The sequence below is a fragment of the Solanum stenotomum genome, chromosome 5 (genome assembly GCF_019186545.1).
Source record: "Solanum stenotomum isolate F172 chromosome 5, ASM1918654v1, whole genome shotgun sequence".
Classification (NCBI taxonomy): domain Eukaryota; kingdom Viridiplantae; phylum Streptophyta; class Magnoliopsida; order Solanales; family Solanaceae; genus Solanum; species Solanum stenotomum.
The window spans coordinates 49,465,003-49,527,283 of record NC_064286.1 but is presented as its reverse complement, the minus strand read 5'-3'; the positions used below and the strand labels follow the sequence as shown (position 1 = coordinate 49,527,283).

Here is a 62,281-nt window from a genome sequence, read left to right as displayed (position 1 = left end):
TATATATATATATATATATATATATATATATATATATATATTAGGTTCATGCCCTTAGATGTTATTTTATTACTTTAGCTGGCATCGACATTTTTGTAAATCTGATATCTACTTTGAAACATTTTATAATGTGGCATAGGCAGACAATTGAGATCATAAATTTTAAAATAATAAAATTTAATTTATTATAATACTAATATCAATATCATAAAGATATATATATATATATATATATATATATATATATAATTAACCGCTTTATTTTTTTAAAATCATATAACTAATTTGATTTACACTCCAAAATTCATAGGTGTCACATAATTTAGACATTAATTCTTTATTACTTAATATATGTAATTATATCAATGACACATAAATTGAAATAAAAAAATTACATATTTTATTCGAAAATGAAGTAATAGTACTATAAGGTATAATAATTAACAACTTAACATATTTTAAAATTTTAGTTGACTCTCCAAATTCCATGTGTCATGTAATTGAGAAAGAGAGAAACATATATTGGTTTAAAATAAATAAAAATATTATAAATTATAATAATTAACAACTTAAAATTTATAAAAAAAATCCTTTAAAAATATTTAGTTGGCTCTCCAAATTCAATCGGTATTACAATAATTAAAACATAGAAATTAACATAGATTGGACTCGTGCTGACATTTATGTTTTCATTTTTAAAATTTTTTCTTTTATACTTTATATAAATAAAATTTTTATGTAAAAGTATTATAAATCATAATAATTAATAGCTTAAAATATTTGAAAACATATAAAAAGTTTTTGTTAACTTTCAAAATTTCATCTATACCACATAAATTGGAGAAATATAGATATATAAATATTTTAAGTTGCTAATTATTGTGAGTTATAGTACGTTTTATGTAATTTTCATATATATTACTCGCTTTGTCCTGATTTATGTGATACAAATGAAATTTCAAATGTCAATGAGTTTTTTATAAGTTTCTTTTTATATTAACTTGTTAATTATTGTGATTTATAAGATATTTACGTAAAATATACTCTAAATAAAAATAATTAACAACTTAAAATATATAAAAACATACTAAAAAATTGATTAACTTCAAATTTCATATGTACCACATAAATTGAAACAGAAACAATAACATATATTGGGCCCCGTGCTAGCACGGGGTCCCATATCTAGTATATATAATATAATTCAGTTTTTTCGGTTTTCATTTTTCTAAATCCGAAACCAAACCAAAAATCCAAACAAAGTAAATTATAAATCCAAAACCAAACGAAAAATCCAAAAAATCAATCCAAATTAGATTTCAGTTTGATTTGGTTTGGTTTTTCGGTTTAACCCAAATAGTGCACACCCCTATTTTCAGATAAAAGAATATCAGATAGTATCATTCAAATAAATACAAGATTTTTAATAAGGAGATTCAGTATTTTAAAGTAATTAAAATTGTGATTTTCTTAATAGACGATGTTCATAAAAATTTACAAATAAAGTTAACGTTTATTTAATCAAATAACAATTATCAAAACTCAAACCGTCTAAAGCTTACTTAAGTTAAAATTGATTGTATTAGTGTCAACAAAATAATTGATGCCAAAGTCTCCATTTCTAATTTTTTTTATTTCATTTCCCCCCTCCCAAGTTGATGCATCATTGGACTAGAAATGACATTTCTAACAAATTGTAAAACTGTGTTTAAATTACATTAGTAGTTCTTATCCTACTAGTACTATATAATCCTACAATTTTAATTTAATCGGATACAAAATTTAAGAGATTAAAACAGATTTTTAAATTTTATATTGTTAAACAAATATTAAAATTTAAAAGTTATCAAATTAGAACAAATTAATCATAAAGATCAAGGAGTATCATCCGATGGTATTAACAAAAGTCTTTCACTCGAATTGTATATTTAAAGTTTGTAATTTTGAATTCAAATTTTCAACTTTAATTCGACAAATATGATCTTGATTATAAAGCGTGGAATCATCACTATGAGTCTGACCCATTGAATCGGTTCAACATAACCCATTATTTATTAAGATTGAGATTAAGTTGGTGTTTGGTCATGTGATATGAAATCGCAATATGAAATTATGAGATGAAATCACCTTTAGTTATGCGATTTAACAGTGATCTCATCTCATGAGATGAAATTTCATATTCTTCAAAAGTACTCATGATTTGAAAATTTTAAATCATGATTTGGGATTTTTCAAATACAAATATTGACCTACAAGTTTATATTTAATAACTACACATTTATATGTATTAACCATTTATTTCATACGTAAACAAAATTTATAATTCATATCACTACTTTTTAAACCATTTACATATCATATAATGATTATTCTCACTAACATGGAATTTATTATTACTTCAAATCAATTTCTACTTTACTATTTATATATACTAAATTCATTATTTTTATTAAACTTATTTACCAACCAAATTGATCAACAAATGGTTCAAAGTAACAATGTTAGTTTGTCTTCTTAATCATATGAATGAGAAATGCAAGTTCAACGTGAGAAAATTGTATGTACTATGTGGGAGGACTATATTAAAGACTAGTACACCACAATTTATATATGTTTAATTTTTTTTATTGAATTAAAGTTTGATCATTAAATATTGTATTTTTTAAGAATATCTTTGTGATAGTGTATTATGGGATTTTATAAACTTTTGTTTATTTGATAAGATTGTATAAAGAATTGAGATAATTTTAATAGTTTTACAATATATGAGGTTTTTATGTTTATGAAAAAATATATAACAAAAAAAATCCAAATCCCATGTTCAAACAAAACTTCAACTTCATCTCACGATTTTATATCATAATTTCAAATCATAACTTCATATCGCATGACCAAACGGGCCCTAAGATATTAGAACTCATCGACTTGTGATGCTTGATCGACGGTGGACTGGGCGGGCCCTTAGGTCAATTGAAAATATAAAAAGAAATTAGAAAATTACAATTAATAAACTTAAACTCAAAAATCTACTTAGCCTGACATATTACAAACCACAAACACTAATCCCATCATAAGTTATCCTGGGGTTAGCTATCCTGTGATAACTTATCCCATCACTATAATATAAATGATGGGATAAGTTATCCCAAACATAACAACCAAACAATATAAATTTTTTTGATCCCATCACTATTATTTTTAATCACTCAAACCAAACGAGCCCTAAGGTATTAAAATTTAAACACAATGTGGTATAAAACTATAAATTAAATAAATAACCAAATCTTAAATTCCCTTAAAAAGATAAAAAGGAAAAAAGAGCCGTTCTTTCCTCTTTTTCACTCTATTCTCTAATTATTTTTTGTTGAAATAATTTAATTGTGAATATGAGATTTGATTAACAACCTTATGCAACATTTTCTTGTAATATATATGTTTTTGCATTTTTAGGTTAAACTTATACTTTAAAACTTTTTTATATAAACTAAAAGTAAGAAACGGTGGGTCCAATCATCCTAGCCGTTGACCCACGGCTAGGGGTGGGTGTTCGATTTAATCAAATTTCGGTTCGATTCTTCGGTATTCGATTTTAGAAAAGTGTGCACCATATTTCAAACCAAACTAGATCGGTTCGGTTCGGTTTTTTCTACTTCGGTTCGGTTTAGTTCGGTGCTTTTAAATCGGTTTTTCGGTGTCAACAAAAATAAAGAGAGAATATGATAAAGTAACAATTGTTATTTAATTCAAACTTCAAAATAACAACTAACCATCTAACAATAGAAGGTAAAAGCATCAATTTGTTGTTCCCACTTCAAAGTAACAACATAAAATGATAAAATCATAAAGTAAAAAGTAGAAACACCAAGTTGCTGCTCAAACTTGAATTAAATTGAGTTTTGTTTAATTTAGACTTTAGGTCTTTAGGGTTTACTATTTTGTTATTAAGATTTTTGCTATTTAATTTTAGGATCTAAATATAAAAATTGAAATGGGCCAAGTAAAGTTAAAAATTAAGTAATATAATAAATACTTTTGAATTTATTTAATAAAACTTCGATTCTTCGATGCACCGTAGTTTCGGAAACCTTACACCGAACTCCGAACCGAAGAACCGAAATTCCGAAAAAAAAAAACCGACACTGAACTGAAACACCGAAGAACCGACACCAAAGAACCGATTTTTTTCGGTTCGATTCGGTTTTTCGGTATTTATGCCCACCCCTACCCACGGCTGGCAAAGTTGGCCATTTCAAAGCTCTTTGAAATGGTGGGTAGACTGACCCGACTTAATTCATCAAATTTTGAATTCTGAACGAATTGGATGAAACTTGAACGCCCATATAAACAATGCTACTATTAATGTATAAGATTCAGATGGAAAATTATGCAACACAACTGCGATAACCCTTATATTTACTTGAAACAAATGACATTTCAAAAAAAAATTATAATATATATTACGAAAGTTTGGATTTAGTAACAAATACACTCAATATGAGTATCTACTTGTTTTAATCCTGAAATGTGAGTGCATGTTATGAATCAGCCCGAGCCCAATAGGGATACCAACAAGGATAATTACACAAATAGATATTGAGCCGAGTAAAAGCAATCGGGCCAGGCTTTCACAAAGGATTATTTGGGATCCAAGCCCATTTACACTTTGTTAAAAAGGACCAGAAGTTAGAAGAAGGGGATGGCAAATTGTTGAGAAAATATCTAAGTCCTCTCATCCCCTTTCTATGGGTTCTTCTTCTCACCCCTTTCTTGTACTTGTGTTCTTCCATTTCTAGTTAGTTCTTAAATTCCTTTGTAATTTCAATTACGATTTAATGAAATAGACTTGTTGGTTGTTTGAATTTGAATTGAGTGATCTTGTTATTGGGTTTGTTACATTGGTGCTTTCATTAATGTACTCTAATGGAAGTTGTCGTTTTAGATCGATTTAATGGCAACACTGATCCAGAGGACTGGATTTCTAGGGCAGAACGATACTTCAATTTTCTGGGCTTCTCCGAAGAACACTGGCTGTCTCTTCCTTCCTTATATCTCGATGGTGAGGCCCTTGAGTGGTTCCGTTGGATGTTTCACAACAAACAATTTTTTGATTGGACCCATTTCAAGGAGAAGTTAGCCCTGCGTTTTCCGAAACGAACGTATGCAAAGTCTCCTGTGGTGGATGCTCAAATTTCCAATATTCTAGCTTTGCTTCAGAAGATCGAGAACAAATATTCAGTTACGTCTAAGCAGGTTCTAGTAGAAGATGTCGGGATTAGTGCTGCTACAATCCTTAGCAGAGAGATTTCTTTGGCCGAAGAAAACTCAAGCTGTGTTGATAATGTTGAAAGTCATGTGGACAATATGTTCGATGAAATGTCAACCGAAGTTTTCACCAAAGAAATACAAGAAACTTCTTTCGCCTCTAGTTTCGTAGCTGATTTGGACGATATTCAGTCACCTAGGGTGTTCGACGAATGTTTTCCTAGTTGTTGTCCCATAATAGTCGCAGAGGTGCAACCCGATACTCCAAACGATATGCTTGATGAAGAATCACCAGGCCCTAAACACAATGAAGCACAACTATTCGATGATTGTTCTCCAAAAGATATATCAAAGAGGTATGTCACTACTACTTTTCTAGATCGTGGCTCCAAAAAATCAAAAATTGAATTTGAGACCTTTGACAACATATATCTTGCTGAGTTGGAGAATAGCATTGCACAAAGTAACATGCCTTTGGATGAATTGATGCTTGTTGTGGAACATGGAAAATTTACTTGTGAATTTAGTACTCACAATATTTTGAGCCAATTTTCATTGGTTCCTGCTGCTGATATCTTTCTTATAACCGTTCCGGTAATTGCAATAGATATTTGTGTATGGGATCCCGGAATATGTTTAGAGTTCTTAGCTCTAACAAATTTTATAGAGAACATAGAGGAATTATTATTGTTGGGCTGTACTAGCAAGTTTTTCTTTAATGCAGATTCAAAATCAATGAGTAGAGTGTGGGATCCTGGACAAACATGGTATATGCATTGCTACTTGTCTAATGGGTTTTGTGTTATGTATAACTACATTGCATTTACATGTCCTTCAATCGCATATGAACTAGTCATCGATGAATTTTTTGATGTAAACCATGACATTTTGGTGGCCAACTTCGACCAACCATCAGTTTGACGACATAACATCAGAATTGATTTTGACATGGAACAAGTTGAGTCAAACCTTAAATTTGTTCCTTTGAAGGATAACCGGGAGTTTCTTCATTATAATTCTTTTCGCTCATTAGTTTACTTTGTGGGAAGTTCAACTAGAATTGTCCACTTAGACAAATGGTTTTCAGGGCAGATGCTTACGGATAATGTGCCTAGGCAGAACAATATGTTATGGCTGGGAAATTATGGGCTAAAAGAGGGGAAGTATGTTGCTTTAACTATGTTCCAAAATTTGGTGGAGGTCTGCCATAATGTTGGAGAGGGACTACAATTTAGTTTGCCTCTGTCTTGTATTCTTCCCATGTTAAGTTGGAGTGTGAGTGAGTATCATGCAAATTATGAAGTTGTTGTGGAACTTAATCATGCCAACGATGTTATCATTGCAGTCTTATTTATGATGTTCATTCCAAGTATATTGTGTTCTATGGGACATTTAGAGACACCACAAGTTTTTTTTTTCTCATCACAGTCATGACCAACTGAAAGTGAACTATGCTGCCACAACAAACAAAAATTGGTATGTAGCTCTTGACTTTTTTTAACAAGGAACTTGCTGATGATTTTGCTCACAAGAAACTTGTTGGTGCTTGTCATCAAATGCACTTCATGCATCTTGAAGTCACTGTAACTACACCTCGATTACCAACGCTTTTGTTGGTACGATTTCTTGACTTGAACCTTGAGGACAAGGTTCTTATTGAGGATGGGAGTATTGTTATGAATCAGCCCGAGCCCAATAGGGATACCAACAAGGATAATTACACAAGTAGATATTGAGCCGAGTAAAAGCAATCGGGCCAGGCTTTCACAAAGGATTATTTGGGATCCAAGCCCATTTACACTTTGTTAAAAAGGACCAGAAGTTAGAAGAAGGGGATGGCAAATTGTTGAGAAAATATCTAAGTCCTCTCATCCCCTTTCTATGGGTTCTTCTTCTCACCCCTTTCTTGTACTTGTGTTCTTCCATTTCTAGTTAGTTCTTAAATTCCTTTGTAATTTCAATTACGATTTAATGAAATAGACTGGTTGGTTGTTTGAATTTGAATTGAGTGATCTTGTTATTGGGTTTATTACAGTGCATCTCATAAATATAGTAGCATACAAATACTTTCTGATGGAATAATTTATAGTGACGATACGAATGAATTTCATAAAATAAAGTGTCATATAATAATATAGATATAATGTATTTCGCCTAGGGGTGTGTATCGGTCGGTTCGGTTCGGTTATAAGTATTATCGGTTCGGTTTATCGATTTTTAAATATGCTAAACCGATAACCAAACCAATAAGATATTTGTTATCGGTTTTCGGTTTATCGGTTTTAGGTCTTTAACGGTTCGGTTTTTGGTTTAACCAATAAGAAAATGCTTTCAAAAACAAATATATGACTTATCCAATAATTTTACGCGATACGCATACATCGAAATAATCATTCCAAACGGGACAACAAGGACCAACTTGTTGTATTTTGGTCATCACAACAAGGACTTGGTCAATTTTCGATCACCGTAATATATAAAACAAGGTCCCCTTTATGCAATAAAGAGAATCAAATAAAACCAAATCATAGACAAAAGTCAAAACAGTAGCAAATGAGGCCATGCTTATGGTAACTAAATGAAGTTCTTACGTTATTTTTCTAAAAGAAAAAACACAATCTGAATTCTTGACGTTAATCAAATTGCAGATATTTACAATCGTGCAAAAGCTAATATTAGTCAATTATAAACTAACTAAAGTAAATAAGTAATACCAAAAAGTAAAACCTAAAGGTTAAATAACTAAAAGTAGAGAGGAGAGTTAATTGTTAAGTAGTGCTAATTATTGCGTAGGGTTTTTATATTTTAAGTCTAATATACTACTAATTATATTAATATTTTTTGTTTAATATATTATATATATGTATAACTAAAAATTAAAATAGTAAATTATTATATTCTTAATGGGTTATCGGTTAACCCAATAACCCAATATTAAAAACCAATAACTAACCGATAACCCAATAATTTTTTTTTGTAAAACCATTAAATAACCGTTAACCCAATAACCCAATAACAATAAACCAATAACACTTTTTTCGGTTCGGTTTATCGGTCATTTCGGTTTTTGCACACCCCTAATTTCGCCTAAGCAAGAGTACAATATATTCTACTATCTTTATAAAATAAATTGCTACTACATTTTATAAAGGGAAAAAGGACGAATATACCCCTGAACTTTGATAAATGGTACGTCTATACCCTCTGTTATACTTTTCGTCCGTCTCAACCCTTGCCGTCGAATAATCGGTGCACATTTGCCCCTCCCACTAACGGCACCCTCTTTGTGTACACGTGGCGAAATCCTAAGCCACTACCCGATTGACCAACTTTTTTAACCCAAATTCTAAGAACCTGCCCCATAACCCAATAAATCCACCCAATTTGTGGGTAAAATATACCTTCTAAAATCTGAAGAACCCACCCCATAACCCAATAAATCACCCGATTTGTGGGTAAAATATACTCTCTAAAATCTAAAGAAAAGACTCAAATCCTAAATCATTTTCGTTCATCTCACAAACCCTAACCTAATTCATCAGATTTTAGAGAGTTCATCGGTGCAATTGTTGCCTCAAATGCCGGTGATTTCTTAGAAACACACATCAGTGTATCATTTTGTCCAGCCTCGTCCTTAAATGCAGTCAAAGGGTTAGAGGATTCATAAGCTAAAGTTGGATGTCTGCTGCTGCTGCTTGTGGTGCCCAGATGCGAAAGTTGATGCATGTTTTTGTTGCTTTTGTTAGTGAAGATGTTAATGAATTGGAGTCTTTTTCGACAAATTTTACTAATTATTGAGTTTAATTTTCCACACTGCTAGCGTTGTAACCGTAAGGAGCACTATCCGAAGGCTTAGGGAGCAGACAGAGAGCTAGTCATTTAGCTGCTAGCTAATTTAAAGTTGAAATTGATATAGTTTCACTGTTTGATATCTTGGTTTTGCATTGAAAGAGTTGTATTGTCTACTGTTTTTGAAAATTTTGATTTAGCCTAAGCATTGGAACAATATTCCCAGTGTGACTTATCCCAGATCTTATTTTCTCTATCTTATCAAGTTGAAGTTTAATGGAAAAAAAAATTGAGTTTAATTTTCTTAATTATTGAGTGTAAATTTTACTAATTATTGAGTTTAAAATCTAAAGAAAAGACCCAAATTTTAAATTTTAGAAGGTATATTTTACCCACAAATTGGGTGGGTTTATTGGGTTATGGGGCGGGTTCTTAGAATTTGGGTTAAAAAAGTTGGTCAACCGGGTAGTGGCTTAGGATTTCTCCACGTGTACACAAAGAGGGTGCCGTTAGTGGGAGGGGCAAATGTGCACCGGTTATTGGACGGCAAGGATTGAGACGGACGAAAAGTATAACGGAGGGTATAGACGTACCATTTATCAAAGTTCGGGGGTATATTTGTCCTTTTTCCCTTTTATAAATACACAAATTATCGCTATATTGGATAATTAGGGGGGGAAATTATTGCAATTTACCGTTTTTATATAAGCCTAGGGGGTTGTTTGGTAAGATGCATTAGAATTTAGAATAAATAATATGTGTGTTAGTTTTGTGTTGGGATTGTTTGATAGAGTGTATAAAAGTAGTATCAAATATGTAGTATTAGTAACATTAACATTAGTAATGTTGATATTAGTTATATTTACATTTGTTTTGGTGAGATTAATTTTTATGCATTGTTTGATTTGATGCATTAAGAATAATATACATTGCATAATTTTTAAAGAAAAAATTTGTTACAAAATTGCCTTCCACAAATACAATGGAAAGAACTTGGGAAAGATTTTGAGGGGGAAATGCATTATTAACCATGTTAATAAATGCATTAAAATTCTTTGCATGGCAAATACTTTGATTTTTCATGTAATAGTTATACATAACGTATCACCAAATAGAGTGTACTGCTAATACAGTACATGTTATTTTCAATACACCAAATAAATATTGCATAAAAAAAGGACAAATTATGCAAAATGTCAACCCATAAGTTTCACTTAATATATTTTTAGCCCAGTTTAAATTTTTTTACCTAAAATGACCATTCGACCATAACATTTTCCAAGAAAGGGGCCAACAACTCTTTATTTTGCGTCTTTTTTATTCTTCTTCATTCGTCTTGTTGTTCTTCTTTTTCGTCTTCTTCTTCTTTTTCGTTGTTTCTCCTTCTTCTTTAATTTAAAATTTGACGCACCTCAAACGTAAATCGTCTGTAGCGAATTATATATGAAATATTGAGAGGATTTAATATCTATGATTTGTGACTGTTTAAAAGTGATTTTGAGTTGGTTAAAATCGAAGAGTCAATAAATATTTTTTTATAGTTAAACCATAAATTCAACTTTTTGAGTATATCATAATATATAATCAGTGTATAACTCATAAATATGTAGCTATATTGTATAATTTATGTATACTTTTTATGAATTTTGACTATATGTTATAAACGAATTACTGTCTATCTCCATAAAATAATCTCAACATAACTAATACACGTGTAACTAATACCAAGTTTTACCAAACAACCCCTTTAACGGTCCACCACTGTGCTTGACGCGTGGCTTGGTGTGGGCTTTCTCTTTCTTGCGGGCCCCAAATAACTTATAGTAGTTTTTTTGGGCCGCCCACTGCATTGTGGGCCTATTTTCACGTGGGCTTTGTTGACGTGGCAATCCAAAACAAATGCCTTAAAATAATCATTCGTAATCTCCATTCAACCAATCATCTCTCTCTTCCCACGTGGGACTTATAAAATAACGTAAAATATTACTATATCTTTTTTATATATATATAAAATAATAAATAATAATAAAAAAACAAATTTCCATCGTTGTTTTTCTCTATAAAGTCTTCGATCCAAATGCAAATTAATTAGTTGTAATTTTTTTTTTAATTGAAATCTATAGTCTTTTCTTCTTCTTCTTCTTTCTTCTAGTGTTTAGTTTCTTCTACTATTCATAAAATTTAGCAAAAATAAGTGGTTATTTTGATTGGAATTCTTTGAAGTATATACAATGGGTGATTCTTCAGCTCAATACATCCACTTGGTAAGTATAGTATATTGGTTATATCTTCTTCTTATTTTAGTATTTCTTTTTATTTCTTTAGTTTCTTTTAGACGTTTTTTATTGAAAACAACATTTCTGCCTCAATATAGAAGGGTAAAGTTTGTATATATATCAGCTTTTTCAGAGTTTATTGGTAAAACTATGTTGTTGTTGTTATTATTGTTCCTTCTTGGGTTTGGTACGATTAGATATTGATTGTCAAGATGAAGTTAGAATTTTAAATTTATGATTTGTCTCAATGATCTACAACAATAACACATTCTCTCAATGATTTTGGAAAAGTTAATTTAGTGAGTTTTAAATAAGTTATTTATATATTATACAATACTTTTAATGTAAATAGAAAAGTTAACTTATTGAGTATTAAATAAATTATTTACCTATTTTCCATAATGTTTTTTAAATGTAAATATAGAGTTGGAACCTTTGTAATTGAGTTTTTCCTAATTCTAACTTTCGCCTCTATTGATGACATCAAGTTATTATGAGGAAATTAATATTGGATAAATGAAATGATCACGGTACTAGAGTTTAACTTACACATTTGACAGAATCTAATAAATTTATTTAAAATTTTGTATTTATCTTTAAAAGTTTACTTAGTAATTAATATATATATATATATATATATATATATTCAAATTATTTCATTTTAAAATTTTTTATAAGTAAATTAAAATTCTCGCTCGATCTCGTGCAGGTGCATCACTTAATTGAAGAGTGTTTATTGTTCAACATGAGCAGAGAGGAATGCATGGAAGCACTTTCCAAACATGCAAATATTCAGCCAGTTATCACATCCACAGGTTTTTTTTTTTAAAATAATAATAATTAATTTTAGATATTAAATTTACATTGATAATGTGAATTTATATATAGCCGATTCTAACTTATTATTTCTTTTGTCCAATATGTAGTAGCCAGACTCACATCTTGAGTAATTATTTTGTTTACTTTTGTTGTTGTTTTCTCGATGATTTTACTAAGAATCTTTAATGACTAAAACTGACAAAAAAAAATTTAACTTGGAAAGGGTAATTTTAGTTGCTTCTATTTTTTCGTTTGTAATTTTATTATTTAATTATAAATGGATTGGTTTGTTATGCAGTTGCCTGTTTGACCAAATTTTGAAAGGCGAAGGTATATATTTTTCAAAAAGAATTTTATTTTTATGTAATTTAATATTTAACGTATATTTTGCAAATACTGACAAATACAAATTAGTAATATAAGAATTTTTTCAAATGATTTAACAGAACACAAATTTACATTTCTACTACAGTAATGAATTCGTTAAATCTTTTAAGTCCAATAAATCTTTCAAATACTGATTTTACATCATTTTCAAAAATAACATCAAGTTGAAAAGGATACAGCTAATTGAAATATTTCATTGTCTTATTTAACATTTAAAAAAAACGTGAAAATATTGACTTTGGAGGAGCAAATAGTTGAGTGAACAAAACGAGATCTAGAGTGAAATAAATAAGATATTTTTTTCCTTATTAACTAAAAAAGCCTCGAATTCAAGATTTGAGTATGATATTTTTTTTTTAGATATTAAGGAGCGTTTTTCTTTTAAACGAGTATATCACATGAATTTGAATTACTCAGACTACAATATGAATCGATATGAAAACAACAAAGCATGCATGCGCATGTATCATGCCTAAAATATGGATAGTGTCATAGAGATATAATTGTTAATTCAAGTTTTTATTTATATTTGTAAGTTATTTTTATTTGTATGGATTGAAACATTCTCTGCTCACTTTTTCCTATTATATATCGATATTAATAAGTGTTTTTTTACTTGTATACACTATCATTTTTAATTATATAATTCTATCAAGAAAAAGTGAATTCTATTTAACCTGTGACTTTAATATTGGATCTATGTGCCACCACATTATAAAGGCCGTCCCACCAAACCCATGATATTTTTTTAATTATAAAGAAACTATATATAGGAGGAGGGAGAGGGATAACGGGGAGAGAATTATAAGACGGAGAATAAAAACATGTTATTTTTCTTCCTGTATTTTTGTGAAGCTGGCAATCATACATTGGGAAAAACATTAGTGTTAATTAGAAAAGGATTGTGTATATATTATTCTTAGAGTCGAACCTCCTTAATTTGTTGTGGAATTAATTATCAAATGATCATTATATTAGTGAAAATTGTGAAATAACACTCAACAACACGTAGAAGAATGTAATTTACATGCATAAAAGGAATTTACTCCATAATTTTTCTTAATTGACTGACCATTTGAACAATCAACTCGTCTCTGTATGATTTTCTTAATTCTTTATTGTTTGATTATTGTATTAGTTTATTTTCAATAAATTAATTAGAACATGTTTATTTAATTAATTAAATGTTATTTATATATAACAGTGTGGAAGGAGTTGGAGAAGGAGAACAAAGAGTTTTTTGAGTCATACAAGAAAAAAAACAAGGATGAAGAATCAACAACAACCAACAATAATAATAATATAGAATCCAAAGTGGAGATAACAAGACAAAGAATCCACAAGATGCTCTTGGATTCCTCCCTCTCTAAAGACAAACCATAGCACTAATTAATTATTAATTAGCTCATGTTTTTTTTAATCTTATTGTGTTCAAAATAATAAATTAGAAAATAGATGTAGTAAAAATAATTGACATGTTATTTGTGTGTTCTTAAGAAATTCAATCGATCTACTCATTATTAATTGACACATTATTTGCGCGATCTTATGAAATTCAATCGATCTTGTTTGCAATAAATTTTAAAGTAATAGAAAATAAATTGTAATCACAAATAAAATTTGAAGAAATATAATTTTATTGATCAAGATTGTGAGCACAATATTTTAATTTTATAGCTTTTTACACTTCAGATAGTAAAATAACGAATCACGAGTGAAAATTTAAAATAATGACAATTCAATAAAATTTATGATTTATCATATTGATTAATTATTATTTGTATGCAATTATTTTGACTCTCCCTCTCCCTAATTAATAGCATCAAATCGTTTTCCAAAACGGTACCGTGTCACTTCAATAGAAATTATGAATTGTTATAACAGTTTATCATAACCTGCTTAATTTAAAGATAATTTTAACCTTTTTTTTCATTAAACTTAAGAGGTAATCTTTAGCAAAATATCAAATGCAAGGATAGAATTTAAAATATCAGTAAAATTAGGGGGTTGTTTAATTGTTGATGAGGAAGAGACTTTTCATATTCTTCTCCTCCTTTTTCTTCTTCTAAGTGTGTATTTATGCACAAATATACTGGATATATCTATGCACATTTGATAGTGATTTATTTGATGAATGTATCAATGCATATTTAATACTAAATACATATATCTATACACAAATACACTGAATATATCACATTTTTGATACCAAATATATGTATCTATGCAAAATACGATGTATACATCATATATTTATTATCAGTTACATGTATCTATGCATAAAGCCATACACACACTGAACACATTAGTGTCCTCTCAAAACCAATTTATATTAAATACACTTAATACTTCAATACATATTTGATATTGTATACATGAAATTGGTACTGAATACTCTAGATATTTGATACTAGATATATTGCATGAAACTGAATTAAAATAAACTAAAAAGAATTTTAAATCAAATATACTGAATGAAATTGATTCTAATACATCGAACTAACATTTAAATACACTACATAAAGCGTGTAAGATACCTTATATCTTGATTACAACAAGAAAGAAGCAAGGTGTATCTTAGATACAATCGAGTTGCATGTCGAATACATTGTATATGACACCAAACTCAAATACGATTTTTAATTAAACAAACTATCGCAACTTTACGTAATTGTTCAAAAAAAGCCCAAACCATTAAAACCCTCACGAAGCCCAAATCATTTTCTCGGAATTGCCAACTTTTCTCGAGAATTGTGCCTGACCTCCATTGTCGCCGGAGCTCAACAGCTCTCACTCTCTTCTTAAGACCCCCACCCCCACCCCCACCCCCAAGGAGACCCATAACACCATGAACACGATAAACCCTTTTTCTGCTAAAACAATCCAAATTGACAAGAAAATCAACCATTCCCTTCATCACCATCGTCCAATTTTGTCTAAACCATTTTCTTCTCTCGGTTTTAGAACCCCATTGTTCCCCTCTTTCTTGCCCATCAAAGCCTCTTCTTCATTATCCTTTCAAAACCCAGAAACCCCAAAATCCATAAACCCTCAAAACCCGTTTTCTGTTCTGTTCTCAGTTCTCAAACCTGCAATTATTGCCACCATTACAGCTACTTCCCTTTTCTTAACGCGATTCTATTTTAACCCGAAGCCCGCATTTGCTGTGTCGCTTTCTTCTCCGCACACTACAGAGGCAAACGTAAAGGATTCAGCTTCTGACGAGGAAAATGAGAAGGCCCTCGAGAGTTTCTTGCTGTCGAACCCGAATGATGCCGATGCTCTGAGGAATTTGATGGAAATTCAGATAAAGAATCGGAAATTAGTCGATGCTATTAGCACTATTGACAAGTTGATTGAGCTAGAGCCAAATGAGACTGAATGGCCTTTGTTGAAATCCCATTTATATGTTTACAATGGTGAGCTTGAATTGGCCAAAATTGGATTCAGTGAGATATTAAAGAAAGAGCCTTTTCGTGTAGAGGCTTATCATGGGCTGGTGATGGTGGCGTCGCAAGAAGATTCAGTTGAAGAGTTGAAAGAAATAAAGAAAAAAGTTGAGGAGGGGATCAAAATGTGTGATAAGGAGAGTAAAAAGAGTGAAATGAGGGATTTTATGCTGTTGCTTGCACAAATTTGGGTAATTGAAAGTAAATATGAGGATGCGTTGAAGGTTTATCAGGAGTTAGTGAAGGAGGAGCCAAAGGATTTTAGGCCTTATTTGTGTCAAGGGATAATACATACTTTGTTGAGAAAGAAAGACGAGGCGGAGAAGAGTTTTGAGGAATATCGAAGATTAGTACCACAAGGCCACCCTTATGCTAGGTACTTTGATGATAATTTGATTGCAACAAAGCTCTTCTCTCAGAAAGTGGAGAGTTAAAGATATGGAGATTGAAGGCGGTGTACTTCAGTTTGATGATTGAGGTACGGTAAAATTTTGGCTACACTGTATGTTTTAGTTTATCTATGGTGTTTGCTTGTTAGATACTTACATTTACTTATCTCTTTGGTTTCAAGATGTAGGTAGTTTTATTGAGGTGTGGCAGTAAGTTTCAAATTGAGTCACTGGAAAAAAGGTTTCTAGTCGGGGGAGTGATGTTCCGGCTTTTCATTGTGTGTATTCTCAGTGACATGGTGTAGTAATCTTGTTAAGCAAAATTGAAAAGAGAATGAGACTTGTGACTTCTTTTTTTCTGTTTCCTAGTGAAATATCAATACTTGTGTTATGTGCTTATGTGTTGTGTAATAATGAAGTTAATCATGGCACCAGAGTTCAATATTAGTTGTATCTACTACATGAATTATGGATAGCCAACTGGAATAGTTGTTGCTCTTTTCATCCTGTTTAGGAGTGTTTATCTGTGTATATAAGAGTATTTTTTTCGTTTAAAGGATGTGCGAACAAAGTCTCACATCAATAGCTGAAAGGAAAAAGAAGCTACATATGAAGTGTAGGATATTCTTAATGATGTGAAGCCTTTTGGGAAAACCCGTACGGGCTTGATCCAAAGCAGACAATTCATTCTATGCGAATATCTTTGGGATGACTTAGCCTAATATAACACATTCAGACCAAAGAACAGTTCTTGTTATTTTGTGAATGCTTGAGCTTGTAGCATGCAAACTTGGCCCTGCATTTCCTGAAACTAGAGTACTAGACATGAACTGATATATATACACACACAAGCTTGAAACAAGCTGATTGCTCCAAGACATTATGCCCTTTTGCCTTTTTTTTTTCTTTTTTGGCACCTCACACAAGGACAGAAACACATGAAGAACCAAAAAAGAAAAAGAAGAAAGAAAAGAAGAGAAAAAGACCCTCACTCCTCACTGTTGTATCAACTTGTATCAAATATCATTATTGAGAAGGATAATAAGGAGTGGCAATCAAGTAAAGCTCACTCTTTCTTGCTGCAGTTATTGCAGAGAGCTCAGTCATGTCCACATCCTCTGGCTTTTGACCATCAGGTAATTTCCAATCAAAATGATAGAGCAGTTTGGCTAGTGGAAGATGAACATTGATCAAACCAAATGTAATTCCAGGACACACATTCTCCTTCCGGCACCAAAAGGAAGATACTCAAAGTTATCCCCATGAAATCCACAGAGCTCTGCTCGAATCTCTCAGGTATAAAGCTTTCCGCATCTTCCCAATACTTTGGGTCCCTTCCCATCGACCAAACATTAATCATGACTCTTGTTTTTAATGGGATGGTGTATCCGTTGATGTTTGTTTCTTCCCTGCATTCTCTGGGGGCTAAGAGAGGGAGTGGAGGATGAAGTCTGAAGGTTTCTTTAACAACTTGTTTTAGGTATTTCAATTCCTCAATAACATCCTCATCGAAAGTTTCTTTCCCTTTGAATGCTTCTCTTACTTCTGCTTGTGCCTTTTTTAACACCCTTGGGTTCCTCATCATTTCTGTCATAGCCCATGTTGCTGTTGTTGATGAAGTTTCTGTTCCCGCAGAGAACAAGTCCTACATTTCATTATTAATCAAAGAATAATTAACCTAAATTGGGCTGCAGTAAGTAGATCAAGAGGTCGTTCTGCTCCTTCCCAGTATGTATAATATACTTGTCAAAGTTGAAGGCATTTTTATAATGCCTAATTAATTATGTGTACGTCTGCTTACAAAAGAATGTTAAATACTTTTTTATATACAGTAGCTCAAAAATAAATTTAGAGATTTTCCCTATTATAAGTTTAAGAATACTTACAACCATAATTGCTTTGATGTTGTCATTGGTGATTGGGATTTTAAGTCCCCCACTCTCCATTAATCTTAGTAGAACATCAACTAAATCTTCACCTCCAAATGCACCATTTCCCTTTTTACCACTTGCAATATTCTTCTTGTGCTCATTGATAACATCCTCAACAATAGCATCAACATTTTTGTGAACTTTCAAGATTCTACTCCTCACTCCACTTAGTACATGGAGGATCTTGATTGAAGGGAAAATGTCAGCCAAACTAAATCCACCTGCCAATTCCAATAATTCCTTCACCATTCGAATGAATTTCTCGTGGTCTTTCAACAATTGATTCCCAAATGCTGCCTTACATGTAATTGAACTCGCGTACCATAAAATCCGTTCCGTAATGTTTATTGGCTCACCATGTGTCGATGACTGGATGAATTGCACGAGACGAGATGCCTCGTCGTGCCAGATGGAACTAAAGGACCGGACATTCTTGGCGGTGAGGAGTTCCATGACACATACTTTACGCATTTGTCTCCAGTATTCTCCGTAAGGACTAAACACAATGTCTGTGCTCTTGTAACATATTATGTCGATGGACATTAATTTAGGCCTCGATGCAAAAGCAAGGTCATGGGTTTTCAGTACCTCTCGCGCCATGTTCATAGAAGAAACTACGACCGTAGAAATTTCCCCTAGTTGTAGGTGCATGAGATGCCCATATTTTTTGCCCAAGTTTGTTAGTGCATGATGAGGAAGTCCACCTTCTAGTACCAAGTGATGGATACTTCCTAAGAAAGGCAATTTCCATGGTCCTGGAGGAAGTTTTTTGTTTAAGTTTCTTGATTTTTTCCATTCAACAAGTAGTAGATAGAGGAATGATAGGAAAAGAATTAAGAAAATGAAATTGAATGGAAATTGGAACTCCATTAGATAGCTAAAGCTAAGAGAGAGGTGTCTCTCAAATCTCAAGTTCAAAGCTTTGTTGTATAGGGCTATCTTTTGGCCTATCCTAATGCCAGAGGGAAATGATCCAAGTGTTAGGCTATCTTTTGGCCTATCCTTGAAGATATTTTCCTTAAAAATAAGTAGTTTTCTTATATAGTTTTTTTTTTTTAATATTTGAAAAGCAGAAAAAATGTAAAATCTAAACAAACACTATGAAATAAGATTGGGGCTGGCGGTGGGAAGGATTGAAATGTCGAAACTTGTTTTTTATGCTTTTATTAGAAAAACTTTTGTTTTTCAATTTTAGAGCGATAGGATTTTAATTACTTAATACTTAGCTTCTAACAAGATTCTGACATATATTACACATATCATATTTTCCAGCCACACGTAGAGCATCCAAGACGATCCGTATTGATTAATAGATCTTCGCGTCCTGCCATATATTGCATGACAAAATCTATTTGCCGATGCAGTGTCGGCTGCTAAAATATCTTTGGTTTTATTTGGAACAAACTACGAGCTATACATTACTCATGTTATTTCGTCAGCAGCATCGTAAGTTTGTGTCAGTAATATAATTCTAATAACATTTGATTACACTTTTTATGATATGTGATTCATATTTGGAGGTGCTACTATTTTTACGATAAAATGTTGATTTTCAAGCAATTTTTTTTCGTCTTTTATCAGTAAAACAAAAACAATATGCAAATATTGCAACCGTATTTCCTTTGTTCTTTAGATAAACAATATGTCAAGCTTTACATATTAATTACCCATTTCCAAATTAAAATTATATATCAATTAATATGAATATTATGATAAAATACTCTTATTAATTACTCTATTAATTTAAAATGCATACAAAATTTAAAGACGACAAATAAAATGAGTACAACTATAAATGACGGAAGAAAATATCTTTGATTTCATTTAGAATTTACTAAGAAAACATAATTAGTTTTATTTAAAATCTGTTAAAATATTATCTATTAACAATATATAAGTGAAAACAAGTTATCTATTAATATATATTATATTAATATATAAGTAAGAACAAGCCAACAACTAATGATCAAACAGACATATTGTCCATCAACGGTGTGTTTATCCACACTTATATATTAGTAGTGGAAGTGGATAGTGGATATTTGACTTTTAATGCATCAATAATGTCATCTTTTATGAGAAAATGATATAAATATTACTTTAACTATATGAGTAGGTCTAAAATGATCTCTTAACTATATACATTTAACGGATTTAGTCCTTTAATTATTTCAAAACTTATCAGCTTTGGTCCCTTCACTATACACTTACCGGTTTTAGTTCCTTAACTATAAACTTACCGATTTTAGTCCTTTAAATATTCAAAAACTTATCAGGTTTGATCTTTGTCCATTTTTTTAAATATAGCTTAGGTTTATATTAACGGAAATATTCGTGAAATTAAATATTTAGCCCATTTTTTAAGTTGTTTTCTATCTCCACCATTTTTTCTTCAAACTACTCTTGTGAAAAGAATAATAACGTCAATGATTCAAAATAAAATTAATGAGGAAGGAAGATATAAGTCCTAATTTTATTCAATAGAGGATAAAATTAAGCATATAATTGTTGTTAATGACTTGAATCCACACTTGAATATTCTAATAAGTGCAAATTTTATTTAATTTACTCAAATTTATTTACGTAAAATAAAATGAATAGAATAAAAAATGATCTATTTAAAAATTTTGCAAATCTACCGTTTTTATAAATTTCAATTTCTGAAAAATTAAACAAATTTCGTTCAATGAAGTCGTTGGAGTACAAACTTTGAATTTTACGGGTAATAATTTTTTTCTTTTTATAATAAAGTTAAGCATATTCAAGTCATTAGTAGCAATAATATGCTTCATTTTATCCTCTGTTGAATAAAATTATGACTTACATTTTCTTTCCTCGTGAATTTTATTTTAAATCATTGAGGTTAAGGTTCTTCGCATAAGGTTAATTTGAAGAAAAAGTAACGGAGAGAGACAAATAATAGAAAAAAATGCTAAAGGATTTAATTTCTCGAGGCATGAATTCCGTTAATATAAGCCTAAGCTATTTGTATTAAGAAAATGGACAAAGACCAAACCTGATAAGTTTTTGAGTACTTAAATGACTAAAATCGGTAAGTTTATAGTTAAGAGACTAAAATCGGTAAGTGTATAGTTAAGGGACCAAAGCTGATAAGTTTTTAAATAGTTAAAAAACTAAATCCGTTAAGTGTATAGTTAAGAGACCATTTTAGACATACTCCTATAGCTAAGGGACTATTTATGTCATTTTCTCCATATTTTCTTGGGAAAAGGGTTCAAAATATATACAAACTTTGACCAAATTTGCTGTTACACACTCCAACTTTGCGGGGTCCTATGATCCCCTAAACTATTTTTTAGTGTATTATTGAGGGTATTATCAACTTAGCTGGATGAGCAAGTGGCGACGTGGCAGCCTGTTTGCCAAGCGCGTGTAGGGGTGTTCACGGGTTGGTTATTGGTCAAAACCAAAACCAAACCAACTTAATCGGTTTTAAAATTATCAAAACCAAACCAAACCTAATATTATATAGTTGTTATCGGTTTCAGTTTCGATTCGGTTCGGTTATTCGGTTATTAACCATATACATAAAATTAAAAGAAATAATTTATTCAAAACGTGAAAAAAGTGACAATAATCCATTCAAAACGAAAAAATAGTTAGAATGACTGACATTACAAAACTTTCAATAATTGAATTTACTATGAATAAAACTTTAAAATTCACTAGTTTTGTCCTAGAAGAAAGAGACATTGACAGTTTTAGTCCCACAAAGAATTGTCATAGACACTCATAAACATGAAACTAATAAGATAAATGTTTTTACCTTGGACATTTTTACTTTCATAAGTAAATTATAATTTTTTTTTGATGAATACATATATAAGATTTTTAAAATTATTTATAAAATAGTATATTATGTATGTATAATAATAAAATTTATGTGTATTATTTATCGGTTTGGTTAAGTTATTTCTTCGATTTTTTTCAAACAAAACCATAACCAAACCAAATACTATCAATTTTTAAAAAATCTAAAACCAAACCAAACCAAATCCTAAATAAAATCGATTCATTTAATCGGTTTGGTTCGATTTTTCGATTTGAATCGGTTTTTATCCAAACCGTGAACACCCCTAGGCGCGTGTGTGCCACTTATTGGATAAAAAGTTGGGTTTGACCTTTAAAAGAGGAAATAATTCCACTTCAAAATAATACGGGGGGGTCATAGGACCCCCGCAAAGTTGGAGTGTGTAACAACAAATTTGGTGAAAGTTTGTATCTGTTTTGAACCCTTTTCCCTCTTTTCTTATAAAGAAAATACATCAAATCACATTTAAACTTGACAACAAAAGTTACTTTGACACTTTAATTATACTGATATTTATTTATCCCTTAACAAATTTTAAATGAATTAAATACTGCCTTAGGGGGTGACGTGATAGAGAGAGTGAACCCACTCTCCTAAAAGCGTGTGAAGAAAGAAAAAAGAAAAACTGAAATTACAAGATTATATGTGTCATTTTTTTATTAGCCAACACATAAATAATATTTTTAATCCTTTTTTCTTAATATATTAACTTTTTTAAAATATGTGAATTTTCTTATAGAGATAATGGAATTTATGAGTCCCATTTTAAATAAAATTTTAACTTTTTTCTCTTTAATTGTTATTGACATCGATTTTAAGAAATTCAGTACTAACATCATTGTTACAGCCATTAATTCCACAACATCCACTACCAATAGCAATAATAATGGAGAAGAATGGAGCGATGAGGAATACACATTCCTAAAGAAATCGATTTTACAATATCTACATCGATTCACAATCAATACCCATTAAGAACACACGTTCATAGATCCATATTTTTAATTAATGTTCTTGCAGCTTCAATCTCACCAATAAAATTAGTGAATGAAGATCGTATAAGAAAATTGAAAGACCCATATTTTTTGCATCACTAAATAATAGAAGCTCAAAATATTGGTTATAACTTAAAATTCAAGAAAAAATACATTTATAAAATGTAAGCATCAAGATTTTACTTATGATTATTGGTAGAAATTTTGTTGATAAAATGTATGTAGCTTGAGACTATAGCTAAAGAAACTATCGTTGAAAGAAATTAGATTCAATTTTTGGTTGGCATTGTTGAAATGATTATCTTCAATTTTTTACTGCCATTACTGAGGATTTACCTCCAATTTGGTACTGATGATAAAGCTCTTTGTTAAATAAATGAGCCAACATAATTTTTGAAATTAATTAGTTTAGTGTATATAAGTTAAAAAAAATATATATTTAAAGAAAGCGAAAAAATGGTGAATAAACAGTAAGAAATAAAAAATTAATGACGTGGTGCTTACATGGCTATGACATCATGCTAATATTGCTATGACATGACGGGTGAGAGTAGTATTTTAATCTGAGGGTGGTATTTAATTCAATTGAAAGTTGTTAAGAGGGTGAATAAATGCCCGTATAGTCAAAATGCTAAAGTGAATTTTGTTACCAAATTCAGGGTGATTTAATGTATCTTCTCTGAATAAATCATGACATAATACTAGAGTACATGATTTCAGTGGGGCTACCTCTAAAGCGGCAACTATATATTATTCCATTTGTCTCATTTTATGTGACACTAATTTCTTTTTAATACATCTAAAAAATGTCACCTTACTATAATTAGAAATATTTCAACTTTAAAATTTCTCTTCTAACCTTAATGAAATGATTTTCGGCCATACAACTATCTAAGGATAGTTTTAAGAGCAACTTTCACCGTTCACATATAGCAAACATAAAAATCATATTCGTATGTTATAGCTATAGTTTGCATAATTGGAGCTTTTGATTTGTATCATTCGCTAGATACATCCAATTTTATACAAATTGTTCAGTTTTGTATAAATTCATTTATACATTGGAATTTGTATGACAAGATATGTATTTGTATAATTATAAGTGTATAAGATAAAAGTCTATGTATTTGTATTTGTATATATACTTTTCTCTCGCTTTATACAAACACAAACGCATTTTATACATTTGTATACCGAATATATAATTGTACCGAAAATGGCTAATTGTATACCGAATCAGATGGCAAAAAAATGGGATGTTTGCTGCGAATTACAAATAAAATAAACTACGGCTATAACATTTAATTTGAATTAATAGTTTGCTATTTCATACAATTTTCCCTAGTTTTAAACCACAAGTTTCAAAAGTCTTCATTTTTTCTTAAATATTGCCAAGTCAAATAGTGCCAAATAAAATGGAATGGAGGAAATAAAGTATTTTGAAGCTGATTAGATCATATGTTTGAATATAATTGTTAAAAGACCTGTGATAACTTAGTTTGCCCATAAAATCCTTATCTACATGTCAACTAACTCGTTAATTTTGAGATTTGTTTTAATAAATAATTAGTTTAAAGGATGTGCGAATAAAGTCTCACATCAATAGCTGAAAGGAAAAAAAAGCTACATATGAAGTGTAGGATATTCTTAATGATGTGAAGCCTTTTTGGGGAAACCCGTACAGGCTTGATCCAAAGCATACAATTCATTCTATGCGAAAAGTATCTTTGGGATGACTTAGCCTAATATAACACATTCAAACCAAAGAACTTCATCAAAAAAAAAAAATAAACACATTCAAACCAAAGAACATTTCTTGTTATTTTGTGAATGCTTGAGCTTGTAGCATGCAAACTTAGCCATGCATTTCCTCTGTATATATATATATATATATAAAAAACACACACACAAGCTTGGAACAAGCTGATTGCTCAAAGACATTATGCCCTTTTGCCTATTGTTTTTTTGGGCACGGCACACAAGGACAGAAAGAAAAGAGGAGAAACAACCCTCACTGTTATATAAACTTGTATCAAACATCATTATTGAGAGGGATAATAAGGAGTGGCAATCAAGTAAAGCTCACTCTTTCTTGCTGCAGTTATTCCAGAAAGCTCAGTCATGTCCACATCCTCTGGCTTCTGACCATCAGGTAATTTCCAATCAAAATGATAGAGCAATTTGGCCAGTGGAAGATGAACATTGATCAAAGCAAATGTAATTCCAGGACACATTCTCCTTCCAGCACCAAAAGGAAGAAACTCAAAGTTATTCCCCATGAAATCTACTGAGCTCTGCTCGAATCTCTCAGGTATAAAGCTTTTCGCATCTTCCCAATACTTTGGGTCCCTTCCCATCGACCAAACATTAACCATGACTCTTGTTTTTAATGGGATGGTGTATCCGTTGATGTTTGTTTCTTCCCTGCATTCTCTGGGGGCTAAGAGAGGGACTGGAAGATGAAGTCTGAAGGTTTCTTTAACAACTTGTTTTAGGTATTTCAATTCCTCAATAACATCCTCATCAAAAGTTTCTTTCCCTTTGAATGCTTCTCTTACTTCTGCTTGTGCCTTTGCTAGTACACTTGGGTTCCTCATCATTTCTGTCATAGCCCATGTTGCTGTTGTTGATGAAGTTTCTGTTCCCGCAGAGAACAAGTCCTACATTTCATTATTAATCAAAGAAGAATTAACCTAAATTGGGCTGCAGTAAGTAGATCAAGAGGTCGTTCTGCTCCTTCCCAGTATGTATAATGTACTTGTCAAAGTTGAAGACATTTCTTTGATGCCTAATTAATTATGTGTATGTTTGCTTACAAAAGAATGTTAAATACTTTTTATATACAGTAGCTCAAAAATAAATTTAGAGATTTTCCCTATTATAAGTTTAAGAATACTTACAACCATAATTGCTTTGATGTTGTCATTGGTGATTGGGATTTTGAGTGACCCACTCTCCATTAATCTTAGTAGAACATCAATTAAATCTTCACCTCCAAATGCACCATTTCCCTTTTTACCACTTGCAATATTCTTCTTGTGCTCATTGATAACATCCTCAACAATAGCATCAACATTTTTGTGAACTTTCAAGATTCTACTCCTTACTCCACTTAGTACATGGAGGATCTTGATTGAAGGGAAAATGTCAGCCAAACTAAATCCACCTGCCAATTCCAATAATTCATTCACCATTCGAATGAATTTCTCGTGATCTTTCAACAATTGATTCCCAAATGCTGCTTTACATGTGATTGAGCTCTGGTAACATAAAATCCGTTCCGTAACATTTATTGGCTCGCCACATGTCGATGACTGGATGAATTGCACGAGGCGAGATGCCTCGTCCTGCCTGATGGAACTAAAGGACCGGACATTCTTGGCGGTGAGGAGTTCCATGACACATACTTTACGCATTTGTCATCCAGTATTCACCATAAGGAGTAAATGCGATGTCCGTGCTCTTGTAACATATTATGTCGACGGATGCTAATTTAGGCCTCGATGCAAAAGCAAGGTCATGAGTTTTCAGTACCTCCTGGGCCATGTCCATAGATGAAACTACAACTGTAGAAATTTCCCCTAGTTGTAGGTGCATGAGAGGCCCATATTTTTTGCCCAAGTTTGTTAGTGCATGATGAGGAAGTCCACCTTCTAGTACCAAAGTGATGGATACTTCCTATGAAAGGCAATTTCCATGGTCCTGGAGGAAGTTTTTTGTTTAAGTTTCTTGATTTTTTCCATTCAACAAGTAGTAGATAGAGGAATGATAGGAAAAGAAATAAGAAAATGAAATTGAATGGAAATTGGAACTCCATTAGATAGCTAAAGCTAAGAGAGGGGTGTCTCTCAAGTTGTATAGGGCAATCTTTTGGCCTACTATATATATTATCCTAATGCCAGAGAGAAATGATCCAAGGGTAAGGGCGTGTTTGGTACGAAGGAACATGTTTTTCACAAAAAAAAATTTCTAAAAATCAAATAGTTTTCTTACTTATTTTCTGATATTTGATAAGTAAAAAATATTGTAAGATCCAGCCAAACACTATGAGGTAAGATTGGATTAAAATGCTATTTATGAAACTTGTTTTTCCGTTTATATTAGGAAAGCCATTTTTCCAATTTTAGAGAGCAACAGGATCCTAATATATATTACACAGATATCATATTTCATCTTCGTGTCTTAGCCACATAATGCATGATAGAAAGTAGAAGCGGCCAGCTGCTAAAACAGTATAAACTTTGGTTTTATTTGAAACAAACTACGAGCTGTACATTACTCATATTTTTTTGTCGGCCACACTGTCCGATATTTTCAGAACTTGCATCTCTATGTTTTTCTTTTGAAAAGTAAATAAATTTGTGAATATAAATACTTGATAATTCAAGTAGAAAACTTGCAAAAAATAAAAACAATATAATACTATGTTTTTGACCATTATTTCCTTTTTTTTTTTAAATTACAAATTCAATTAATTTTTTTAATTATCTCCGTGGAGTGTCATTCAACACTATTTTTAAACAAAAAAAGAGTGTACTCCACATATCATTAGATACTAATCGAGGTATGTTTTGATAAATTGTTAATGGTAATTGAGATAAAAAATGCATATACCTGATAATTAAATACTTCAAATATGTTCTTTTTTACTATCATCTCATTTGATAAAAAATGGAACAACTGGAGCAGGAGGTATTTGTAGAGACGCGCTGAAGCTAAAGCTGTGCTACAGGGTCCGAAATGGTGTTCATATATAGGTCGATGTGAGTTGATTATTGATCAAAATTTAAATTAAATTGATTTAATTAATTTTTAAATTATTAAAATCAATAATTGACATATTAATTATTCGTGTAGTGGACAACATGTGCAAGAAAATAAATACTTAGTTTCAATTTATTTCTCTTACTTCGTTTTTGATACATACAAGCTCAAATAGTTTTAGAGATTTTCCCTTTAAGTTTAAGAATACTTACAACCATAATTGCTTTGATGTTATCATTGGTGATTGGGATTTTGAGTTCCCCACTCTCCATTTATCTTAGAAGAACATCAATTAAATCTTCACCTCCAAATGCACCATTTCCCTTTTTACCACTTGCAATATTCTTCTTGTGCTCATTGATAACATCCTCAACAATAGCATCAACATTTTTGTGAACTTTCAAGATTCTACTCCTCAATCCACTTAACACATGAAGTATCTTGATTGAAGGAAAAATATCAGCCCCACTAAATCCACTAGCCAATTCCACCAATTCCTTCACTAATTCAATGAATTTCATTTGATCTTTCAACAATTCCCCAAATGCTGCTTTGCATGTATTTGAGCTTTGGTACCATGAAACCCGTTCCGTAACATTTATCGGCTTGCCACGTGTTGATGACCGGATGAATTGCACGAGGCGTGAAGCCTCGTCCTGCCTGATGGAACTAAAGGACCGTACGTTCTTGGAAGTGAAAAGTTCCAATATGCATACTTTGCGCATCTGTCTCCAGTATTCACCATAAGGAGTAAATGCGATGTCCATGCTCTTGTAACATATTATGTCGATGGATGCTAATTTAGGCCTTGATGCAAAAGCAAGGTCGTGAGTTTTCAGTAACCCCTCGCGCCATGTCCATAGAAGAAACTATGACCGTAGAAATTTCGCCTAGTTGAAGGTGCACGACAGGCCCATATTTTTTTGCCCAATTTTGTGAGTACATGATGAGGAAGTCCACCTTCTAATGCCAAGTGATGGATACTTCCTAAAAAGGGCAATGTCCATGGGCCTGGAAGAAGTTTTTTGTTAAAGTTTCTTGATTTTTTCCATTCGACAAGTAGTAGATAGAGGAATGATAGGAAAAGGAATAAGAAAATGAAATTGAATGGATATTGGAACTCCATTAGATAGCTAAAGCTAAGAGAAGGGTGTCGCTCAATTCTCAAGTTCAAAGCTTTGTTGTATAGGGCTACTTTTGGCCTGTTATATTATCCTACTGTCTTAGAGAAATGATCCAAGAGTAAGGGTGTGTTTGGTATGAATTTTCCTAAAAAATAAGTAGTTTTATTATTTTCCGGTATTTGATAAGTAAGTAAAAAATATTGTAAAATCTAGGCAAACACTATGAGATATGATTGAGGGTGAGGGTGAGGGTGAGGGTGGGGGTGGGGAGTTAGGAGGAGATAACTAACTTTGGTAGGCCACTTCTAAAACTTGTTTTCTCGGCTTTCATCAGGGTAATAGGATCCTAATTAATAGTTGGCTTCTAACAAGATGCTGACATATGTTATAGGCATAACAATATTTTTCAGCCGTACGTAGAGCCTCCAAGACAAAGAGGAGACTATCAATTATCCTTTAGAAATTCATATTGATTAATAAAGCTTTGCGTCTTGCCACATATTGCGTGACAAACACTATTTCTTGATGCAGTGGCAGCTACTACAAAAGTACAAATTTTGGTTTTATTTGGAACAAACAGAAGAAAATTCCAAACTCTGAGCTATACATGTTAATTTATCAGCAGTGCCATTCAATAAATTCAAACTAGTGTCTAATGTCATAAATTATAAACAAATTTTGATTAAAACATGAACATACATATTTTTAAAAAACTTACAGGATGACCAACAGAATCATAGACGCAACATGGAAGGATCGGGATAATCAAGAGTCACCAATATGTTCTGACATTTAGTTTCTTAGTCATGCGTTAGTTCGTTATGGAAATTCATTAGTGTAACTGAATATGAGCACATAGAGTCTCATCTTTACCTGATCAATTAAGTCGTCTCACCGATAGAATACAGACAAACTTTTTGAAGAAAAGCATAGCAGAGTTTGAACATGAGATAGCAGAGTGAGTCCCTTATGCTATATATGGTTCAGTTAACATAAAACAAGGGCTTACTGCTATAAAAAATCACTAAGAAATGTCACTGCTAGAAACAAAGGTTTTCCCACTGCAATCAGTAAAAAAATTGTGTTATAAAACATGATTTTCTCATTCATTTTCCACCGAACCAGCTCACTGGGAAAACACATGGGGGGAACAAATTCCCGTTGAAATACTGGAAGCTTTCTAATTTCTCAGTGTGAAAACACTGCTATTATTTTTGATGGTGAAGCTATTATTCTTAATAAACAAAACTTCTAAGTACATGAACTGATCATTGAACAACACATGAATATATTACATACCAGGTTGAAACAAATATCATTAAATACATAATTCACAAACAAAAAAAGAAGAACAGAGAGGATAAAATATCATTCATGAGAAGGATAATAAGGAGTGGCAATCAAGTAGAGCTCGCTCTTTCTTGCTGCAGTTATTCCGGAAAATTCAGTCATGTCCACATCCTCAGGCTTCATACCATCAGGTAATTTCCAATCAAAATGATACAACAATTTAGCTAGTGGAAGATAAACATTGGTAATCCCAGGACACATTCTCCTTCCGGCACCAAAAGGAAGATACTCAAAGTTATGCCCCATGAAATCCACAGAGCTCTGCTCGAATCTCTCAGGGATAAAGCTTTCTGCATCTTCCCAATACTTCGGGTCCCTCCCCATTGCATAAACGTTAACCATCACTCTTGTTTTTAATGGGATAGTGTAACCGCTGATGTTTGTTTCTTCCCTGCATTCTCTAGGGACTAAGAGAGGGAGTGGAGGATGAAGTCTGAAGGTTTCTTTAACAACTTGTTTTAAGTATTTCAATTCCTCAATAACATCTTCATCGAAAGTTTCTTTTCCTTTGAATGCTTCTCTTACCTCAGCTTGTGCCTTTGCTAATACACTTGGTTTCCTCATCATTTCTGACATAGCCCATGTTGCTGTTGTTGATGAAGTTTCTGTTCCCGCAGAGAACAAGTCCTACATTTCATTATCAATCAAAGAAGAATTAACGTGAATAGTTGCGCGTCCATCCAACTGCTTAAACTAAATATAGCTGGCGAATGTATAATTTATGTATATAAAATTTGAACGATTTTCCCTATAAAAGTAAGAATACTTACAATGATAATTGCTTTGATGTTGTCATTGGTGATTGGGATTTTAAGTCCCCCACTCTCCATTAATCTTAGTAGAACATCAACTAAATCTTCACCTCCAAATGCACCATTTCCTTTTTTACCACTTGCAATATTCTTCTTGTGCTCATTGATAACATCCTCAACAATAACATCAATATTTTTGTGAACTTTCAAGATTCTACTCTTCAATCCACTTAACACTTGAAGGATCTTGATTGAAGGGAAAATGTCAGCCAAATTAAATCCACCTGCCACTTCCATCAATTCTCTTAGTATTCCAAGGAATTTCTCTTGATCTTTCAACAATTCCCCAAATGCTGCTTTGCATGTAATTGAGCTCTGGTACCATAAAATCCGCTCCGTAACATTTATTGGCTCGTCACGTGTTGATGACTGGATGAATTGCACAAGGTGTGAAGCCTCGTCCCGCCTAATGGAACTAAAGGATCTTACGTTCTTGGTAGTGAGAAGTTCCAAGACACATACTTTGCGCATCTGTCTCCAGTAATTTCCATAAGGACTAAATGCGATGTCAGTGCTCTTGTAACATATTATGTCGAGGGCTAATAATTTAGGCCTTGATGCAAAAGCGAGGTCATGAGTTTTCAGTACCTCTCGCGCCATATCCATAGAAGAAACTATGATGGTAGAAATTTCTCCTAGTTGAAGGTGCATGAAAGGTCCATGTTTTTTACCCAAATTTGTGAGTGCATGATGAGGAAGTCCACCTTCTAATGCCAAGTGATGGACACTTCCTATAAAGGGCAATTTCCATGGGCCTGGAGGAAGTTTTCTGTTTAAGTTTCTTGATTTTTTCCATTCCACAAGTAGTAAATAGAGGAATGATAGGAAAAGGAATAAGAAAATGAAATTGAATGGAAATTGAAACTCCATTAGATAGATAGCTAAAGCTAAGAGAGGGGTGTATAGGCTTTAATTCTTCTGGCATAATATATAATCCTACTGTCAAAGAGAAAATGATTTGAGAGCAAGGGTGTGTTTGGTGTGAAAGGAAAACATAAAAAATGTTTTCCGGAAAGTAAGGGTATTTTTTGCTTATTTTCTGTGTTTCGTAAGTAAACAGAAAATGTTTTTTTTGCTTATTTTCGGTATTTGGTAACTACAAAGAAAAAAAGTGTTCTGAAACTTTTTTGATCAACCAAATATAATACTAATCTTATACCTGCAAGTTATTATCTCGTATAAATAATACTAAGTATAAAGTATAAGCTAAATGAAAGTTGAATTCGAGATAGAGACAATGTATAAACTTATAATATTTGCTTATCAATGTTTGGTGAAAGCAATAAACCTGTTTTTAATTGTATTGTATTCAATTATCTCCTAATTGATATCGATACAAATAACTAGGGGAGGCTCAAAGTAATTAGAGGCCTAAAGCGAAATTTTAATTAGAGGCCTAAAATCTAAATAAACTTCATATATATTTATTTAAAAATTATTTTTCTAACTTTTAGATTTTAATTAGAGACCTAAAATCTAAATAACTTCATATGTATTTATTTAAAAAATATTTTTCTAACTCTTTAGATGTAAATTTTTGCTTAAAATTTCTTTATAGATGATTTCTTCAAATATCTTTTTTATTATTATTAGTTTTAGGTAAGATTTTATCAATTCAACATTAGAAAACACTCTTTTACTAGGGCCATTACTATATGAATTGTTAACATAATTCTTAGTAGTAAGTTGACAAACTTTAAATAAAAACAAGAGTTAAAATCAAAGAATTTGATTCAAGAAGTTGATAACTTGGTATATCCTACTTTAATATGTTTGTTGCATTGCTTGAAAATTTAAGAAGAAATAAAAAAAAAATGTAATTTACTTTGTTCAACACTTTTCGACTATTGATTCATATTTTTGACAGACTATTACTCTACCTTATTTAAGATTTGAAGAAAATAGTTTAAACAGATAAATAATATGAGTGTTAGCGAAAAATAATTGATTTTTACTATTTGAATGGGGTTAAGGAGAACAAAATAATATAATTTTATGTAAAGAAAATTAACCAAAAAATTATTCTTGATAAGAATTTGAGGCCCCAAAAGTGGAGGCCTAAGGCATATGCCTCAAATTTTGTATGCAAGAGCGGCCCCTGACAATAACAAAAACATCTTTAATTAATTTAATGTCAAACACATGATGTATTAACAACCATTAAATTAGAGCCAGCAATGATGTGGAAAATCTTATCCGAATCAATATTGATTAATGAGTATCGACCTATCGTGATAATTTGTTTCTTAATTAAATGAGTCTAAATCTAGAAAGGAAGGTTAATATTTGAGTTTATTTATGCTCTTGCTATGATACATTTGATTTATTTGTGCCATTAACAAAGAACTAGATTTTGTCACGTGACATTATTTATCAGCACCCCACCTCTCTCATCATCTTTTGTGAGTTATATATATATATATATATATATATCATTATAAGTGGGAAGGTTTTGTCTTCAAAGTTGGATTACAGTTTTACCCTTGTTGTTAATTAAAATGTTTTTAAAATCTAATTAGTTAAATATTAAGTAATAATATTTTAATTATTTTTTAGATTATGAGTTATATATTAGCATGAAAATTAAATAATTATTAATTATATTGTACAATGAATTAGCCAAAAGAAGTAATTACAAATTAAATGCAAGTGCATGTATGGTGAAGAACCCAATTACAAATTAAATGCAAGTGCATGTATGGTGAAGAATCCAAGAGTTATTTGTATGACTTTTTTTTCAGCATGACTTTTGAATTTCTATATAATATTAAGATATAGGGCCCATTTGGATTGACTTAAAAAAGATGGCTTTTAAGTCAAAAATAAAAAGTCAAATTGAGATGACTTTTAAATTAAAAAAATAAAAAGTAGGGGAAGACCTACTTTTGGTTTTTGACTTATTTTAAGTCATTTTAAACTTATTGGTAGAAGAAAGGAAAATTGTTATCCTTATATTAGGAAACACTTCCTTCTTAAAGGGTTAAGAAGAAGGTGCCCCTCGTGCTGTCGTCGTTGCTCGCTTGGCTTTGGATTTGGATTTGGCAAATGATGTGATTGATTCTTATAAATTAATTTAGAATGTTAATTAATTAACATAATTAATTTTTGAAATTCATGCGCAACGGTAAAGTCTTTCTGAAGGGACCTGTTCTTTCCGAAAAGACGTTATTTTTCCCAAAAGACACAACATTCTGGAAAGACATGTCTGAACATAAGCGTTCACACCATTGTCCAAACAAACGCGTTCCTTGCTGCAAGTGGCTATAAATATACTCTTTTTTCGTTTTCTAACATTGAAAATTTTTCCTCTCTGCATACATTTTCTTACAAAAATAAAATTGTCGATCGACTGAGTCTGTGTGTGCTCTCGTTGATGTTCTTGCGTTTGTTGAAATTAGTGAAGTTTGAGGTATCGCTACTTCTCTAATAGTTAATCCGTTTTATCTTGGGAGGAATTAATATGTAACCTCGGGTACTTGAGGGGATTAAATTTCTTAAGGAAATATAGTGGGTTCTGTGGACTCGGATTATTATTTTCTGTTTGTTTCATCTATTTTTTGTTTCTATTTTTCCTAACCTAAATACATGAGATAACAAGCTTAAGAAATTTATTTGGTTTATGTATTTGAGGTTTCTGGAGATTAAAACCTTTATGGTTTTCTACTCTATTTGAAATTTTAAAATTCATTCGATTAACTATTAAAAGAACATAAAAACTTTATCGTTAAATAAAAAACAAGCTGTGTAAGGATTTATTCTTTATTGTTAGTATTTCACATACTAAAATTGTCTACCATTTGTGACAGAAAAAATGACAAATTCAAGTCAAGTAAATGTTGGAACAGTGAGTTCTGCAACAACATCGATTGCACACAATCGTTCAACTGTTGCCCTTGCATCAACTGAGAAACCTGCAATGTTCTCTGGAGTCGACTTCAAGAGATGGTATCATAAGATTTTCTTCTATCTGACTACGTTGAGTCTGCAGAGATTCATTAGTGAGAACATTCCTATTCTGTCGGGTGAAACTCCAGACGAAGAACAATTCTTGGTAACAGAAGTATGGAAACATTCAGATTTTTTGTGAAAAAACTATATTCTAAGTGGCCTGCAAGATGATTTATACAATATGTACAGTAGTGTTAAGACCTCAAAAGAACTCTGGGATGCTTTAGAAAAGAAGTACAAAACAGAGGATGCCGGAATGAAGAAGTTCATTGTGGCAATGTTTTTGGACTATAAGATGATAGACAGTAAGACCGTCGTCACCCACGTTCAAGAACTGCAAGTCATAATCCATGATTTCCTTGCTGAATGTATAAATTTATTTAATGCCTATGTTGAACATATTAAGTCTGTTCTTAATACTCACAAAATCTTTAATGTAGGATTGATTGTGAATGATGCTTTTTAAGTGGCGGCTATTATTGAGAAGTTACCTTAGTTGTGGAAGGACTTCAAAAACTATTTGAAACATAAACGCAATGAGATGACTGCTGAAGATCTCATGGTAAGGCTGAGAATCGAAGAGGATAACAAGGCCGCAGAAAAGAGGTCACGTGGTAATTCAGTAATATCTGGAGTAAATATTATTGAAGAAGATCCCACAAAATCAAAGAAAAGAAAGAAGACATCTGGTCCAAAGTGCAATCATGCATCCTAAGAAGAAATTCAATGGAAACTACTTCAATTGTGGTAAACGTGGTCATAGGGCTACTGAATGTCGGAGTCCCAAGAAGGACAAGAAAAAGGATCAAGCAAATTTGGCTGAATCCAAAGAAGAGATGGACGATCTTTGTACAATGCTTTCAGAATGCAACTTGGTTGGAAATCCAAGAGAATGGTGGATAGATTCTGGTGCCTCATGCAATGTTTGTGCCAACAAAGAATTATTTACATCATATACTCCAGCACCAGCAGACGAGAAGTTTGGTGAAAGCAATAAACCTGTTTTTAATTATATTGTATTCAATTACCTCCTAATTGATATCAATACAATAACAAAAACATCTTTAATTAATTTAATGTCAAACACATGATGTATTAACAACCATTAAATTAGAGCCGGGAATGATGTGGAAAATCTTATGCAAATCAATATTGATTAATGAGTATCGACCTATTGTCACAATTTGTTTCGTAATTAAATGAGTCTTGATCTAGAGAGGAAGGTTAATATTTGGGTTTATTTATGCTCTCGCTATGATACATTTGATTTATTTGTGCTATTAACAAAGAACTAGATTTTGTCAGGTGATATTATTTAAATTCTTCATTATTTATCAGCTCCCACTTCTCTCATCTCCTTTTGTGAGTTGTATATATATATACACAAAATTCAAAATTATTGTTTATAGGCAGATGGAGTATTATTAATACACAAAATTCAAAGTACATACAATAGATGAATATAGGCAAGCTGTCAAGCTGACATATACATACAAGCTTGAAACAAGATGATACAAATCATATATATAAAGTTGGATTATTATTTTACTTTTTTTACTAAATTAAATATTTATTTAATTAATTATTGCTAGATAGTAATATCTTAATATTTTTTGGATTGTAGGTTATTTATTAGAAAGACAATTAAATAATCAATTTAAATTGTAAGTTACAATGAATAGTCTAATTTACTAATTCAATCCAGGGAAATGAAAGGGTTTTTTTTGATATTAAGTGATAATACAAACAAAAGTTGAAAGCATCCCAAGTCTCATTTCGAGTTAACATTTAATATTTGTGTTAAATTTACTATTATCATTGAAATTTAAAACTTTCACGGTTAGCTTATTTTTTCAACAATAAAGACCATTGAATTCTTGTAATTATTGGGAGATCAATATTCCATAAATAGTACTCTTGCAATTAATTCTTTGTGAAACTATTTTTTTTTATAACAATCCCAAGAGGTTTTTTTAAGGGATGAATTAGTAAAATTATCTTTTTATTTATGATTTCTTAATATTTATCTATATATAATAGGAGAGGAAAAAACTCATACGTGTCAACACCACAAAATTTATAGATATTATTATATAAAAACAATTTAAAAAAAAAAACAGTTCAAAAATAAAACATAAATTAAAAACAGTTTTTAAAATCTGTTTACGTTAACTACACCAATTCTAACAAACTAATTGTATAACTTCCTGCGTTATTCAAAAAAAAAATATATATACTAGGACAAAATCCAACTTTTACCACTTTGGAAATTTTAAAGAGTTAAATTAAATTTAAAGTTATTTTTAAAAAATAAGATTTTTTTATATATATATATATATATATATATATAGGAGAGGAAAAAATTCATATGTGTCAATACCACAAAATTTATAGATATATTGAATAAAAAACAATTTAAAAAACAAAACAGTTCAAAAATAAAAGTTTTTAAAATCTGTTTATGTTAACTACACCAATTCTAACAAACTAATTGTATAACTTCCTGCGTTATTCAAAAAGAAAAAAACTACATACTAGGACAAAATCCAACTTTTATCACTTGGAAATTTTAAAGAGTTAAATTAAATTTAAAGTTATTTTTTTTTTAAAAAAAGATAATATCAAAAAAATAAGATTTTTTAATATATATATATGAGAGGTGATAACGCTTACGTGTCAGCGCCACAATTAATCTCTACTTTTTAGCTTTTAAATTATCAATTAATTCAATATAATTAATTTGTTTTTTTAATAAAGAAAATAAGTTACTATTTTAGAAGATAAGTTAGAGTTTTTCACTTAATAAAAAATGTTTGTTTTTTTCTAAAAAAAAAGGTGTTATTCTTGAATTTTGAGTTTGAAAAAAAATAATTAAATTGATTAATAAAAAGTATCTATTTAATAAATAACAATAATAATAATAATAATAATAATAATAATAATAATAGTAAAATATTTTTTTTTAAAAAAACATCCAACTGAATAGTCTATTTTATAATAATAATCTGAATTTATAATTAAATTAACTAAATTAATTTAAAATCCGAAAATAAAAATAAAAATGAAAAATTACAAACGAAAAAGGAAAAAAAATTGAAAACACGATTTTGAGTTTTTTTTTTTTTTTTTTTTTAAAAAGTCTAACTTCCCACGTTTTCTAAAAATAAAAAAATACATATTATGGACAAAATCAAAATTTTACAACTTCTCAATTTTAAAGAATTAAACTTAAATTTATAATTAAATTAACTAAATTAATTTAAAATCTTATTTAGAATAAAATTAGTGGGATCAGTTTACACTTTAGATAAATATTGTTATCTTTTAAATTTTGAGTTACAAAAAGGGCAGTAGTGTAAAGGTAACTAATTAATATTAGATAATTAATTTAAAAATAAATAACAGTTATGTGGTTTGAATTTTGAAAATTTCACTAAATCTATAATTGTTATGTGGTTTGAATTATAAATTTGATTTTAACTTCATTAAAAGATAATATATTTATGACAGTTTTAATAGTGATTTATGACCGTTTTATTTTAAATTTTAAATGCTTATAAAATCAAAAAGATAGAGCAGCGTTGGAAACCACCACTCCTCCTACTTCCCCTGTTCCCCATTTCCTTCTCTCACTTTCATTTTTTTCTCTCGGATTTCTTTTTTTTTTTGCTTTTTATTTTGTGGTGATTGGTTGAATTTTTATGTAATTATCATCCGAATAATTGTTCATATAGCATAATTGATCATTATTTCTTATTGAATTATTTGTAGATACTGTTATTTCTATGTGAAGATAAAATTTCAATTCTTATTTTTATTCATTAATTTAATTTGTATTTTATTTTATTGTTAAGTTCAAGAATTTGTGATTACTGATTAGTTTTGCATCAATTTTATCTGATATCCCCGAAGGAATGATTTAGTTTTATATCAATACTGACCATTTGAATTTTGGATGGTTGTTTCCACATAAAAAACACAAAAATGAATGGTTAATCTCAAAATCAAGTACTTAGCCGATAATTCTTCAGAATGATGAAGATCTTCTCAATTCCGGCATTGGCTTTTCATTTCGATTGTGATGGTAAATGCAAATTCATTTTCTATTACTCATTTTCATATATCAGGTAAAGAAGGGATCATGTGCAAATTTCTCTATTAAATAATTGTACCATTTTAAAAAAATATATATTCTCACATTTAAAAAAAATACATATATAACTACCCCAATAATGTTCTGCTAAAGTTTAGGAATAACACATTTATGTTTACATTTAAATAAATTTTAAAAAACAAATCAATTTAGCCTATTGTTATGTAAATTATATTACGATAAAATATCTGATAGATAATTGCATGTACAAGTAATGATGCTATAATTTAGATTTTTAAAATATATTGCATGTACCCATATAAGAGTGCAATGATTTAGGAATTAAAATATATTTATATAAAATTAAATATTGAATATAAAATTAAATATGTTAGCACCACAAAAATTCTTAAATTTTCGAATTTAAAAAATATTTAAATATTACATCTACTCATCTTTTTAATTATTGTTCTCCAATCTATTATTATATTTATATTATATATAATAAAAGTCTAAAACAAATAATTTTGGAAACGTGGGTGATGAGTTGTGTAGGGAGAAAAATAAGCGAATATTTAAAAAATTTGTTTATGCTAATTATATAAAATATTATCAAAATTGTCTAAATAATTAATTTAAAATTTAAATTTTAAAACATAAGTAACTAATCTTATCTTTATCCTTGAAAGCACCTCTTTTTAGATACTAAAGCGTAGTTTTTTGCTCTTCTTTTTTCTTTATTTTCTATTTATATATTCCGTTAGAATTTTGAATTTAAAAACAATTATAATTCAAGTTTTCAATTTTTATTCTTAATTTAAATTTATTATGTTGATAATTATAATTTAAATAGGTAGTTTTAAAACCTCCACTACCTTGCTATTTCTGAACAATTTTTTTAATCAATTTGTAAAAAGTGTAAATCTTTTCACTAAATAATATATTATAAAATTTCGAATCCTACCATAAAATTTCAAATCCTAATTTTTTTTTAAAAAAAACAGAAGTATTTAAATTAAATTTCAAAATAGAAATGCTAATTTTTTGTGGTTTTCAAGTTTAAAATAAAAGATTTAAACTTTGAAAATATAAAAATAAAAATAAAAATAGAAAAACACACGGAAGTTATGCATCTGAAATTTAGTTTTTGAGCCTAATTTTGTGGAACTATCAAGCATTATCTAATTTTGTAGAACTATCAAGTATTATCCTTTGAAATAACTTAATTTAAATTATTAAATCTAATTACATTTAAAAATTAATTTAATTTTATCATTTAAAAATGACATCTAATTCCTCATATTATAAACCCACGCATGGATGTTTCATTTAAAATTCATCATTTAAATAATATATTTAATTTTGAAGTTTTATATCAATTTATTTTATTTACATTTTAAAATAAATATTTTAAAGAAAAATACAACTTATAATCTCTATGTTCTACCTTTTATTGATAAAAAAAATAGGACTAATAATTAATAATAATCTATACTAATAATTATAATATATTATTTTATTTTTTTAAAAAGCCAACCAAATATGTCGTTTTAATCTTTATTTTGAAAAAAAATAGTAATAGTTATCCAACTAAATAGGAAGTTTTAAAACTTCCCATTACACTCCCACAGTCCCACTTCTAAACAAATTGAAAACTTTTATATTAAAATTATTTATTTTTTTAAAAAAAACCACCTATGGAAAAAAAAGGTGTTTTAATTTTTATTTTGAAAAAAAAAATATTTACCCAACTAAATAGGGAGTTTTAAAACTTCCCATTATACTCCTACTTCTAACTAAATTGAAAAACTTTTAAATTAAAATTATTTATTTAAAAAAAACCCCAAGTATGGAAGTTTCTTTTAAAATTTATCATTTAAATATTATTTAATATTTTAAGTTTTATTTCAGATTTTTTTATTTGCTTTTTAAAATAAATATATTTTTAATAAGATATGACCTATAATCTAAAAAATAGAACTAATAATAGTAATAATAAGAATAATTATAATAATAATAATAATATTAATCCAAGTATAATGTTATGATAAACATAATTTAATGTCTTCTATGTTTATTATTATTATTATTATTATTATTATTATTATTTATTTATTTATTTTTACAGGTTTTCAACCTTAACACAAGATAAATGAGGAATTGTCATAGCAAAAATTATAAAATGATAATCTCTTTCACTATCATAAACATAGAAGGCATTAAGTTATGTTTTCATAATATTACTTTTAAAGGGCAATCAAATTTCAAAATTGGAAAATAATTTTATGAGAAATAAAATTTAAACTTTTGAATTTAAGATAAATAATATTTATCTATATCTAGCTAGTGTTAAATTCTATCTTGAATAATATCACTATTATAAGTCATTTAGCAAATTTAAAACTATTCACAATATTATATAACAACATTAAATTAAGTTGAAAATTGCAATTTTAAAATATACGATAAGTTTTTAATTTTCAATTTTTAACTTTTAAAATTTGAATTCAAAGATAACTATAATTACACATAATATGCTTTTATTGGATAAAATTCAAATAAACAATCTCTCCTTTATATCTATATGTTTTATGATATATTCAAATTAAAATTTAATATATCCTCTTCATACATTGATTAAATCTAATATAGTGGTTGTACTAATTAAGATTATTTTTACCTTTATATCAATTTTCTATTATATTTTACACAAACTAATACAATAAATAATATTTTGAATCTTTTAATTTTATGTTTCAACATGTTATTTAGTCTTATGATATCAAATAGTTCATATGGAAGGTTAGAATTGATAAATTATTAACATAATTTATTTTTATTCAAACAACATAAAAAGAATAAACTATATATATAATAAATTAAATTGTGTACTAATAATATTAACTTAATATTGCTCAAATACACAAGGTAATGATTTGTATTATTATTATTATTATTGTTATATGTTATTATTATAATAAATTAAATATATTATTGTGTGCATTGTATATTTTATTAGTTATTTTTAATTATAAAATATTATATTTTAAATTATCCGCGTAACACGCAGACACGTATACTAGTACGTATAAAAAGAAAAATGATTCACTAATATGAAACGGAGGAATAACTAATGACTTTTCACCGGATAACTACTGGTTTTCTTTGTTTACATGTTTCTCATCCATCCGCAGAAATGATCCAAGTGAACCGTTAAGAAATTCATTAATCACTGTTAAATTGATAATGAATTATATCATCTCATTCATTATATTCTTCTCAATAATCAGCTTTTATAAATCAAACAATATGTATAATTCGACCATTGAAAGAAATAGTTGAGGAAAACTCCAAATTTATGAGGTAAATGTTTATGTTTATTTTACTCTGTTACTTCATATAATTATTCATGTTTGCATCTATTATATTTTTTATCTCCAAATTAGAGTTAATCATACATTATTTTTAGTAATATTATTTAGCATATAAATATATTATATGTTTACATCTATTATCACATCAAAATGCAAACTTGCAGTTTCATATGATATATATAATGTATATATCGTCCAACAAAGAAATAATTCAATAGGATGTATGTTCATCAATTTTAACTTGTATTTTTAAACAAGTTTTGTTATTGAATACATTACACCTTTAATATAATTTGTATTATATATATTACTGACACATGACATATTTACAATGCACGTGTCTAAAAACTAATATTATTAAATACATAAAATACCCTGACTGTTGTATCAACTATCATTCTTGAGAAGGATAATAAGGAGTGGCAATCAAGTAGAGTTCACTCTTTCTTGATGCATTTATTCCATCACACTCAGTCATGTCCAAATTCTCAGGCTTCAAACCATCAGGTAATTTCCAATCAAAATGATACAACAGTTTAGCTAGTGGAATAGTGTAACCATTGATGTTTGTTTCTTCCCTGCATTCTCTAGGGACTAAGAGAGGGGCTGGAGGATGAAGTTTGAAGGATTCTTTAACAACTTGTTTTAGGTATTTGAAGTCCTCAATAATATCTTCATTGAAAGTTTCTTTTCCTTTGAATGCTTCTCTTACCTCAACTTGTGCCTTTGCTAGTACACTTGGTTTTCTCATCATTTCTGTCATGGTCCATATTGTTTTTGTTGTTGTTGAAGTTTCTGTTCCCGCAGCGAACAAGTCCTACATTTCATTATTAATTAAAGAACTAATAAATTCACTTATTTTCCTAAAAAATACTGAACACACCCTTAGAGATTTTTTTTTCAAGAGAAAAGACTTAAATATGTCATCGAACTTTGAGAAAAAACTCATCTATGACATCCGTTAGAAGTTTGACTCATCCATGTCATTTCTGTTAGAGAAAAATCTCATCCATGCCTTTATTTATTATTAACTGAAACAATTTTGGTTTTGCAAAACCATTTTTTTTTACATGTGGTCAATTAGGATCAATCCGGTCACTTCATTAATTAAATTAATTAAAAAGGGATTAGGTTCAAATATGCCATCAATCTTACAGAAAGGCTCATCTATGTGTTTGAGTCATATATGCTATTTCAGTTAACAAATAATGACTTGGATGAGTCTTTTTTCAAAAGGAAATGACAAAGATGAGTCAAACTTTTAACGAATTGCATAGATGAGTCTTTTTTCTCAAAATTCGATGGTATATTTGAGTCTCTAATTATAAGAGAAAGAATACTTACAATCATAATTGCTTTAATGTTGTCATTGGTGATTGGGATTTTAAGTTCTCCACTCTCCCTTAATCTTAGTAGAACATCAACTAAATCTTCACCTCCAAATGCACCATTTCCCTTTTTACCACTTGCAATATTCTTCTTGTGCTCATTGATTACATCCTCAACTATAACATCAACATCTTGATTGAAGGGAAAATGTCAGCCACACTAAATCCACCAGCCAATTTCACCAATTCCTTCACTAATCCAATGAATTTCTCTTGATCTTTCAACAATTCCCCAAATGCTGCTTTGCATGTAATTGAGCTCTGGTACCATGAAATCTGTTCGGTAATATTTATTGGCTCACCACGTGTTGATGACCGGATGAATTGCATGAGGCTCGAAGCCTCGTCTCGCCTGATGGAACTAAAGGACCGTACGTTCTTGGCAGTGAAAAGTTCCAAGACACATATTTTACGTATCTATCTCCAGTAATCTCCATAAGGACTAAACGCGATATCTGTGCTCTTGTAAAATATTATGTCGATGGATACTAATTTAGGCCTTGACGCAAAAGCGAGGTCATGAGTTTTCAGTACCTCTCGCGCCATATCCACAGAAGAAACTACGACCATAGAAATTTCACCTAGTTGAAGGTGCATGAAAGGCCCATATTTTTTGCCCCATTTTTTGAGTGCATGATGAGGAAGTCCACCTTCTAATGCCAAGTGATGGATACTTCCTAAAAAAGGCAATTTCCATGGTCTTGGAGGAAGTTTCTTGATTTTTTCCATTCCACAAATTGTAAATAGAGGAATGATAGGAAAAGGAATATGAAAATGAAGTTGAATGGAAATTGGAACTCCATTAGAGCAAAGGCTAAGAGAGGGGTGTCTCAATTCTCAAGTTCAAAGATTTATTTGTATAGGCTTTCTTTTGACCTACTATATAAGAGCTTCTTGTATAACTGTACAGGTGAACAAAAAAAAATCAACAAAATCGGCGCATGTATATGTAATGTATCCATATTGTAAATAATCTATATGATGTATAACAATATATCAGAGATGTATATACATCCATATATGTTGTTTATACAATATTCATATATAGCTGATAGCACTAGTTCATTTTCCTTAACGAGCTGATTTTTAGTCGGTTAAATTTTCCCTATATATAAAATCAACTAGCAATATGCAGTTTGTAGACGTCCCTAGCTCATTAAATTTTTGGAATTTGTATTTGATAATTTCCTTTCTTTCCCATTTCCAGAAAAAACCAACAAAATAGGAAAAGACACAATACGATGTTAATTTTTTGTTTATTAAAAGTGAGATTAGAAGTCATGTCGTGAAGATTAGCTCAACCAGTTTTCTAATATTTAAAAGAATTTTTTTTTTACAAATATATGTGTTGTTTTTAATAATTAAAAGATATTTTTTTTAATCTTTTACCCATAGCATTAAATACTATTCCCCAAATCATTTTCAAGATCTAATATTAAACATCAATTAATAGGGATAATGTGGTAAATATCTATATCAATAATTGTTTTTTCTTAAAGGGGACTGCTTGCAACAGATTTTAAAGTGACAGAAAATAAATTGCAATCACAAAAAAATATGAAGAAACATAATTTTATTCATCAAGATTGCGGGTACGATTCTGTTGATCCCTTGATTCTTCTCTCATAAGATTTATCCTTGATTTGAGGGCCGTTAGTGACGTATTTCTCAAACTCGAATGATTTAGATTTGACCTCTATATGGATATTCCATGACTTTTGTGGAATATATCGAGATATTCGAGATGTCTTTTCAAGGGAGAATAGTACCCTCTCTATATAGGCATGAACTAGGGTTTAGGGTTGAGTAGCCTCCAAGATATCTAATTGGAATTGAACACACCTTGTAGAGTCTCAACTTAAATTGAAAACGTCTTGTAGAGTCCTACAAAATTTCAATGTCTACAAATGTCCCCTGCTTCAAGGCTTGTCGGAGTGCTTGAAGTACTCATTCTTCCACCTTTGTAGGTTCAGATGTTCAAATTTGATTTAAGAGAGAAGAGATGAAGGGCAAATTTGGTCCCACTGGGCGTGCCAATTTGTTTGCAACAAGCTATAAAATGACAGAAAATAAATTGTAATCACAAAACAAATGAAGAAACATAATTTTATTCATCAAGATTGCGGGTACAATTCTGTGATCCTTTGATTCTTCTCTTATAAGATATTTATCCATAATTTGAGGGTCGTTTGTGGTGTATTTCTCGACTTAGGATGATTTGGACTTGATCTACATAATTTGAGGGTCGTTAGTGGCGTATTTTCAAACTAGGATGATTTGAACTTGATATTCATAATTTAAGGACCGTTAGTGACATATTTCTTGAATTAAGATGATTTGGATTTGATCTCTTTATGAATATTTCATGAGTTTGTGGAATATTTGAGATATTCGAGATGCCTTTATAAGGGAATATAGTAACCTTTATATAGACATGAACTAGGGGTAGCCACCAAGAATTCTAATTGAAATTGAACACACCTTGTAGAGTCCAAACTCAAATTGAACACGTCTTGTAGAGTACTAGTTCTACAAAATTTCAATGTCTACAGGTACGTCAAGTCAAACAATGACAAGTAAAAATAAATGGAGGGTTAGATGGTTTAGATTATTTGCCAAAACCAACCATGTAACCATAGTCAAACATTATCTTCCTTCTCTATCCACGGACTCCCAACCAGGGCAGAGCTACGTGGTCATTAAATAACATATTTTGGAGACCCTTAATACAATAAACTGTTGTAGCCTAGTAGTTTCAAACGCTTCAAATGAGCCAGTATTCACATGTTCAAATCAAACTAGCAGTTATGCAATTTCTGGACACCAAATTACTGCTCCCAACCCTCTCCTTTCCCTTTCTGATCTATGTGCACGAGTTCAAGAGGAGAATAGAGTTGGAAGACGAAAGAATTAAAAGGATTATACTTCAATTGAGATTCATCAATGGTTAAAAAAAAAAACTCATAACTTTACATTTCTCAGGCGACCAAAAGGTTCTCTTTTCCTTTAATTTCTTTTAAAGTCAAAAACAGAGAAAATACGATGAAACAAGTTGAAACAAATATCATTAAATACATAAAATACCCCAACTCCTATATTAAATATCATTCATGAGAAGGATAATAAGGAGTGACAATTAAGTAGAGCACACTCTTTCTTGCTGCCGTTGCTCCAGAAAACTCAGTCATGTCCACATCCTTAGGCTTTACACCATCAGGTAATTTCTAATCAAAGTGATACAACAATTTTGCTAATGGAAGATAAACATTGATCAAACCAAATGTAACTCGCGCGGTTTGATATATTTTTTTAAATTTTCATAAATGAAGAGGAGGATAGAGTTGGAAGATGAAAAAATTAAAAGGATTCTACTTCAATTTAGATTCATTAATGGTAAAAAAAAACTCATAAATTTACATTTCTCTGGCGACCAAAAGGTTCTCTTCTACTTTAATTTCTTTTAAGTAAAAAACAGAGAAAATGCGAGGAGACAATATTTATTTTTCACTTGATTTTGCAAAAGTGAAAAATAAGAATTGGTCGGATGGGCTATTGGAGGGGAGCCTAATCCTAGGAGAACATGGATCCTTTGAGAGAGATTCTAACAAAAAGAAGAAGAGAATAATTCGCGATAAGACTGAAATGATTCATTTGTGCCATTAACACAGAACTAGATTTTATCATGTGACATTATTTAAATTCATTATATATCTATATTATCTATATTATCTTAAAAACATGAATTCCTAACTTAAATGTTAAATTACTATAATATCCCTAACGTAGATTGTGACTTTTTCGATGAGTTGTGACTTTTTCGATATGCTGTGAATTTTTTCAAAGGGTTGTGATTTTTCGATGAGTTGTGACTTTTCCAAAGAGTTGTGACTTTTTCAATAAGTTGTGGCTTTTCGAAAGAGTTGTGACTTTTTCAATAAGTTGCGACTTTTTCATCAAGTTGTGACTTTTTCAAAGTGTCGTGACTTCTCGAAAAGGTCATGATTTTTAAGATAAGACACAAATTTGTTCATACTACCCTATGTTACTATAAATAGAGGGACTTCCTCTCATTTTCCAACCACACTTTTTTCTAATCATCTACTCTTCTTCTTCTTGCATTTTTTATTTTTTTTATGTAATTTATTGTCGTTGAGTAAGTTCGAAGTTTAGCAAAATATGAGGTACCACTATTTTGATGAAGTAAGTCGTTCTATCCTAAGAGGGTATATTTCATAACCTTGAGTACTTGAAGAAAATAATTTAATTTTAATGATATAATAACTATTTTTTTACTTAATATACACATTAGTATGTAATGTTCCAATATATGAAGTTAACATGATGTAATCTAAATTCATTTGTTTTTTTTAACAATTCTCTTGTGATGTAGATATATGCTTCTGAATAACTTTTTCTAAAATTTAGAGAATTGTCACGATTTGTTTTTGATGCTCAAGACAAAAGAATGACTTTATTTATCAATATTACTTATGTGATTTAGACTCCCACAAAGTTTGCTTCACAATAGTTATTACTATATAAACATTGCCCTTTTGTTTTACTTATTTACTATTTCTTAATATTTTAGTATTTTAGATGAAGAAAAGTTATTTACTTATTTACGAAGAAAAGTTCATATGAGTTTTAATAACGGCAGTTGAAGTTTGTATTAGTTTGATTTTTATTATTTATTTAATAGCTAATTTTATGAGATAAATATTTCCATTAATGCAAATATATATTTATATTTAGGTAGGTATTTGTATTTAAACTAAAGTATTATATATGTCACAAATGCATTATCAAGTTAACGAGATCTTCTAACTTGAAAATATATGTTTTAAAATGTTTTGAGTTTTTTTTTTAACAAAAAAACTCACAATAAATGTGAAAATATGTGAATATATAAAATGTAGTTATTCTCTTCACATGTTCATATGACATCTAAACAATTTAACAATACATATGCAAAGCAAATATGGTTAGATGACTAGAAAAATGCAAAACAAATATTGTCTATAAGATAATATTAGTGAGATAAGATTAATTACATGATCGAATCTCATCAAACTGAAATGAATATATACATAATTGTATTTAACTAATAATATTTTTTATTGACCATCTTCATAGGTTTGCGTGAATAAGAGATATATATGACGATCCACATTGAACGTTCACAAAAGAATCTGCAATATTATTTTTTGCTAATCTTATTATTCAAATCTTCACTTAAATAAGCAATACTATTTACTATAACATATATTTTTGAAATTGGTAATCACGTGCAACGCACGTGTCAGAAAACTAGTATATATATATATATATATTATATATATATACATAAAATACATCATTAAATACATAAAATACATCGACTCCTATATCAAATATCATTCATGAGAAGGATAATAAGGAGTGGCAATCAAGTAAAGCTCACTCTTTCTTGCTACAATTATTCCAAAAAACTCAGTCATATCCACATCTTCAAACTTCACACCATCAGGTAATTTCCAATCAAAATGATACAATAAATTAGCTAGTGGAAGATAAACATTGATCAAACCAAATGAAATCGCAGGACACATTCTCCTTCCGGCACCAAAAGGAAGATACTCAAAGTTATTCCCCATAAAATCCACAGAAATCTGCTCGAATCTCTCAGGGATAAAACTTTCCGCATCTTCCCAATACTTTGGGTCCCTCCCCATCGCATAAACGTTAACAGCGACTCTTGTTTTTAAAGGGATAGTGTAACCATTGATGTTTGTTTCTTCTCTACATTCTCTGGGGATTAAGAGAGGGGCTGGAGGATGAAGTCTGAAGGTTTCTTTAACAACTTGTTTTAAGTATTTCAAGTCCTCAATAATATTTTCATTGAAAGTTTCTTTTCCTTTGAATGCTTCTCTTACCTCAGCTTGTGCCTTTGCTAATACACTTGGATTTCTCATCATTTCTGACATAGCCCATATTATTGTTGTTCCTGAAGTTTCTGTTCCCGCACCGAACAAGTCCTACATTTCATTATTAATTTAAGAACTAATAAATTCACTTATTTTCCTAAAAAATACTGAACACACCCTTATAGATTTTTTTTTTAAGGGAAAAGGCTTAAATATGTCATCGAACTTTGAGAAAAAACTCATCTATGATATCCGTTAGAAGTTTGACTCATCTATGCCATTTTTGTTTAAGAAAAATCTCATCCATGCCTTTATTTATTTCTTTAATGCCTGATTAATTATGTGTATGTCTGCTTACAAAAGAATGTTAAATACTTTTTATATTCAGTAACTCAAAAATAGTTTTAGAGATTTTCCCTATAAGTTTAAGAATACTTACAACCATAATTGCTTTGATGTTGTCATTGGTGATTGGGATTTTGAGTTCCCCACTCTCCATTAATCTTAGAAGAACATCAACTAAATCTTCACCTCCAAATGCACCATTTCCCTTTTTACCACTGGCAATATTCTTCTTGTGCTCATTGATAACATCCTCAACAATAACATCAACATTTTTGTGAACTTTCAAAATTCTACTCCTCACTCCACTTAGTACATGAAGGATCTTGATTGAAGGGAAAATGTCAGGTACAGTAAATCCACCAATCACTTCCACCAAATTCCTCACTAATCCAATGAATTTCTCTTGATCTTTAAACAATTCCCCAAATGCAACTTTGCATGTATTTGAGCTTTGGTACCATGAAATCCGTTTTGTAATGTTTATTAGCTCTCCACGTGTTGATGATCGGATGAATTGCACGAGGCTTGAAGCCTCTTCTCTCCTGATGGAACTAAACGACCGTATGTTCTTGGCAGTGAAAAGTTCCAAGACACATATTTTGCGCATCTCTCTCCAGTAATCTCCATAAGGACTAAACGCGATGTCCGTACTCTTGTAAAATATCATGTCGGTGGTTACTAATTTAGGCCTTGATGCAAAAGCAAGGTATGAGTTTTCAGAACCTCTCGCGCCATATCCATAGAAGAAATTACGATGGTCGAAATTTTGCCTAGTTGAAGATGCATGAAAGGTCCATATTTTTTCCCCAAGTTTGTGAGTGCATGATGAGGAAGTCCACCTTCTAATGCCAAGTGATGGACACTTCCTAAAAAAGGCAATTTCCATGGTCCTGGAGGAAGTTTCTTGTTGAAGTTTCTTGATTTTTTCCATTCCACAAATAGTAAATAGAGGAATGATAGGAAAAGGATTAAGAAAATGAAGTTGAATGGAAATTGGATCTCCATTAGAGAGGGGTGTCTCAATTTGTAAGTTCAAAGCTTTATTTGTATAGGCTTTCTTTTGACCTACTATATAAGAGCTTCTTGTATAGCTAGCTGTATAGGTGAACTAAAGAAAATCAACAAAATTGGCGCATGTATATGTAATGTATCGATATTGTAATTTTGTAAATAATATATAGTGATGTATATACGATGTATAACTATATATCAAGAGATGTATATACATCCATATATGTTGTTTATACAATATTCATATATAGCTGATAGCACTAGTTCATTTTCCTAAACGAGCTGATTTTTAGTCCGTTAATTTTTCCCTATATATAAAATCATCTAGAAATATGCAGTTTGTAGACGTCCTTATCTCATTAAATTATTGGAATTTGTATTTGATAATTTACTTTCTTTTCCATTTCTAGAAAAACCAGCAAAATAGGAAAAGACACAATAAGATGTTAATCTTTTGTCTATTAAAAGCGAGATTAGAAATCATGTCGTGAAGATTAGCTCAACCAGTTTTCCACTATTCAAAAGAAAAAAAAATTTACAAAAAATATGTGTTGTTTTTAATTTAGATTTTAGTAAATCAACTAGTAATTTTCTTAATTGAAATGTAGTTAATTAATAATTGATATTTTATATTTTGTATTCCCTTCATGAAAAAAATAAAGAGCAATTTTCACATATAGCAAACATAAAAATTATATTTGTATGTTATAGCTATATTTTGTATAATTGCGTTGCATAGCAAACATAAAAAAACTTTATGTTTGCTATGGAGCATCAGAATGTATAACTCGCTGGCAGGAGCTTCAGATTTGTATAAATCGCTGGCAGCCTCTCGTTTGTATAAATCGTTGGCAGCCTCTCAATTCAATTTTATGTGTGTTGTATATCTGCATAAAATCTGAATTTGTATACAAATGAATCGAAATAAACATTTGTATATCAAATCTCTCTCTCTCTCTCTTTATACAACACAAATTATACATTGTGATTTGTATGATCTGTGTTTGTACAAAGCGAGAAAGAGAGAAAGACAAAAGAGAACTGGGCAGAGGAAGATCTATATTTGTATAATTATAAGTGTATAGGACGAAAATATATGTATTCGTATTTGTATATACAATTTTCTCTAGCTTTATACAAACATAAACACATTTTATACATTTGTGTTTGTATTAAAGTGAGAGAGGCGAGCGAGAAACCTAGGGAGAGAGACGAATGACAACTGTTTGCTACGTGTTACAATTAAATCAAATTGTGGTTATAGCATTTCATTCGAATTAATAATTTGTTATTTTATACAATTTTCCAAAAATAAAACAAGAGAATTAAGGACAAAAAGTGAAAAAAAAAAATCCAAAAATACTTACCTAAAATCCTGACTCCCTCATGTAACACAAACTCAACACACACGAAAAAAAGGAGAAAGAAGCCAAAAAGGAAGAGAGAGAGTGAAAGGGATGAGGTACAAAAATGGAAAAAGAAGAGAAAAAACGAAATAGGTAGATAGAGGAAAATAGAAGAACAAAACAAAACAAATTAAAGAGATTTAGAAAACGAGAAAAGAAAAATAATTTGGAGTTCTAGATTTTTTGTTCACGGTACGTCTAGATTCATGGCTTTTAAATTAGTGATTTATTAAAGTATTTTTCATTGCTTTCTTTGAGTTCGATTTCACATTATGAACAAATGATAAAAAATATAAATAGTCATTTATTCATTTATGTGACATAACTAAATGTCTATCAAGATGAAATTCAAATATCAAATTTGTTAAATTTAATTAATTAGATTTGCGTGAGTTTAAGTTTCAAAAAATTATACTATTATATATAAAGGATTTTTATTTTTTATGTTATGTCATTCTTAATAGAGACAATATGATAAAATATTTATATCAAGTCAAACAATTACACGTAAAAATGAACGGAAAGATAGATGGTTCAGATTATTTGCTAAAACCAACCATTTAACCATAGTCAAACATTGTCTTCCTTCTCTCTCCACGGACTCCCAACAGGGGCAGAGCTACTTGGTCGTGAGGGACACCCTTTTTTGGAAAAAAATTATATATACAAGTAAAATGGTACACTAAGTAATTAAATATATAATATATTTTGGACACCCTTGACACAACATGCTGTTGTATCTCAGTGGTTTCAGACGCTTCAAATGAGCCAGTATTTGCATGTTCGAATCAGACTAGCAGTTGTGCAATTTCTGGACATCTTAATCACGTCAATTGCAACCCAGGAGAATTCTCTAGCCTTTACAAAGTTAAAATTTTTAGCAGGTGCACGAGTTGAAGCTTATTGGTAATTACATGATGTATTAACTCGATTTGATACATTTTCTTAAATTTTTATATAGAAGAGGAGGATAGAGTTGGAAGACGAAAAAATTAAAAGGATTCTACTTCAATTTAGATTCATTAATGGAAAAAAAAAAAACTCATAACTTCACATTTCTCTGGCGACCAAAAGGTTCTCTTCTACTTTAATTTCTTTTAAAGTAAAAAACAGAGAAAATACGAGGAGACAATATTTATTTTTCACTTGATTTTGCAAAAGTGAAAAATAAGAATTGGTCGGATGGGCTATTGGAGGGGAGCCGAATCCATTAACACAGAACTAGATGTTATCATGTGGCATTATTTTATATATATATATATATATATCAAATATCATTCATGAGAAGGATAATAATGAGTGGCAATCAAGTAAAGCTCACTCTTTCTTGCTGCAGTTATTCCAGAAAACTCAGTCATGTCCACATCTTCAAGCTTCACACCATCAGGTAATTTCCAATCAAAATGATATAACAAATTAGCTAGTGGAAGATAAACATTGATCAAACCAAATGTAATCCCAGGACATATTCTCCTTCCGGCACCAAAAGGAAGATACTCAAAGTTATTTCCCATAAAATCCATTGAGCTTTGCTCGAATCTCTCAGGAATAAATCTTTCCGCATCTTCCCAATACTTTGGGTCCCTCCCCATCGCATAAACATTAACCAACACTCGTGTTTTTAAAGGGATAGTGTAACCATTAATGTTTGTTTCTTCTCTACATTCTCTAGGAATTAAGAGAGGGAGCGGAGGATGAAGTCTGAAGGTTTCTTTAACAACTTGTTTTAGGTATTCCAATTCCTCAATAACATCTTCATTGAAAGTTTCTTTTCCTTTGAATGCTTCTCTTACCTCAGCTTGTGCCTTTGCTAATACACTTGGGTTTCTTATCATTTCTGTCATGGCCCATATTGTTGTTGTTGTTGAAGTTTCTGTTCCAGCAGAAAACAAGTCCTACATTTCATTAATAATCAAAGAAGAATTAACATAAATATCCATGTATAATATGTTGTAACACCGAGACAAACCTTGAAATATGAATATTTGTAGACATTGAAGTTCAAATTTCAGTTATGATTCTTGAAAGTTACTCTACCCTAAACCCTAACACATGCCAATATAAAAGATAATATACTCATACATTTATAAAAGGTAATATATTTCCTTGAATATGCATCTAAAAAATTACATAAATTCATGGAATATTCATAAATATCAGATCAAGATGTGACCGAACTCTTCTTGATTAAACTCTTCTTGATAACTAAATACTTTGAGAAGATCTACAAATCCTTTCATGGAGTCAAATAAATCTCAAGGAGGTCCATATCATCTTAGTTTGAGAAATATGCTACTAACGATCCTTGAATCACGAAGAAATATTAGAACAAAAGAATCACAAAATAAACAAATTTGTATCCACATTACTTTATCAATAAAATTATGTTTTTTCATATATTTTTTTTGTGAGTACAATTTGTTTTATATCACTTTAAATTTGTTGCAAACACAATTGATCAAAAAAAATTTCCGGGAAAACAAGTATCACAATAGTGGTATACAACATTAATTATATTATTCCTATAACCCCCCATCCCCATCATCTCACACACTACCTCCACTCCACCCTTTTCTCCCATAGTATTTGTCTAAAATTTAAATAAATGTTTTTAGGATAATATAAAACACAAGAAAATAAAAAATAAATTCCCTTATTTTCCCTAAAAAATCACTTTTCATGAAAAAAATTCTTTTGAACAGATTTTAATTATAAGTAAGAATATACTTACAATGATAATTGCTTTGATGTTGTCAGTGGTGATTGGAATTTTAAGTTCCCCACTCTCCTTTAATCTTAGTAGAACATCAACTAAATCTTCACCTCCAAATGCACCATTTCCCTTTTTACCACCTGCAATATTCTTCTTGTGCTCATTGATAATATCCTCAACAATAACATCAACAATTTTGTGAACTTTCATAATTCTACTCCTCAATCCACTTAACACATGAAGGATCTTGATTGAAGGAAAAATATTAGCCACACTAAATCCACCAGTCAATTCCGTCAATTCCCTCACTATTCCAATAAATTTCTCTTGATCTTTCAACAATTCCCCAAATGCTGCTTTGCATGTATTTGAGCTCTCGTACCATAAAATCCGTTCCGTAACGTTTATCGGCTCGCCACGTGTTGATGACCGGATGAATTGCACGAGGCTCGAAGCCTCCTCTCTCCTGATGGAACTAAAGGACCGTACGTTCTTGGCAGCGAAAAGTTCTAAGAAGCATATTTTGCGCATCTGCCTCCAGTAATCTCCATAAGGACTAAACACAATGTCTGTGCTATTATAACATATCACGTCGAGGGATACTAGTTTAGGCCTCGATGCAAAAGCAAGGTCGTGAATTTTCATTACCTCTAGCGCCATTTCCAAAGAAGAAACTACGATTGTAGAAATTTCGCCTAGTTGAAGGTGCATGAAAGGCCCATGTTTTTTGCCCAATTTTGTGAGTGCATGATGGGGAAGTCCACCTTCTAATGCCAAGTGATGGATACTTCCTAAAAAGGGCAATTTCCATGGTCCTGGAGGAAGTTTTTTGTTAAAGTTTCTTCGTTTTTTCCATTCCACAAGTAGTAGATAGAGGAATGATATGAAAAGGAATAAGAAAGTGAAGTTGAATGGAAATTGAAACTCCATTAGATAGCTAAAGCTAAGAGAAGGGTGTCTCTCAATTCTCAAGTTCAAAGCTATATTTGTATAGGATTTCTTTTGGTCTAATATATAAGGACCGAATAGAGGGGTGGAACCAATATTTTCACTAAGAAGATTCAAAATTTGAAGAAGCAGACATAAGAACTAACCGAAGGGTAGAGTAGACATAACAACTAATCGAAGGGAGTTGAGTTCAGCATCTACTATATATACATTAAAAATTCTATTAATCATGTATAAATAGTATAATTTTTCGCTAAAGGGGGTTTGGATGAACCCCTTACCATAAGGTAGCTCCGCTCCTGGCTGTACAGATGAAAAAATATTAATAGAATGATCGCATATATATATACTATATCGATATTGTATAAATAGTTATGTAATGTATTAATATTGTAAATAATACATAACCATATATATATGTTGTATAATTGTGTATTAGAAATATATTTAAATTCATATAGATTTTTTATACAATATTTATACATTGCACTAGTTCATCTTCGTCAACGAGCTGATTTTTGTAGTCAGATAATTTTTCCGTACAATGTAACCATGGAGCAGTATGCAGCTTATAAACGTCTCTAGCTACCTCATTGACTTTTTGGTATTTGTTTTTGATAATTTACTTACTTTTTTTTCCTTCCATTTCTAGACAAAACAAGAAAATAGAAAGGAAGAAAAAACAATGAGATGTTGATCTAATTTTGTCTATTAAATATGAGATAAGAAATCTTAGCTCATATTCTACGTGGAAGAATTTTGGAACAATAAGAATACAAATCAAATTGAAATATTACCTAAATAAGGTCTACAAATATAAGAGGGATATATTATAGATGAATGACCATTTTAAGTAGGAATAAATTATAATTGGACCATTTTGATTAATAAGTAATTTAAACCCAATTAACTTTTTGCATAAAAAATGTTTTTTCATAAAAAATGTACGTAATCTTGAAAATATATATATTTTAGAATGTAAGTGGTTTATTTGCTTATTTTATGACATTTAATTAGTAAATAAAAGATATTGCCAAAAGTATTTACGCATAATCTTGATTAGAGTTTTGCCATAGATTTCCAAATATATTTGGAAAATCAGTTTTGGGGTAAGTTTTAACATGTGTTAACCATAGTAAAAACATATTTCGTGCTTTAAGAAGAAAATAAAACATGAAACACTATTTATGTCCGTAAGTTTTTAAAACTATTGAAAATACCTATAAGTTTGATACAAAATTATTATTTTATAATGAACTAGATAATACATTATTCAAAAATTATAACACAATATTTTAATAAGTCTACTAATAATAAAATTATCAGCTATTATAATTTGTCAATTACAACAATAACAACTAGTTATTCTTTAATATAATCTTCTCATATTCTACAAATAAGAATATGTTTAATGAGGGATCGAGTATATAAAATTATAATTAGAATCTTTTTTTTAAAAAAAAAGAAACAAATTTACCACTAGATAAAGTGTCTAGCGGTCTTTTATTAAAAATAAAAACATATCAATAGGGATAAATACAAGTAACTGAAGCAAGGGGGGCTAGACCTTACCTTACCAATCCTAATGAAGTACCTAAGTTCTACTAACTAACAATTACTAACTAACAAGCATAATTATAAATAAAATCATAATTGATGAGGGTTTCAAATAAAATATAAAAGTTTAGGGTAAATATTAAATGTTTAAAATATTTCAAAAACTTGATTTTGGGATTTTATTTTTATTTGTTGGACAATACTTGACAAATTTAATGATCAAACAAATTTTGACAATTTTTTTTTTTTAAAAAACTACTTGTAAAATCTATGGCCAAATGGGACCTTAGGGTGGTGGTGGGATAGGAAGGAAATAGTCATTTTCTTTGTTTTCATCATAAAAGACATTTTTCCTAATTTTTGTAAACTTGTTTATTTTAAAAAAATAAAATATTTTAACCAGTCAATTATGGAAAAAATTGAAAAAATTCCCACACAAAAGTCAAAATCCACCCTAAATGTAATGCTAAGTCTATACGTGCAAGTCATTACCTCTTTAACCACATATTTGTTTATTTGACATTTGATGAAAGCAATAAATCAGTTTTTAATTGTATTCTATTAACACCTAATTGTTATCAATAGAATAACCAACACGTCTTTACTTAATTTACCCATCATGTATCACAACCGTTAATGATATGGAAAATCTTCTATGAATCAATATTTGGATTACGATTAGTTAGAGGGGTTAAATGGACACATTAAGTTGAATTTTAGCAGATCAAAGTGGATTGAGTTAATAAATTAACGGTTTAGTGATTCGTTTAAAAAAAAAGTTGGGCTGAAATGACATAAAATGGGTGGGTCATAACTCAGTTCGATTTCTGGGCGAGATTGCAAGGTTAGAACATATGAAAAAAAATCACCTAGTATTTTTATGGAAAAATTATGTAAGTACTATACGATTTAAGGTAGCATAATCTCTAAAAATTCCTACCATTTTTGAATTAAGGGAAAAGTCTCAAAATTGTCCTTAACCTATTAGAAATGGTTCAAAAACTCCCTCTCCTTCCACCTATTACCTATTGGTTTAAAAATGCCCTTAACGTTTTATTTAGATTCAAAAATACCCTTTAGTTAACAGAAATATGACATAAAATTTAACAAAACAAATTACCAATTTTCATTGGTCCATATAATTTTTTTTATCAAATATAAATTAGTAGAAGATACTATAAAAAACAGCGGACGCCCTAAACCCTAAGCAATTGCGATGGAGACTCAGCAGCAAACATGTCTGCGCACATCTCTCCCCGACGTTTGGTTGTGGGAGAGACAAACCCTAATCCTAATCAACAAACATCCTTTGCTACTCGATTAACCACAAATCAATCTATCCAAAATTTGACAAAAATCCAGTTGAAACAGATTCAATATGTACATGGAGAGCCTACGATTCAATTCACAAAGGGAGAACGACAGGTTTTCACATAGGAAGAAGGATTACATCAAGCTGTAATTATTAAGTTCTCATCTGATACACTAGAAGTGAAGGATTTGCGAACAGTTTTATCTAAACACTTGGGCATCAAAGGAAACTGTTTGGTTGGTTTACTTGCTCGTAGACATATTCTGCTAAGGATAGACCAATATGAAGATTATATGGTTGCTCTATCAAAATTGGTAAGCTTTTTTCCTTTCTGTGGAGATCAACATCTTTATAGGGTATTTCCTTGGACAATAGATTTCAGTTCAAGAGAAGAAACTTCAATAGTCGTGGTGTGGATTTCGTTACCTCGATTATCACCAGATTTATTTGCCAAGAGATCCTTGTTGTCGATGGCATCAGTGGTTAGAAGGCCAATAGCTATCGACAAGGCAACACAAGACAAGACAAGACCTAGCACTGCTAGGGTGCATGAAGGTGATACTTGATCTTATGGACAAGCTGCCTAAGAGGATGCGTCTCCAGTATTTAGACGAGCAGACCGGTAAAATTCAAGAGGTTTTTCAGAAATTTGTTTATGATAGTTTACCTTTATACTGTAATCAGTGTAAGCATCAAGGTCATGACGAAAATAGTTGTTGATTGATTTTGAAAAAGAATCAAGATAAAAATCACAAAGGTGATGAAATGGTTGGAGATGAACAATTCAATGGTGAGAAATTTCAAGGTGATTTGAAACAAATTTTAAATGAGAAGAGGGGACTAGAAAACATAGATCAAAGTATTGATAATAATACTCGAGTTGCAGATGCAAATAATAATGAAATAGCAATGGTGGAAGCCATTAAAAATAATGGAGATCGAGTAGTTGAAACTTGTGTTCAAGATGATACTTTGGTTTTGGGTGCAAATGATGGTGTTACTAGTGATTCGGTGGTTCCTGTGATTAATTTGGAGTCTGATCTAGCTTTGAATCCTAAACTACCTACTGCTGGTGTTTTATCTGGGAAAGATCCTAGTTTGGCTACGATTGAAGATTCTTGCCAGACTAATAAGGTGCAGCAATGTGAAGAGAATTTGGATCAAATTGTTGAATCTGCAGGTGGTACATATGATCATGACTTCACTTTGAAGGACAATGATGAAGGAGGCTGGACTGAAGTACCAAGCAAAACATTTTCTCCAGGTAACACCAAACTACAACAACTAGATTGCACTAACCCACCACGCAAGGAGCAAACGATAAATTGTGAAGATGAAGTATCAAAGAAAATTGTGTGCTCTAATATCTTTGATGCCCTAATGATCAATTTTGATCAAGAGCTCTATGTTTTGTCCACTCCAATTCTTCAAGTTTCTAATCTAGAAACTACTAGAATAATCAAAGAGTCACATGCCACAATGTTGAATAAAGAAAACCCAATGAGCAAACCACATATACAGTCAATCTCCAAAAGGAATGATACGAGTTTGGTGAAGGAAACAAGTGATTCTAGATGGGCAGATTTAGTTGAGGAAGAGGAGCATGCACTTGCAAGGAGTAAGTTAAGTCCTCAAGCACCCATATTTGTGCCTTCAAGTAAGGAAAATCCATCTATGACAGTGACAATTGATAAGTCCAAAAAGATCTTAACCATTACCACCAAGGTATTGGAAAAAAGCCATGAGCCAGAAGCTGAAGTTTCAAGACTTAGTCCAACTACAACTTATGATAGTGACTTAGGCAGTGAAATGTTTGACGAGGATGATATGCTAGACATATTATTTGATAAGGTAGCCAAGGTTGGAGATCTCTTGCCCAGGCAACAAAGAAGTGGAAGCAACAAAAACAAAAAGAAGACACATGAAAGGCAACATAGTTGGGATGGTAAGGTGACTAAAGAATTTATTCTAAGGCACCTACCAATGCGACTAGCAAAGCAAAATCATATGACAGTTTCAACAACAACACGATACAGTAAATCCAAAAAGAAATGATGAACTATCAAGGTTTGTTGGACATATTTGACGAAGAAGACAAGAGGAAAATACTTCAGGTTACTTTACACGGGCAATCCATCTCTTCTAATTCTTACATATATAAAATGAAGTTTGAGGTTGATAACCTACCTTTATTCTTAGATTTTATATTTTTGCATTACTTAAGCATCCTCATTTGTAGTATCATCACAGAGTGTATTATAAACTCTATGATGATCATAGAATATCTAGTTTTCTCTAGCTCTTATTTTCTTCATGCTTGTTAATTAGTAGAGGTTTGTTACCTCATTAAGATTAGTAAGGTAAGGCATCACCCCCCTTTCTTGTACTTTTCTCTTTATTAATAAAACTAGCCCTAGGCACACCTTACCTAGCGAAATTGCATTAAAAAAAATTAGTAGAAGATATTTTTTTTTCTCTTTTTGCAAATTTTTAAAAANCTCATCCTGAGCTAGGAGTTACGATTACTCAAAGTTGGCCAAAAACTCACTGATTTCCACACTTAGCCAAATTTCCAGATTCTTTCCAAAATGACTATTTCCAATTCAACTCTTCTTGGAACTCAATGTGCTACATCTAGGGATCTTAACTTGACACTCAAGAAATTTTATTCCTCGGTAAAATCTCACTCCACATGAAGGACGGCTCGAGTCTTAGTTTAAAAAAATTCTCTGGGGTGTTACAGTTTTATTTAAATTCAAAAATACCCTTTAGTTAACAAAAATATGACATAGAATTTAACAAAACAAATTACCAATTTTCACTGGTCCACATAATTTTTTTTATCAAATATAAAGGGAAAAGGGTTCAAAACACACACAAACTTTCACCAAATTTGTTGTTACACACTCCAACTTTGCGGGGGTCCTATGACCCCCCTAAACTATTTTTTAGTGTATTATTGAGGGTATTATCAACTTAGCTGGATAAGCAAGTGGCCACGTGGCAACCTGTTTGCCAGGCGCGTGTGTGCCACCTATTGGATAAAAAGTTGGGTTTGACCTTTAAAAGAGGTAATAATTCCACTTCAAAATAATACGGGGGGG

At 30.5% G+C, this 62,281-nt stretch overlaps 5 protein-coding genes, 1 long non-coding RNA gene and 3 pseudogenes across 6 annotated transcripts; 4 read left to right on the top strand and 5 right to left on the bottom strand.

Moving 5' to 3' along the window:
* The first annotated feature begins 11,118 nt into the window (after positions 1-11,118).
* LOC125865572 (uncharacterized) lies at positions 11,119-14,053 on the top strand. The gene is made up of 3 exons (XM_049545774.1): positions 11,119-11,315; positions 12,037-12,142; positions 13,738-14,053. The coding sequence occupies exons 1-3, from the start codon at positions 11,283-11,285 to the stop codon at positions 13,914-13,916; spliced, it is 318 nt and encodes a 105-aa protein (XP_049401731.1). The 5' UTR covers positions 11,119-11,282; the 3' UTR covers positions 13,917-14,053.
* A 1,220-nt stretch (positions 14,054-15,273) lies between these two features.
* On the top strand, positions 15,274-16,417 carry LOC125864546 (protein SLOW GREEN 1, chloroplastic-like). Its single transcript, XM_049544562.1, has one exon. The coding sequence runs from the start codon at positions 15,382-15,384 to the stop codon at positions 16,414-16,416; it is 1,035 nt and encodes a 344-aa protein (XP_049400519.1). The 5' UTR covers positions 15,274-15,381; the 3' UTR covers position 16,417.
* A 691-nt stretch (positions 16,418-17,108) lies between these two features.
* On the bottom strand, positions 17,109-19,265 carry LOC125864540 (premnaspirodiene oxygenase-like; annotated as a pseudogene).
* Positions 17,365-25,555, top strand: LOC125864547 (uncharacterized). Its single transcript, XR_007446245.1, has 2 exons — positions 17,365-17,507; positions 25,282-25,555. It is a non-coding gene; the product is annotated as an uncharacterized LOC125864547 (long non-coding RNA).
* Positions 25,116-26,726, bottom strand: LOC125864545 (premnaspirodiene oxygenase-like; annotated as a pseudogene).
* Positions 26,727-30,225: 3,499 nt separating this feature from the next.
* Positions 30,226-32,092, bottom strand: LOC125864542 (premnaspirodiene oxygenase-like). Its single transcript, XM_049544561.1, has 2 exons — positions 31,138-32,092; positions 30,226-30,994 (listed from the first exon to the last, which is right to left on the bottom strand). Exons 1-2 carry the CDS (start codon positions 32,047-32,049, stop codon positions 30,386-30,388), a joined length of 1,521 nt encoding a protein of 506 aa, XP_049400518.1. The 5' UTR covers positions 32,050-32,092; the 3' UTR covers positions 30,226-30,385.
* Positions 32,093-49,375: 17,283 nt separating this feature from the next.
* Positions 49,376-51,235, bottom strand: LOC125864544 (premnaspirodiene oxygenase-like; annotated as a pseudogene).
* A 2,679-nt stretch (positions 51,236-53,914) lies between these two features.
* LOC125864541 (premnaspirodiene oxygenase-like) lies at positions 53,915-56,335 on the bottom strand. Its single transcript, XM_049544560.1, has 2 exons — positions 55,379-56,335; positions 53,915-54,542 (listed from the first exon to the last, which is right to left on the bottom strand). Exons 1-2 carry the CDS (start codon positions 56,288-56,290, stop codon positions 53,922-53,924), a joined length of 1,533 nt encoding a protein of 510 aa, XP_049400517.1. The 5' UTR covers positions 56,291-56,335; the 3' UTR covers positions 53,915-53,921.
* A 3,607-nt stretch (positions 56,336-59,942) lies between these two features.
* LOC125864106 (uncharacterized) lies at positions 59,943-61,232 on the top strand. The gene has a single exon (XM_049544037.1). The coding sequence runs from the start codon at positions 59,943-59,945 to the stop codon at positions 61,230-61,232; it is 1,290 nt and encodes a 429-aa protein (XP_049399994.1).
* Positions 61,233-62,281: the final 1,049 nt, after the last annotated feature.

Excerpts from the sequence above, each read along its gene's own strand:
- LOC125865572 (XM_049545774.1), top strand. The coding sequence starts at position 11,283 with ATGGGTGATTCTTCAGCTCAATACATCCACTTG. Across the intron at positions 11,316-12,036 it reads CAGCTCAATACATCCACTTG|GTGCATCACTTAATTGAAGA; the intron begins GTAAGTATAGTA and ends GATCTCGTGCAG. Across the intron at positions 12,143-13,737 it reads GCCAGTTATCACATCCACAG|TGTGGAAGGAGTTGGAGAAG; the intron begins GTTTTTTTTTTT and ends TATATATAACAG.
- LOC125864546 (XM_049544562.1), top strand. The coding sequence starts at position 15,382 with ATGAACACGATAAACCCTTTTTCTGCTAAAACAATCCAAATTGACAAG.
- LOC125864542 (XM_049544561.1), bottom strand. The coding sequence starts at position 32,049 with ATGGAGTTTCAATTTCCATTCAATTTCATTTTCTTATTCCTTTTCCTA. Across the intron at positions 30,995-31,137 it reads ACATCAAAGCAATTATCATT|GACTTGTTCTCTGCGGGAAC; the intron begins GTAAGTATTCTT and ends AATGAAATGTAG.
- LOC125864541 (XM_049544560.1), bottom strand. The coding sequence starts at position 56,290 with ATGGAGTTTCAATTTCCATTCAACTTCACTTTCTTATTCCTTTTCATA. Across the intron at positions 54,543-55,378 it reads ACATCAAAGCAATTATCATT|GACTTGTTTTCTGCTGGAAC; the intron begins GTAAGTATATTC and ends AATGAAATGTAG.
- LOC125864106 (XM_049544037.1), top strand. The coding sequence starts at position 59,943 with ATGGTTGGAGATGAACAATTCAATGGTGAGAAATTTCAAGGTGATTTG.